Source organism: Petromyzon marinus, chromosome 10 (genome assembly GCF_048934315.1).
Source record: "Petromyzon marinus isolate PM22_M1 ecotype Great Lakes invasive population chromosome 10, UKy_Petmar_22M1.pri1.0, whole genome shotgun sequence".
Classification (NCBI taxonomy): Eukaryota; Metazoa; Chordata; class Hyperoartia; order Petromyzontiformes; family Petromyzontidae; genus Petromyzon; species Petromyzon marinus.
Window position 1 is genome coordinate 5,106,439 of NC_133676.1, and position 52,189 is coordinate 5,158,627.

Below are 52,189 nucleotides of genomic sequence, written 5' to 3' on the forward strand. Positions count from 1 at the left end.
GCAGCGTGACCTCGTCTAAAGACTGGGGGACGGGGTGGGAGGGGGGGAAGTGTACCGCATACAAAATTTAAACCCGGGGGGATGACCACGACGATGACAACGCAGTGAATGTTAACTTTTAAACGCATGCCAAACGCCAAATAACACGAGGTGCAACGTTACCATCCGCTTTTGTCTGTCGTGCATTCTGCTCTGGCACGCACACCCTGCAAGGCTCATCACCGTACTGTGCGTCCAGCCCGCTGCAACTGCTGCGGGTAGTTTGTGTATTTGTGTATCATCGTCGTCATCACGTGAAGCTTGCACGTGACCAGCCAACGTGTGTGAGCAGTCAGTACAATATGCGAGACACGTAGGTATAGGTGTGCCATGATAGCGAGATGTTAACTACCTCGCCTGGCATTACAGGTCGTGGGTTCGGTCCCGACCCTTAACGCCTGCTATATATTTGGAGTTTGCAAGTTCTCCCCGTGGTCGTATGGATTTTTCTCCAGGTCCTCCGGTTTTTTCCTACACATTTAGAATCAACACGCTTTTAGAGTATTTGGCTGCCATACATTTCCACGTGACAAGCCACTTCATTGACCTATCATTTGCGGCCAGTTCGCTTCTTTAAAACATCTATATCACTAGGTGGACTCTTAGCTGCTAAAATAAAAAAAAAAATATTTGAAGGAGGGTGGCTCAGCCCCCCTCCAGCAAAACCCCAACGCTATCGAAGCTGTCAATTCGTCTCAACCATAATGCCCTCCCTCTTCTGTTCCCGTGCCAAACGACACCTCCACTTGCAGAGAGGCAGCTGCGCCCCCGCATTCCGCATACCACAGCCCAAGTGGGGCCCCCGGCAATCAACGCGAGCACGGCCGAAGGCTGCTCGTTCACGGCCACGGGGGGGAGGAGGGCGCTCTCGATTTTGAAGGCCTTGACGACGGGCCAAGCCGTCCACCGAGCCTCTAAATCCACACTGCTGCCCTTTCATGCCCATGTCCGCTTTAAAAAAAAAAATGATTTTTTCGCTTGCCTTGTCACGAGCACCTGCGTTTGGCGGCAGGTGATGCCGATTCACGCGCGCCCCGCTATCGGGGCCAAGCACCGGTCGCACGGTGTCCCCGGGCAATGCCTCAAAGTTGCATTGTGCACCTACAGCACGAAGCCGCTCTGAAGAGGGATCATTCCCTGAAACGTTGACATCAAATCTGTACGTGACGAGTAGAACCCCTTGTAACGGGGTTACAGCGCGGGCTGGACAAGGGTGCTTTTTCAACGGCGTTGTTTTTGTGCCATGTCTGAAACTCATAGTTTCGTGCCCTGCCACTATTTTTTTTTCTGCTATGAAGGTCATGTGTTTCTGTTGTCATTCACAGAGTTGCTTCTTGTCGGCATTCGCCAAGCAAGCGGAGGCCCCACGGCGTGGCAGCACGGCATACACATATGGACGGTCGCCAGAGGCTGACCTTGCAAAAGTTGTCATTGGTCACTCTGCAATCTGGATGAGGGCAAAAACCGGTCCCACAGTTGTCTATTTACACATCACTTTCTGTTGCCACGATTGCTCATGTTATCCTCCTGACGGTTCACAAAGACAAAAGGGGGGACCGCAAATGTGCGTCTTCACAAAACGCTGATCGGGGTTGCGTGTGGTGGTGGTGTTTTTTTGTTGTTGTTGTGAGTGTACACGCAGTGGCGGGCCGTGTACTTTGTTTTTATTATTTTCCACCCGCTCGTTTTGAGACCGTGACGTTTATAGCATCGCTGCGCCCATTTTCAGTGGCTCGTTATAACAATGACGATAACAACAACAACAAGGTCGCAGCATGGCGATCGAAAACTTTACCCCATTGATGCACAGCGACCTTCACCCGGCCAAAACAGACAAATTAAATGTAACGGTGAGCAGCCACCGGCAAAGCCTGGCTTTTGTGTGTGTGTGTTTTTGTGTGTTAAGTATCTTATTAACATTTTAGAGCGTCGACATAGAAGAACCCCTGTTTTTCGGCGGCGACTAAGGGCTGGATTCGGGAATGCCATCACGGGCTCGGCCTAGGGTGCGTGTGGTGGGGGGGGGCTAGTGGCGGGGGTGGTGGGGAGGGGGGCTCTGTGGGGGGTTGGGTGGGGTTAGGGTGGGGGGAAGGAGAGCCGCGTATCCGCTTACTCATTCTCTCGCTTTTAAAAAAAAAAAGAGAGAATATGTTTGGAAGGATCACTCGACTGGGATTAAAACCTAAGTGCTTTTAATGTAAGGCTTAGAGAGAGCCCGGAGTCCTTCGTGAACTTGCCGTTTAGTGCTTCTCACACAGGAGATTTGGCAGGAGGGATGAATTAGCTTTCTGATCGCCGCGGTTTTTTTGTTGTTGTTGGTTGTTGTTGTTGTGGAGAGCGAACGAGGCTGTACGGTTTGTCTGCGGACGCGGGATGGCAGTGGAACTGCCAAGGCTATCGTGGCTCCTCTGCCGATGCGCCGTTGGCAGACCGCATTTGTGAACGTGTGTGTGTGTGTGTGGCTCGTCCACAGGTCCTTGATGAAATTGTAAACAATTTAACAAAAGTTTTATGGTACAAACGTATTTATTTATTTTCATAAGAAAAACTGTACATATTTACATCGCTTTGAGTATAAAAATAAGTTATACACATCTTTAAGTGTTTTTCATTAATACAGTGAAATTGTAAAAAAAAAAAATTCGAAAGCCTCAACTCAGAAGTTTCACGAACTCCGTTCCGAGCAACTCCCATGGTGCAAGTTTCCCTTGCTACCCAATCGTCAGGTGTGTGCAGGACGTAATATCTGAAAGAAGACAGCACTCGGCTATCAATTCGTGAGTGTATAATAAAGCAGCGAAATGTGATCAAATCGTGATGTGCTGAATATCCGTTGTAGTAACTCTATTATTTTTATTGCTTTGTTGAAATTGCTCCCGGGAGTTTTGCAACTCATTGTAGTTTAGTTTCAATATTACGTCGACATTTAAAAATATTAACATTTTAAAACCGGTTTAGGTGTTGCACTTTGAGACGTGAATAGTGCTCGTGACAGTAATCGCTAAAAACAGAATCCTGAACAAGGAGAGATTAATGATGATCCAGCACTCGCCGATGCAGCCGCTTCCTTATCGCTCTTCTATCGCTACTACCATGCATGGTTACTGTTCCCATGAACTTCACTCATTTTTATTTCTCCACCCATGTTGAGCACTCGGTTGACCACCACACACTGACTTGTCTCGTTCACGCTGCATTCAACAACCACCACAACCACCACCACCACCACCACAACCACCACCACACTTCAGGTCCCAATGTTTCTGTCTCTCCTTTTTTCATTCCTAACACTTGCTCGACCGTTTGGAATTCCCTATCGGCTCTCTTCTCAAGTTGTCCTAATAATCTTGCTCAATTCATGGAACATATTAACGGCCACCTATTACGCAGGGCCTCCCAGAGGTTCGTGGAAGCTTGCGGCTGAATGCCACGTGGGGCCCCCTTATTTATAGGTGACATAACTAAATAAACGCACTTTGTGGGACCCTGTTCTGTGCGAGGCCCGGGGAAAATTGCTCATTTTGACCTCTATTCTGGGCCAGCCCTACTGTAACACCTTTAACAGTGCTGTTTGTTGCTGGACGTTTGGCATATTTGGGCCATCAGCCCTGTGTGCTCGCCAACTGTAATTAAAGATATGGTACGGCGTACGCGTGCCCGCGCGTGCGTCGTGTGCCTGTGTCTGCAAGGGCCCTGAAACCGTCATCCGGAGGAATCCGTGGCATTGACCGACGACGTCAGACGCCGAGAGCGGTGACGCACGCCAGCAGGCCCAGAACGGCGAGACGCCCGGGCGGGAGAGCACCACGCGTGCCAGACCGCGCGGCGCTGAGCGGCAGAACCGTGGCGAACACCGAGTCGCTGGTGTTGAGCGGCACGGGCAGGTTACAGATGCTGCCCTCGCAGCACGTCACGCACTCCTGCCGACCACAAAGTGGACACTTGATGAGTGCCGCTCGTGGGAGAGAGAGAATGGGATTAGTCATCCAATTTGAGATTTTGTGCAGAAGTGGGCATTAAACGCTTGCGGGAGATTTGGGGGGGGGGGGTTGTTTAGATTGTGTGTGTGTGTGTGTGCGTTCAGCTGTTAGACGGTCCCAGCTGCATACATTATTTAACTTAATTAGCTACGGATTAGTGAGCTAAGCACAGCCGGCTGCTGGCACAGTAACCATAGCAGAGACGAATGCGTTAACAAATGCACTTGCAAGTAGCACCGCACAATTGGCCGGGAGCATTGTGAATTCGACTCGAATATCCTCACTGAACGTGTGCATGATAATCCCGATGTTCGCGCAAGCCATACTTCCACGTGCATGCGCACGGCATTAGCTCCGATGTTTGCCACATTCGTAAGTGTCCAGTAGTCCCTCGGTTAACGTTTCTTTATCCGTTCCATGAAAACTGCTGTAAGCCAAAATAACTGTGAGTCGAAAATCAAATCAAATCACTGAGTGTGCAAGAGAGCTGTTCCCACTGCTAAAACAGAAAACAAAATGTAAACAAAGCCAGTCGGGGTCGAAACGCAACGCTCATAAATTGAGCGCCGCTGATTGGCTGAGGGTATGGCTTAGCCCCACTTACGAGCACTCCGATTGGCCGAAAGTGGCGTCCCCACGTGCGTGACGTAAACGTGCCATTAATCAAATCGTGAACGTTAGTCGAAACCATGGGCCCCTACGGGAGGCGAAACGTTAAGCGAAAAACCGTGAACCGATGTCACTGTTCACCGGGGAACTACTGTAAATACAAACTGGCTGGGCCCCAATATCCTAGACGTCGTTTGAAGTGCACTTGTACGGGAAGTTGGCAGGTGCCAGGTTGGGGAGGCGGCATCGGTTGTACTTAACGGTGTGCGCATTTTAGGTATCGTTGACTCTGGGAAACTAGAGCAGAAAACCCTTAACTCCCCCACTCACCCCATCTCCTCTCCGCATCCTCTTGAACACGAAAATACAGACAAAGACCCCCCGTATAGCCTTAACGTACTGTTGGGGCAAGTGCTGTAAGCGACCGTCTATGAAGGCCGGCACGGCACATAAGGGGGTGAGTGGCCAGAACCACGCCCGGCCGCCTTTGGCTCCCGAGTGGTGATGTTTACACACTGCACCAGGTACTCGTTTTATGCGGAGTCGACTTAGGGGAGGACCAAGACCGCTTCAGATAATCGTCATTGGTGTTGACCGTGAGTGGGAATCGAACCCGGGTCGCTGTGTTCGTAGCGCCGACACGCTAGCCGCTGCATTACCACTGCCCCACTTAACACCACACACACACGACATTCCCAAAGATACTATCTTAATAAAAAAAAACGCTATGAGTAAACAACCCTATTTTTCCTGATATAAAAGTTTTATGTGTTATTTTAATGGGGCCCTGCTCTAAGACTTTTGGGCTTCGGGCAAAATAATGTCCCCATTTTGTCACAGACTAAATCTTGGGCCCCCCCGAGTGCGCGTGGGTTCCACCACCCAGGCGGGACCCGATTGGAACCCGGCGGAGCAGCGCCTCGTGGAGTTTCGACGTTTTTTGCCGATTCACGGCGAGGTCACCTGCTCGCCGGAGAGGGGTCCGTCCCTGCAGCCGGTGCCCAGGCACTGTTCGAGGGCGGCGCACCGCTTCGTGACGGAGACGCTGCTCCCGCCGGTCCTCATGTGGTGGTACGTGTAGCAGTATCGGCTCTCTGCATGCGTGCGCGCACACAGTCGAACGTGGTGCGGAGGCGTGAAGTTACCACGCTGTGCTGAGCGACTTAACACGGTTGATAGCCCGGAAAACGAGATGCGATTTTTGGGAGTTGAACGGTTTTCGAAGAGAATTGCGGGACTGTTGGATTTGTGAATCCCACGTGGTTTCCCGTGGGGGAATCGGAAAAGCGTGCCGTGTCGCGGTAATCGCGAAATCGCCACGAGAGTCACATTCGTTTGCGTGGAGAAGCTGAAATCATCGTGGACATGAATGTACACCTGGGCTTTCAAACAATCCCCATTCACTTCAATGGTGATTCTTGCGGGTCCATTATTCTGTGGCAGAACCTCTGTTAGAGTCCCATTCAAGTGCTCGGAGATCATAAATAGAATCGTGATTCCTACAAGGATTGCTCATTACTTGGAGCATTCGTAGTGGGAGTGCAGAAAGGATGCGTAAGGTGTGCAGTTTCATTCCACATACATTATTTATCCCCATTAGAGCCCATTGAAATTCAATGTTTATTTAGAATACTGCACAATAAAAAATATATATGTATTTATATAATTTACTGCCCTTGGTAAAGCCACCACTTGATGAAGGCCTTCTTGGTAACGGGGATTGTTAGATCATACTTCACGCCAGTGGTCAAGTGGGGGTTGGGCAAAGGGGGGCCCAGGAACGGTTCAGACATCACTCGGCACCCTGGTCGGGAAACGAACTCGTATCGCCGAGTTCATGGCACAGCGCGTTAATTAACTGCTCCACCCCACGATCCCATTACAGTACTGTCATATTTTTGTTTTACTCATACGCAGCATTTCACGCCCGATATTACGACTCACGATTTGTTTATTTTGGGTCGGTCGTGCGGCTGATATGTTTCAATTTAGAGTTTGACAACGGACAAACGTCGCCGGCTTGCACAAAGTCCATCAGCACACCTGCCCACCTGACAAGTCGATGCGTTGGGCTGTGCCAGGTGGTTGATGGCGAAGAGTTTTTGTTGATGTTATGCCCACACGATCTGACCCGAAAATAAACTTCATCTTTATGAAATATATTAATAGATGTTAAACCTTTCTGGCAATAAAACAGGTGTTAAGATGTTCAAACACGAAATAGATACCTTTTGCAAGGCATCGAAGTCTGCATTAACCACAAGTACTGGTGGTGAACATGCAAACAAACATGTTCTGATAAATATATATGGCATTGCCTTTGAAACTGATTGGCCCACACCAGAGACAAACTTCTTTATGGCCGAGTAACACCAGTGTCAGACCAGAGGACGCCAAAAGGTGAACAGCATTATTTGTGTAGTTAATGCAGACCTGATTCCTTGAAAAAGGTATCTTAGTGTTTGAACATTTAATACCTGTTTTATTTCCAGAAAGGGTAAAACCTATTCTTATTTTTCATACTTTGATACTGGAAAAACGGTCCCAAAACTAAATTTTGTCTCGGTACTCATTATAAACACACCATCACCGCATTGCTGTATTTTTGTTTTATCGTTACATTTTAAGCACACTACCATAACGTGAGATTTGATTTATGCAGTTAAATGAACGTCATTGTCGATGCAGTGAACATTGCATACAAGTATAACATGTAACTGTTGTTACGATTACCGCAAGCGAGAAAGTACCAATATCGCAACGTTCAGTATAGTCAGAACCACGTTGTGAAGTTCTATTGTGCTCTGCAATGCACGTGCCTCTAACCTCAGTATCATCATCATCACATGTTGTTTTGTCATCACGTAAATTGTTAGAGGTGAATCTGGTTGTGCGTGGGGATGAATTTCACAGCAGGTTGTTGGCAGATGCAGCTTAATCACATTAATTTTTTTTGCCAGGGACTATTTACAAACGTGTGTTTACAGTACGCTCAAAAAGACAAATATTCCTGTCGGAGCAAGTGCTGTCATCAATAACACTCTGTGGCCTTTAAAGAAAAACAATATATATATATAACGGGCGACGTTTTGGGTTATTGGCTCCTCCTTAGCTTAGATGCATGCCCTATGAAGACGGGACATTGTGTCGTCGGATATTAAAGGCCACATGTGTCATTGACGAAATGTTTTGAGTTAATTTTGTTCATCGTGCTTGTGCGCCAGTGCCAATAGAGCAGCAGCATCACGTATTAACTGGTTCGGTGATTTCGCTCCACTTGCGTTGATGTTCTATGGTGGCGAGATGTTAACTACCTCGCCAGGTATACAGGAGGTCGTGGGTTCGATCCCGACCCTGACCCCTGCCGTATATTTGGAGTTTGCGTGTTCTCCCCCGTGGTCGTGTGGATTTTTTTCCGGGTCCTCCGGTTTTCCCCTCCACATTTATAACCAACATCACGTGTTTAGAAATATTTGGCCACTGCTGTAAATGTCCGCGCGATAAGCCACTTCGTTGAGCGGTCATTTGTGACAGCCAGGTCGCTTCTGAACACAGAGCTAAATAGCAGCTCAGTGGGCCTTACTTGGTCAAATAAAAAAAATAGTTTGAAAAAAATGTTCACCGCCAAAAGGCTGTTGTGTCGCCCGCGTTGTGTCGCTTGCGTGCCGAGCTTCTGGTTTGACGGCGAGCGGGAAACTCACCTCGGGGGCAGTACGTGTCGGGAGCCCAGCGGTTGCACTCGTAGTTGTCTTTGGCACCCTCGCACGTAAAGCACTTGAAGGCCCCCGGGTAAGGAGTTGCTGGAGGAACAGGATAAATAAGAGAGTGAGCTGTCTCGTAATTAAATGTCTGCACGCTCAACAGTCCTGTCAGCGTGTCACGGGCTGTGGAAAGACGCTGCGGGGGGAAGCGAATGGATTCGACGGCGGGATTTTTAAGGCGATGGAACTCTGTTTGACCACCCTGAAACCCAGTGGCACGGGACACAGCTTTCGCTCGTGTGTTTAACCTCACAGCCTGGTTGACCTCTTGCCCTCTCCGCTAGTTCCAGGCGCCCATCGCTTTTATGATTGTGTGTTTGCCCACCACTTTGTTTGTCTCCTTCCCATCTCCCTTATTTCCCCAAATCCCAGCCCTGCCCCCACCCTCCCAGCAACCCAGACACCGTGCAATCCAACCCTCGCTCCCACCCACATCCTTTTGTCTTCTGTGTTAAATATTAAATGAATGTTTTGAGTGTTGGGTGAAATCGTCGGAATGCAATTCTTTCCTTTACATTTTACTATGCTACAGCTCTCAGAGACTGTCTTGCCTTTAATGCAAGGGAGATTTGAATACTAGGCACGGAGGTGCAGCTATTGAGTTTTGCCCATCCAATCACAGGCAGCATTCTAACTAGGAATTTAAGCTCTAACACCCGCACGCTATTTCCCGTTCTTGCAAATGATGCCACGTGCTCTTTCGCACCCATGTCGCAGTGGATTGCAAGCTTTGGATTGATCTTCGGAATGATTAGCCCCTTGGCGACGGTCGGATTTTACACACGGACGCCGTGCAAAGACAGTGGCTCCGACGGCGATCGTGTTGAGCACGAGAACTACCCGCGGCTCGCCCCATCCCATGTGCCTTTACTGGATGGGTAGAGTCGCTGGATGTCGTGCGCCGTGAAGTCTCGTCCACGAGCGGGGCTCGAACCGATCACCAGAAGAAGCAGGGGCACCCAGAAGACGCGGGACGGCGGTGGCAGCGACAGCGGCGGGGATAGAGTCACAGTCAGGATGAGGGTCAAGGTTATGGTCAGGGCGGAGGTGCGGGTCGGGGGGTCCCAGTTAGCCTGGGCGGCCCGAGTTGGCATTGCGTGAGCCGGCGGGAGGCATCCAGAGCTGCCGCGTCTAGGCCTTCCTCGCCACAGCGGAGCCTTCCGAGAACCTGAAAGGGACACGTGACGCTGAGTGGGTCCTCCGGTGCGTGGGGAGGATGCATGGCGCTGGAACTGCTTTCTGTTCAGAGCAGCGGGCAGCAAACCGCACGCAAGCGATGGGGCGAACGCGAGCTGCCCTATTCGGTTCGTGAAGAAGCTCTCATCAAGTGCAGCGGAAACGTCGGGGATCAAGTCAAAGACCTCGTGCAACAAGAAAAAAGCACCGTACAGATAAACAGCACAACTGTGAAAACCTAAGCAGGACAATTTTGCTCGTGTTTTTTTTAAAGCAGCGTTCATTCAAGTAATTTGTCATACTTTGCACTAAACAATGAAATACATGACATATATATGATTAAATACAGCAGGGCGCGCAGTGGTTAGTGCACAGTGTGCTGTGAACAGGCACCCCATATTTGAACTTGTGCTAGGGCACACTCCTTCACCACTCCACAGTAACCAGCGTGGTGAAGTATGGATACATAACCCCGATAATCGACCTGGTGTGGTACTGCCTTCATCCAACGAGGTTTATTTTCATTTGTCGAATCGTGAAAAACATTTGTACTTGTGTGTGTGTGTGTATATGCTGAACTTCTCTCGCACCGTACGTAGCCAACCGTGCTCATTCAGAGAAGGACAACAAAGCAAACACAAAAAGCCGTTCTAAAGAAATTCGTTTTTCCATTTAGAAGGAATACCAACAGACGTTGCCAAAATGCCAAGCCTAACCGTTGAACCCTCATGGCGAGACCCCGGGGTCCCGAATAAACGGAAGTCAAAATCGTAATGAATGAATTAATTTATTCTTTGCGACTCCGTCCCACCACGCACATCAACGCCGCGACCCACCAGACATCAATCCTCCCCTCGTGCTTCACCAAGCATCGTAGTCACAAACAAAACTTGGAAACTTTGATCGGTGCATCGTGTAGGGCTCGTCGAGAGGAATAGATCGCCGTGTCGTTCGCCTTCAACAGACATAAAATGACGTCGCAACGCAGTTTATGTGAGAGCCGGGGGCTTATGGGACCCCGGGGTCCCGCCATAAGGTTCAGTTGTCAGTTTGAGGCAAGTCCCAGCAGCCTGACCTTAATTTGGGGGGGGGGGCGGGGACGATGATGACAACGATACAAATAAATAATAAACAAGCCTAAAAAAACACGCCAACACCCCCCCCCCCCACCTTTCTCCTGGCTACAGAACACCCCCTCTGACAGCTGGCGATTTAACAGAGCCTGTGCCCATTATTATCTGAGGGCTGACAATGGCAAAGGGGGGCTCTGTGCAAAGATGCCTTGGTGGGCACTTTAGGTTTTAACCCTTTAATGTCTGGAAGTCTACGACCGGAACCAGGTTGGGGGTGGGGGAAACCTGTCTGGTCAGAAACTGCAGGAGAAGTGATTAAATAAATATATTTGCCCTCCGTGAACTATTGTGTTGCTTTAGCATCGCTACATTACTCAAAAAGAAGTAACTGTTAAGATGATTGAATTTGCACGTGGGGTAAGGCACTGCTTTTATTTGACCGTACACATTTACCATACACGTGTTTTTCCATTTATTTAACCCATTAACTATCATGGTGAACTTAAAATGAACTCAACAGAAAATGTACTCATCAGCAGCTCCTGGGTGCTTTTACTTTGGTACGGTATTATCACAGGCCTCCAGTCGGCTTGGTTGCTTTTGGCCTTTGTCATTTCCCCCCCCCCCACCCCGTTATGAAAACATCAAGGTTTCTTCGGGGGCCATTTTTTGCGATGAGAAGCTCCCGAGCGACGCGGGTAAAATCACGTGCAGGGCCACTTGCCCCACCGTGCAGGGCCACTTGTCCCACCGTACAGGGCCACTTGTCCCGCCGTACAGGGCCACTTGTCCCACCGGATTGGCCTGGGCCAACACGGTTCCACTCACCCGCCGCGGCTTCAGCGTCCTCGCTGCCAAGTGCGCAGGTGGTGCAACTGTACCGCGGGTTCTTGGACCGGTGGCGCACAGGCACCGTGCTATGAAGACAGGGGCGAAATTCGGACAAGAGGGCCATGATTGTTTTAAAGACAGCTGCTGATCACAGGCCCAAAGGCCCAGAAACGTCACGGCGAGCCAGCGACAAATAGCACTATCACGGTTGTTATAGATTATTTTCACCAGACCTCATGCCGAGCGTGCTATGCCACTGCGTGACTTTGTACCGCTCGCTCGTTCGTAATCCCAGGGCCACAGCGGGGCGGCGCAGCTGTTGTGGTCGTTACTCCACCGCTTTTGTTTTAGTTTGTGCGGTTAGCCGCGCAACTTTCATGGCACATTCTATTTCGGGGTTTTTCTTAACGACTCCCGGCAAAAACCTACATGCATGCACCCTCATCTCGCGTGTCTACTTTAGAACTGTACCCACATGTTCTTAAATAATTCAGGTGATGCATAGCAACACCAACAAAAACATACTTTTATAGAAACAAAACTATTAATGTATAATTAAAGAGTGTGATGGCCTATACAGTGCTTGCTATGAATACTGCATTGAGGAATGTTAGATGTCTGAAACTCCTTCGTATTGAGGATGGAGTGTATGTCACCATACAACGCTTAGGAAACAGTCGGAATGCCGAGTCTGGCTTGTGTCTTGCGGATGGGCAGGTGAGCAGTGCCTCCTTGCCGCGTTTTATTTATTCACAGTTACCCTCATTGTGGCCTGAGCAAGGAGGAGGTCCTCCCCCCATGGGTCATGGACAGGAGATACGTCACGCTGAGACACCGGGCCGTGGCATTCGCAAGCCCCTTCTGTTTTGTGTACGCAGATGTCTCGCCTTGTCTGTCAGCCTGCCAGGGGTGGCAGAGGACGTGCCAAAAGTAACTGCCACGATTGTGGACTTTTTCTGGTGTGAGGAATTTAAGGCCGCGGCCTCCTTTGAAGTCCGTGGACTCTGCTCACAAATTATAATTTAGCCAAGGTAGATATAGTATTCCTGATGTTGCTTTTAAAGGTACAAATCTGCATTCCCTCAAACGGGGGGTGGGGGTAAGTAACATTTCATAATTTAATTAATATTATTCAAGCATGTTGAATCTGTCCTTATGGTCATGAAACATGCATTTAATCGTGTGCGTGAATTTACTATTGACATTTCAGCAAACCGCACGTTGGCAGCGATGCACAAGAACAAACAACGCACTTGTCAGCAACACTGCGGCATTAAAAGAAGTATATAATCGGTGACATTTTGGGAAATGGCCCTACTACTTCTTACCGCACAAATGGAGAGGCCAGAGAGGTAATGCTCAATCTCGCATTGTGAAGATGGAGAGCGATAACTCCCTGGCCTCTCTATCTGTGTGGCTATTAAGAAGGGGCATTGCCCGAAACGTCGCCTTTTATATACTTTTACTCTTAAGGCAGTTTTATTGACGAATGTGTAGGCTTTTTTATATGTAAATTATAAGACAATGCTGCATTGAGGCAAATGGTTAAAAAAAAAACCTTTTTCGAGATAAAGGCATGAAGAACTAAATCATTCAATAACATTTCATTTCAATGTTTATTTACTACACGCATAATCTCCTTTAGCTAGTTACGCAGCTAGCAAGTGAGATCCATGGCGCCTCAGCACAGAACAAGAACAACGACATCAAAGACGTTAAACGATTTAAGCAACACCTAAAAACAAGAAAGCTTGGTTCATTTAATCCATTTGTGGGTCACGAACAGTAAAATTTCATGAAGTCACCGAGGAAGTGAATAATTTGCCAGCCGTCTTTTATATAAGATAAACAAAAATAAATTGGAGAGAATCTGCCTCGAAAGAAGGGGACATGGCCAACCCGCTAAATTGAAACACACCGTGGCGAACGCGCGGGTGGCCTGGTGGATCCACACCGCGCGGGTGGCCCGGTGGATCCACACCGCGCGGGTGGCCCGGTGGATCCACACCGCGCTGGTGGCCCGGTGGATCCACACCGCGCGGGTGGCCCGGTGGATCCACACCGCGCGGGTGGCCCGGTGGCCCGGTGGATCCACACCGCGCGGGTGGCCCGGTGGATCCACACCGCGCGGGGCCCGTGCGCGACCGACCTCACAGCGAGGGGCAAATCCACGAGTCACGCGCCGCTGCGGGCCGATCGTCAAACACACGCCAGGCGCCGCAGGTGCCGCCTCGCCGCCGCCGCCTGTTTCCTCGCTTTTGGCTGAACCCTAACACCTGAGCAGGCGGAACCCCGCTGGGGTCCCCCCCCCCACTGCCTGTGTGCGTGTGTGTAGTGTGTGCGTGTGTACGTGTGGCGCTGAGCTGTGGGGAGCGGTGCTGTGGCGGTTAGTGCGCTGCGCTACAAACCCGGCGACCCGAATTCAATTCCCGCTCCCGGCCAACACCAGTGACGATTATCTGAACCGGTGCTGGGCTTCTCCTAGGTCGACTCAGCCTCAAATGAGTACCCGGTGCGGTGTGTAAACATCGCCACTGGGGAGACAAAGGCGGCTGGGCGTGGTGCTGGCCACCCACCCCCTCGTGTGCCGTGCCGACCGTCATAGGTGCTCGCTAACAGCACAGGCTATACGGGGGATCTTTGTCTTTTTGTGGTGGTGAGCCTTTCTGCAAGTTCAATCTCGCCCGAGGGCCACTGTGCCACATGTGGGTCACCCTCGCTGGGGCCACCATGCCCCCAACCACACAGTCACGTGTCGACACACGATACCGTTCGAGAATAATTATACTTGACTGCCCTTTGTCAATCTAACTGCTGGATGAAAGCCTCCCCATGCCTTGTTTGAAACCGTCAGCGCTGTCGAGCCCCTTGGTTTGACCGTCCTTCGCGTGAGCTGGGATTCCCGAGACCGATTTGAGATATCCCCTCGCTTTCCCACGTGAGCTCAGCTGCGCTCGTCACGAATTGAACTCGCTGGGTTATCTGCATTTTTGCGGGCCGTAATGCCTCGCCAAAATAGCCCGCATGCGCTAAGTGGGGGTGTAGGATTTTATAGGAGGCATTTTAAACTAAAAGTGCGTTAAAAGTGTTTTACGCTGTGATAAGCGGGGGGGGGGGGGGGTGACTTTTACAGCACGTGGTTCTGCGTCGTAAGTTTCGGACAATAGAAAGTTCTCCCCCCCCTAGCCCCCGCAAAGAAAAAAAACCCGCCCTCCTTTAAACCGAACCGTAAAAATGTGTTGGAAGTGCGCGGTACGGCAAGTGTGTACACACTCCTGTTTGGAAGGGTTTGTTTTTATGATCGTGTTCACTGTGGCGACCAGGTAGAGGACTGCACAAGAAGGCGACGCACGTACAGTGTTCACACGGTATTCCCCTAAACACTGTACGGGCCATGCTGAAATGCTCGAATGACCTTTCACAAAAGGTCGTGCTGATGTACAATGTCTGGCTGATGCAGAAGAAGCCCCATTTCTTAAGGTACCCATATGCTCTGACAAATTCTGCAGTATAATGTGTGCAGTACTGCGATATTTAGATAATATTTTATTATTTACACATTGTGCATACATACATAACCCTGAAGAATGGCCCAACATGTTTTGAGTGTCCAATATGAGAGTGTATTAAGAGTATGTACTGCACTGTGGGGTGGAGCATTGGATTTGGTTATTTCGCACTGAGCTAGAAACACGTTGACCTGCGTTTGATTACCAGCCACAACTAACATCGGCGGCAGTGAAATCTTAATCCATCCTGGGTCCAATCAGCACTGCCCAGTGTGGTGAAGTATGGTCAAACAACCGCATGGCGTGGGAAGGCCTGCATCCAACGGTGGGCTCACAAAGGATGTACATTTTATACAGTACTTTTCTAAAGAATACATTTGCTGCACTGGTTTTCCTAATTGATTTTTTTTTTCATTTTGCGCAAATGCTGTAAGTGCTGTTTTTTAATTGAAATTGTTCGGAAAATCATGAATACATGCTAACAAAATGTTATCCTGCTCATGCGGGATAAAATAGCATGCGTCCGTTATATTGTGTCAAATGCGTTTAGGATGCGGCGAATACGTTTCCAACTTGATTTCACCAGGCTAGCGAGTCGGCAACGAAAAAGAACACAAAGAGCCCTCAACATTTCAAGAGTCGCGATGCACTGTGGCGAACACGAGGCGGTGGATCCTGAAATAAACGTCGCGAAGCAGCCCCCTTAAAGAGTCGCCGCACGCGGCTCTGGAGACGCAGGTTGCCGATCCCTTGCACACCCGGCAGGCGACAAGACACAAACCCATTCGGAAGAATAGAGAACAAAACCCATGGTAAGCATCGTTTAATTCCCAACGGTGATCCCGAGTTCCAACCAAAGGTTGGGGGGAAAAAAAAATGACAACGAGGATTAAGTTGGAGTTCCCATTGGATTGGATCGACATTGTATCGGAAGTTTGCAGTTGACGTGTACAACGGTGTGACCGATTGTACTCAAACGCAGGCAGCTGTGGCCAGGAACGTGCAGCGAAAGCACCAGCAGTGACTGCTTAAAGGCGACAAAGGCCCATCCCGTAAAACGATAAGTTACTCAACTTACAGTTAGTACATTATGCGGACAAATCTTGATCTGAATAATGAAGAGAGGTATTTTTTTTCCCTTTGTCGTCTTCTTCTTCTTCCTGCTTTGTAATGGAACACCCACCGCTGGCAGGCTGCCACGGGATGGATATCTTCAGCGGCTGGCGAGGAGCGAGTCATGTGCAAGGCAGTACAGTCTGACAAATGTGCAGCCCCACATATAGCGGCTTGCTCCATAGGACAGCAGCTGTGGGGCCTTGGTGCGCGTCACTGGAACACACCACCACCCACCCACCCACTATCCATCCACCCACCCTTTTTTTTCCCTTCCTCGAATTTTATACGGCGGCACTGACTTAATCCCTGCAAAGGCTCCACTGAGCCAAAACATTTAGGCTGGAATTTGAGTTTCTGGGTGGCTGCGCAGAGAAAGGGGTCACGCCAACAGAAGCCTATCTGCGGTGATTCACCGCGCGAAATGTGAAACGCAGCCAACGTCTCGGAAAACGAATGATTGCATACGGTGCAGCACTCCGTATACATTGGGCTACCCGTGCCATTAAGGGTAAGGATGGACAATCCTTCCTTTTTAGAAAGCTACCGGAGCTATGCACTTTTACATCTAAATTGAAAAAGCATTGCTTTAGAACTGCTTCTTGTGTTTAGTTTGTTATCCGACCCACCCCGCACCTCCGATTAGCACGGTTATCTACGTACGGTGCGAAAGAGGTTCAACATACAGACAGACATTACAATACGCTACGATGTTGTTTCGTTTAAGACCATTAAATACCTCGTGCAATATTGCTTAAGGACCTTGTACTTGTTCTCTGCAATATTAATGATGTTGCCTTGTTGTTGTTGCTGCTGTGCTCACGCAGCACGGATTACCCGTGCAAAAATAGCCAGGCAACTAGCTAAAGCTCCCCCCCCCCATCATGTGTGACAAATCAAATAAACTCAACGCTCACAGATCGTCCAAATGCGACTGCATTATCTCGAGACGAACCAAAAGACACGGAAACAGTGGCACATTGCGTGCACAGCAAACGTTTCTTTTGCGTGCCATGTCATAATACCGCGACCATTGTAATTCATAAGCTAAAGGTGTGTGCAGTTATGGGAAATGGTGACAGTGTTGGGAGTGGATGGTTGTCTAATGTGTGGGTGGAGAGCGGTGGCGTCTCTGCGCAGCGGTTAGCAACGCCGCACTTTGAACGTGGCGACCCGAGTTTGGATCCAGGCGACGGCTAACATCGAGCGCCTGGTGATATCAGCACTCTCCGGCAAATGAGCACTTGGCGCAGCGTCTAAACAGCATCACGGGGGAGACAAAGGTGGCCGAGAACATGCATACAGACCCCCAACGGTCTGTATGTACCATGAACTTCTTTCGCACCGTACGTAGCCAACCGTGCTCATCGGAGGTGCGGGGGACGGCCAAGAAACTGAACACAAAAAAGCAGTTTTAAAAGAAATGAAGTTTTCAATCTAGGTTTAAAAGTGCATAAGCTCTAGTGGCTTCCCAATATCGGAAGGAGGGTCTGTATTAGGCTACCCGAGGGAGCCTTTGTTGGTGGTGTCAGTGTGTGTGGTGTGCAAATTCGTCGATGGTATACGTGCTGTGGTAGCTCAGCGTGAGCTCGTCTTACAAGAGCGAGAGAGACAGTTGCGATGATAATTAACCAGCGAGCGATAACCATCGCTTAAAGGAGATGTTTTTTTTGCACGTGCAGTATACGTTACAGTATTGAGCGGTCGGTGGGTTTTGAAGTGCAAAACTCGGTCGTGACCTCTGCCATGGGGGGGGGGGGGTGGGGGTGCTTTGGATTATGCTCGCTTAGCCCTCACACATTTCCTGTAATAGGTTCCGGGGAAATTGAGGATCTTTTACAAAGGCGAGGCTGACCGGTGGCTACAGCCATTTAATCACTCTCCTACATTCAACTGCGGCGAGTGCTGTTAATGTCTTTCGAAGTGAAAGTGGGGGGGGGGGGGGGGGGGGCACGACATTTAATAAGTTTAGGAGAATCGGAATATTATACTTTCTTTTGTGTGCATGATGAATTACACGACTGTGGCCGTAGCTGACGTTTTATTATCCTGTGGATTTCTTTTGACAATCCGAAGGTCAAGTTTTTGGGGGTAGCTGTTGTTCAAGTTGCTTTACCGGAGGTGCCTTGGTTACATTGATTTGTTTTACAATACTGTACTGTAGATCTCGAATGTCTACACACTAAGTGACGGGGGAGAGCGGTGGCGCAGTGGTTAGCGCACTGTGCTAACGAGCCCGACAACTCAAGTTTAGGTTCTCGGTGATGGCTAACATCAGTGGTGAGGTCATATCTGAACCAGTCATATAGTGGGCCCTCTCCTTCAGCAACCTGCACTGACCAGCATTGGGGAAGTATGGTCACTGGTCATATAATCGAAGGTGCGTTTAGCCAACAATGTTAATCGCACCTCCGATTAGCAGGGTTGGCTACGTACGGTGCGAAAGAAGTTTAACACACCGTACATATACAGTCCCGTAAAGCGTGGGGAGCCCTTCATCCAGCAGTGGATTGATAAAGGGCTGCACATTTATGTTGACCTAGTTGTGTATGTATGTATATCAATTCAAGTCTTGTTGAATCATTCAAATCATACCCTGTTTAATGTTATATTGTACTGTTCTTCATTTATATCATGCTCTGTTGTGTTAATTTGAACTTGCATTATATTTGCTTTTTCAGAGCAATAGTGACTTTTCCCTAGAGTATCCCTTGAAAGCGACCTAAATGGGCCCTCTTTCTCTCACCTGGCTCTTACTAAGAGCATCTGCCATATCTCATCTATATATGACTACAAATGGCTTTGCAGTCCGTGGGCTAGCTGCGATAGACTGCCTGTGAAAGGAGCTTAAAAAAAAGAAATGTGATTGATGCACAAATACTAAACTCAGGATCGGCCCTACTTATCAGTGCCTGCTGTTGCAGAACATGTTTCACAATCAACATGAATGAGTATTTAAGAAATTTTCCTTCCACTCGTCACTTTCCGTATGTGTATTGACTCATCAGTCTGCACGTTAACTGTTATTAGAGCACTTGAATACACTGTGATGGGAGTGTAGCCATACACAAATAATACACATATTATTTCCTGCCTCAGCAGCTCTCCCGATATATTTTTCACCTGATGACGATTGCTCGTGTTGCGATCGAAACGTCGTGATATTGTTATTATTTGTTTTAATTTTATTGTTTTTCTATCTACGTGGCTTTACCGAAAGACCCAAATAATAAGAATAGGAGTGTAGCCTTCTGCTTCAGCACGTAACGTTTCACCCCCCCCCCCCCCCCCCCCGGTGCTGCTCGATGTTCACATGTATTAGGCAGTCGATGCATGAATCACTAAATACACGCATCGCCTTTGCTTCGGCCGCATATAAACAAGACCACGAGCTGTGGCGGAGTACGGTTGGCAAGGGCCCTTGTGCAAGGAATGTTGTTGAAATGGGGGGGGGGGCGGTGCCCTCCTGCCCCAATATTCCTTCCCTCTTGGTAGTCCCAGTGCTTGGACACCTCGGGCCCACGGGTCTCAGTGCAGTTGCACCGCCTGCACACTCGATAGCCAACTCCGCTGCACACACAATGCTGCCGCATGTCTTTCTCGGACTTTGTTATTGTTCAAGATCCTTGCATGTGGCGATTTTCCCCGCGCAGTCCAGGAGTTGGCCTTTGTCGATTTCCATCCGTGTTTGTCGTCTTTTCACTGCACAGCGAGGCAACCTCTCCCTCGTCCGTCCAACGCTCTTGTTCACACCGTACGTGCGGGAAAGACGTGGCAGGAATCTCGCTTGGATCAGGCAGCCTCACGCCACTCGCTCAGCACTTTCCTGGTGTCACAAAGGCAGCCCCATCTCCCAGTGGCGAGTTTTCCTGTCGTTCGGCTTGTTAGCATGGGACTGATGGAATGATTGATTGATAGATCAACTCCCGCGGCTGCCGACAGTGATTCCTTTTGCGGTGCAGCTTTACCTAAACGCGTCGTCTGCAGGAAACTGAACGCCTGAAGAGATTTGCTGCGTGAGGTATTTATAGAGTAGTGGCAAGTCTACATTTGGAACTTTTGCTTCCATCTTTATGAAGAAAACAATTGTCACTTTCCTGCCCAATTTCTCAATGCGCGTTTGCGTAAGAGGTAACATCGTGGGACCGTAACAGATAGCAGTGGCTTTGAGAGGCCTTAATCCTGCGGTGGATTGCTCATGGCTAATAATGACGATCACATCCATCATCCAACTGTGGATTGATCGTGGCTCATGATGATGCAATAACGATGTAACTTTCATATGTAACCACGTGAGAGTACAACGGAGACAAACGCATGACCGTGGCCAGCTGTCACCTGGTCAAGTTTGTTGACGTGCATCTAACTGAAAACCCATCCCTGTAGGAACGTCACGATGCGTTCTAGCACGAGGCGGTGACCATAGCTTAATGCATCAAGGTGGAACGACACCTTCGAGAAGTCCACGTCATTTGAAACACAACGGATTTGGTGAAACATTCATCATCGTCGTCGTCGTCAGCCACGATCAATCCACTGATGGATGAAGGCCTTCCCAAGCCATCACCATCTGTCACGATTATACGTTGTAGCAACACGTTATCTGTACAGTACTATTATCATGCACGGCATGAAGAAAACCGGTGGAGTAAAATCCGCAAGGACTCACCTCTGTCTTTTTTTTTGGGTCCAAGTCTCGCAGTGTTTCTCTGGCGTGGGCCCTGAGAACGAGCGACCATCGGGCGGTGTCGCACGGCCAGCGAAGCGGCGGCGGTGGGGGGGGGTGCCGTGGAGGCACCAGTGAGTTAACTCCTCCGCAAAGAACCCCGAGGCCGAGTGGTGTAACTCCGCGAAGGGAGCAGTCGGAGAAAGCTCGCGCCTATTCCTATTGGCCGCCCGGGGTGAGAGCAGAGAGGGGGGTGGGGAGGGAGGTTCTCTCGCTGATGATGGGCGTAAGGGATCTTGCACACATACACACAGACACATATGCGTCAACATACTTGGGACACAAAGACAAAGTCCCACCCACCCACCCCACTCTTATAGCCTTAATAGATTGTTGGGGCAAGGGCTGTTAGCGAGCACCTTTGAAGACCGACACAGCGCAGGAGGGGGTGGTGTGACCAGAACCTCGCCCGGATTGCCTTAGTCTACCAAGTGTTCATCTTTGCACGTCAACTCCAGGTACTTATTTAAGGCTGGGTCGAACTAGGGGAGGCCCGTGACCCTTTCAGACATTCGTCACTGATGTTGGCCGTGAGCGGGAGTCGAACCTTCGTCGCCGGATTCATAGCACAATGCGCTAACCTCTGTCCCACCGCTCCTCACTTCAGAAAAATGCACATACATACATATACAAAAACCTATTAAGCACACTTGAAGACATGCACAGATATACACGCACACATATACTTAAACACAGTTGAGAAGCGTGCATACACAAATACACACATGAATACACTTGCGCACACACATGTGCATACTAATACGGGAATACACGCATATGCAAGTACCCATGAGCAAAGTAACATTGATACATGCATGGAAGCGAAATGTTAACTACCTCGCCTGGTACACAGAAGGTCGTGGGTTTGATTAACCCTGACGCTTGCTGTATATTTGGAGTTTACGTTCCCCCCGTGGTGGTGTAGATTTTTGTCCGAGTCCTCCGGTTTTACCCTCCACATTTAGAAACATGCGTTTATAGTATATACCTGCTATAACTGTCCACATGATAAGCCGTTTCGTTGAGCTATAATTTGTGGCCAGGTTGCTACTTAAAAAGAGCTATACAGTTCAGTGGGCCTTACCTGGTAAAATAAAAAAAATGGTTTAGTTTATAGTTTAGCTTGGACACTCAAGTGTATGCACAGCAGGAAAAAAAAATATGAAAAATGTAATTTACTTAACTAAGCATAGAAAGTTTCATTGAGTCCCAAAAACGCATTCAGGAGGGTGATGCATTGAGATGTTTGGCCAATGTTATTTAAGGTAGATATTTACACATGGGGGATGAAACCAAGAGTATCTGGAGAAAACCGACCCCCACATGTATGATAGAGGGTTGCACTCAAAGGCCACACAGATGGGTTCACAAACCCTCTTCCTCTGCCAGCTCCTTGCCACCTCGCAATCCAGAGACATTCTTGTACAGTACAAATCTAGGCAATTCACCAACCCTCGTCTTAAAAACGATGGATCACAGGTGTGCTCCACCACCAACACCAGCTGATGTGTGTCCAATGGTGTATTTGTGGAGATGGTGAACATTTTGGGAAGCAATCCCACCAAAGCGAGCATGTGTTTTAAGGTGAAACACCACAAAGAAATACAACTTCCTCTTCTTTCTGCCCATTATTCCCACTCGTGTGGGCCCTGCCTTCCTGCTTCTCTTTCTCCACCCCTCCCCATCCTGGGCCATCATCTCTACGGCTACTCCACATCCTGGTTCACCACTTGGAACTTTCTCTTTCTGACCCTGCTTCGGCCTCCACCATGGTGCGTCCATCTTCGTCGAATTTCTTCCAAAGCAGAAATGCTATACATATAAAAAAAATGACTGGAAATCTTTGCAAGTAGTCATCATCATTATGGTTTATGTGACTGTTACGTTGCTCATGATTTACCTGGCCAGTTGACTCAGTGGCAGAGTGAGCGCCTCTCGCAAGGCTGTGACTTTAAATCGTGGTTTGGAGTTAACTTGGCCCATCATCCCCTCGGGCTTCGTCCAAATTGTGGAAGAAGTCAACAGTGGTTTTCCTATTCTTGGTTTTTTCGGTAAAGTCACGTAGAGGGGAAATAATAAAAGAATACAAAATAAAACAATAAAATTATCACGACGTTTCGATTGCAACACAAGCAATCATCATCAGGTGTGACATTTTTTTATTGCTGTGTTTTTTTTACACCTGATGATGATTGCTTGTGTTGCAATCGAAACGTCATGAGAATTGTATGTAGTATTTTTTATTATTTTATTATTTCCCTTCTACGTGACTTTACCGAAAGAACCAAGAATATGAATCCCTGCAGCCACAAAAGCTTTAAATCGAAAAAAAGGTTTTCCTATCGATAGATAGAAGCCTTGCCATAGGACTGTTGAATTTCCAGAAGAGAGGAGACATTGTGAGAAATAAATTACTGACATTGTGGACAAAGAAAGGCCCCTGACATGAAGCTTGCTGTGTGTAGACCGTAGGAAGTAAATGTGAAAGCACAATTCGGAACCCGCGAACGCACACTGGGACACAACGCCTCCATCAACAGTACAATTAATCTGCATGCGGTATAAGACCACTCTGTCGATCAGAATCAAGGGCTCTCGTGATCGCAGTGCTCTCGGGGAGAATTTGGAGGGCAGGTGCCAGCTGCAGATCGTCTGAGAATAATAGAGATTAGTAGAAACAATTGCTGGTTCAGCGGAAGGGCCATTGAAATATTTCAACTAGGGTAATGTTTCCCATGACTCAGGTCCACCGAGGCTGTGATAAACCGACCGCTTGTGCGCGTGGCTTCCATTTTATAGTGTTTGCACGCTTTTTGTTTGAGATCGTCATCATTATTACAAGCCGTGGTCAATCCACTGCTGGATGAAGGCCTACGCAAGCTGCTGCCCCCTCTCACGATTCCGCAATGTAATAATCCACCTGGCAACTGAAGACAAACCGATTTTTATTGCTCCATCTCCTAGATGGGCCCCTAGAGACTGCCGCTGCAGCGGTATTTAGAGAACATCGGTCCATCATCCCATCCAGGGACGCGTGCTGGCCACGCTTATTTACTTTTCTTAACAGTTTGGATGATTTCATTAACCTGAAAAACGATGTCCGATCCATATGTTCCTCTTACTGTCGCTCACTATTGTACATCAGAAGCAGAATCTGTATTTATCCTGGAGAAATCAGATGAGCTATGAAGCTCTTTTTCCGCAGATGAGAAATACAGGGGGACCTCGCTTAACGCGACCCCGTAGAAAGCCGATTCGTTATAGCCCTCTTTGTGCTGGAGACGTGTTGTTTGTTACAAAAGAAATGAAATAAAAACATCTTAAAGGCGATGTTGAGCGCTGGCCAAGGAAAGGTTACCCGTCCTTACTATTCGCTCAGCCAATGAGAGCGAAGCACGCTGAGCCCGCCCCCCACCCCATTCCCGCGATTCGATTATCACGATTCATAGTCACGACTACAATTAAAATAAATCTCTAGAAAAAAATCTATTTTTTTGTTCCAATGTTATTACAGTTCGGTTAGCCAAGTGAGAACTCACGAGATCAGGATAGAGTCTCAGGTTCTCACCACAAATATTTAGACAGAGGGCATCACTAAGATCACAGAGGTACTGGATCCCTTGCCTGAGAATGACCCGGATTGTGAGCGCAGCAGCTTCTACACAATTGCCTTGCAGGGGCAGTGCAGTACAATGCGCTCGTGAAACACAGCACATAATTACTACAGATGTTATAATTAAATTATTCGTTTTGTTTATGAAATAATGTTTACTATCGGTATTATTGTTAGCGCTGTTACCGATACCTCAATTAAGCCCTCATATATTGCTCATGTGAAAGTAATCACACGGCCGGGAACGCATCCCAATATATATACACAATGGTATAATGACCCCCTTTTAGCGCTGATTAAATTAGTGCTCCCTTCTTCAGGAACGCATCTTGAGCGCTAAGCGAGGTGTGCCTGTATTAATAATATTCACAGCCCCTTGCCAATCCACTGCTGGATGGAGGCCTCCCCATGACCTGAATGGCATTGTTTGACCATACATCACCATGTTGGTCAGCGCCTGTTGGGGCATTGATGATTGGTGCAGATATCTTTCTTCATTGTATAGTCATCGCAGGAAATTGAACTCGGTTCACCACGTTGATGACACAGTCCATTAACCACTGCATCACCGATCCATCCCTCTTATACTTACCGTATATATGTGTGAGTTGCTATCATGCAATGCCTATGGGAGTGTGTTGCTATGTTTCTGTGTGTGTGTGCATAGTGATGCTAGTGTAGCGGTCAGCGCGCTGCGCCACGAACCTGGCGACCCGGGTTCGATTCCCACTCATGGCCAACCCCAGTGACGAGTATCTGAGCTGGGCCTCCCGTAGGTCGACTGAGCCTTAAATGTGTACCGGATGGAGTATGTACACATCAGTACTCGGGAGACAAGGGCGGCTGGGTGTGCTGTTGGCCACCTACCCCCTCGTGTGCCGTGTCGGCCTTTATAGATGCCATCTAACAGCACTTGCCCCAACAGTCTTTGTATTTGTGTGATAGTGTGTGTATGTTTGCACGCGTGTGGTGCAGCGGGAGTGCTGCTGTTTGCATATATCAAATGTGTCCCGAGGATATCTCATATTGCAGACGCACCGCGGGTAAAATTATAATGATGTTGAGGAGTGGTGCACATGCAAGCAGCTTGGAAGCAGACAGAGATATGCGTTAGAATACTGGGCGTGAAGGCAGTGTTAAAGCATAGAGGGAAAAAATAATCATTATAATTATCACTGCCTATTACAGTATTAGGCAATGCAGTCATTTAAAATGAGCCAACTCCATACCGCTCATCAGAGAATAAATAGCATTAGTCTGCTAGCAAAAGCTTCCTTTGCATCTTATGTGAGCAAGTGATTTTTCAGCATTTTATAATCGTAGTGTTGGGAAATAACGAGGGCAGTGCCGGGATTTGTCCCTCGTGGTGGCGTGCAAGAGTTTGATGAAACAAAAACTGGAGTACGTAATTGATTCATCAGAGGAAGTACATGGAGTGTGCTGTTTGTATAGGGTGTTTTGTGTGGATACATAATAACGTCTTTCGCAGTGTACGTAGCCGACCGTGATAATCAGAGGTGTGCGGGAAGGACAACGAACTGAACACAAAAAAAACAGTTCTAAAGAAATAAATTATAACGTATATTCTTGGTTCTTTCGGTAAAGTCACGTAGAAGGGAAACAATAAAATAATAAAAATATAAAACAATAAAATTCTCACGACGTTTCGACCGCAACACAAGCAATCATCATCAGGGTCTTAATTGATTGATCACGCTTAAGGTGGCTTTCAGACCGCATCCATTATTTTTCGTCTCCCCCCTCCTCTTTTCCGAACATAGATGGACTCGTCCATCTGAATAACTGTCAAATCTCTCTCCGTGGTGCTAACGTTAAAAATAAACGCCACTTTTTTCAAATGTTCTTGTTGTGGTTTTCACACCTGATGATGATTGTTTGTGTTGCGGTCGAAACTTCGTGATAATTTTATTGTTTTATATTTTTATTATTTTATTGTTTCCCTTCTACGTGACTTTACCGAAAGAACCAAGAATATGAATCCCTGCAGTCACGAAAGCTTTAAATCAAAATTATAATGTATTAATGTATAATAATAGAGTAAAAAAAAAATGTACCGTCTTTTCTCAATGCACGTTTGATTGAAAGCTACCCCGGCCGGCACTGTGTGAGTCGTGAAAGTTGTTGGACCACACTTAACCACGTGGGTTCATGAAGATTTGGCGAAGTCGGGGTGGAGATGTCAAGGAGAGTTAAGATATTGCTCGCCTTTGATGTTAGCCGTGGCTCGAAATCCAAATCGGGTCGCTGGGTCTCGAGCCACAGCTCCACCTATGTGTCGCGATGGATAACAGTAAACCCTCAATGATCTATTTCGCTTCACATCTCAGAAGTTCAGCAGGATTTTGGAGAAAGGTTGGTACAGTACTGAGATGGGAGTACTGAAGGCCTGCACTCCGAGGAGGCCAGGAGATAACAGTACAGCAATTGATTCTTAAAACGATCTGTGCAGAGTTTTGACCGTTGTGCTGAAATTTCTTCCCACACACCAAACACTTGCCGAACATCCCAAGGGGCCGTACATAAATGACGTCACGCACCTAGGGGGGGTGGAAGGGGCCAGGCATTTGTGACGAGGGGTGGAGGTTGAGAAATGTGACGTCACTTGAAAATGCGCAACTTTAAATAAATATAGGGAACACGTTCTACTTAATTAAATATACTTTTTAATAAATGTTTTCTCCTACAACATCAGAGTGCAGCGGCACATTAAATACGCACTACAATGACAATAGTTTAAAACGATTTGAAGCATGTTTTATATATTTTGTGGGGGGGGGGCGGGGGGCAGAGCTTTGTGACGTCATATTTGAGGGGGGGTCTGAATTTTTGTGAAGCCGTGTGACGATGGGGGGGGGGGTAAAAAATCGTCCAAAATCGCGTGACGTCATTTATGGACGGCCCCCAATTGCAGGACCCTCGTGAGAAGGTGGCTTGAGAAACGGTGAGACTCCTGTATAAAACTAAATTTCAGTATTATAATTTGTGTCGTTATGTCTCTGCAAAGTAAAAACAGACAGCAGAGTGGTATAAAATATCGAAATCCCGTGGCGCTTTTGACATCTGCTGCTCGATCTGCAGTGTTGCACGTTTGGCATGGGCCATGGTGCATGGTGCAAGGAATGAAATGGGCACCCCTTGCCCCAATTCCCCCATAAATTCCTCGCATGGCATCCGGTGCGATTCGTACCCGCGGGGCCCCGGTGATGCCGTTGCACCGCCCGCACTCTCGCCCGCTAGCTACGCTCGCCCTCTCTACCTCGTCTCTCGCTCACTTTCTGACTCTGAGCGCGAGCAGAGGTCAAGAGGAACTTGTCCTCTGACTCCCCTCTGTGGGAGCCTGAGGAATTCCACCCGAGCCCAGCGCTATTTCCAGGGGAGCTCAGACGTGCGGCACCCTCTCTCTATCATCTCTCTTCTCTCTCTCGGTCGGCCGTCCGTGTGCCTCGTCGTTATTTTAAAACGCTTGCGCGAAAATGTGAAAGGGAAAAAAAAGCACGTTTTATCCGGCGTTCCCAGGGTTGCACTCTACTTGTGTATATAGCCGCGCCGATGTCGGCGCCAGTGTTATCAAACGTTGCAGCGTGGATTTTTTTTCGTCTTTCCAATCAATTTATGGCAAGCGGCACGTGATTTATGGAAGCGTACGTAGTCTGTGCCGCAGAACACGATGAATGTAAGCGGTATCTTGCAAAAAAAATAAACAAAAATTTCTCATGTCTCAGAGGGCTCTCTCCACCTTGTTATGTATATTTGCTGAAAGTTATAATGCACGCTTGTAATCTTGAAAAAAATGTTCAGACCCCTTTCACGGTTGCACTGTACGTGAGAAATACGACGTGATCGCTAATGTTTAGTCAGATGAAATATGAACATTCTGACTTGAGTTCTTCGTCTTTTCGTGTTTATCCTCTTCGTGGCAGCAAAAGCTGAGTAGCACCCTAATTGAAGCGGGTCTTTATATAATTGCCCTATTCGGACCGGGGCCGTGATTAGGAGGCACCACATCCTGCTGTTAATACGTGGCCATACCACCCTAAAATTGGAGTGGCAATTACATGTCGTCTTCTGAGCACTTAGCTCATTACAGAGTCAGAGCCGAACCCCGGCTTTAATAACCCCGGCTACCAGAGCAGCACGCTGGCAACAGTGAAAAAAAATTCATCCAGAGCCCGCCTCGTGCATATGTGCCCCACATACATAGACGAAGCAAAGATCCCCCCGTATAGCCTCAAAAGACTGTTGGGGCAAGTGCTATTCGCGTGAAGGCCGGCACGGCACACGAAGTAGTCAGCACTTCGCCCGATCGCCTTTGTCTTTCCAGTGGCGATGTTTACACACCGCACCAGGTACTCATTTGAGGCTCAGTCGACCTAGGGCAGACCCAGAACCGGTTTAGATAATCGCCACTGGGGTTGGCCGTGAGCGGGAATCGAACTCGGGCCGGCGGATTCATAGCGCAGTGCGCTAAACGCTACACAACCGATCCACGCCCGCACATACAGACCAAGATCCCGCGTATAGCCTTAACATACTGGAGGAGCAAGTGATGTTCGCGAATACCTATGAAGGCCGGAACGGCACACGAAGGAGTGGGTGACCAGCACCACACCTGGCCGCCTTTGTCTTCCCAGTGGCGATGTTTATACATCGCACCAGGTACTCATTTGAGGCTGAGTCGACCGAGGGTAGGCCCATGACCTGTTCAGATAATCGCCACTGGTGTTGGCCGTGAGCGGAAAACGAACCCGGGTCGCCGGGTTCGTAGCGCAGCGCGCTAACCGCTACACCACCGCTCCCTACCCACCCACACACACGGGCACAGTAACACCTCCGCCCACACGCCCCCTTCTCCGCACCATGCACAGTCTTAAATGTGCCACTATGCAGGCAACGAAAAGAATCTGCCTTCATGCAAATATGTTCCTAACGATTTATTTGCACGCTGCAGTTTTTTGTTAATGAAGTAATTCCAGAATGGCAAGTTAAACAGCCATCCAATTGGGTAAACTAATTTTCAGTTGCTGGAAAAAAATGAAAAACCCGCTCGTTCCATTTGCATTTCTTCGCTCCTCATTGTTTTTACTTTTGGAATGGATTACAATGCAGAGTGGAGGTGCCTCTTGATGTAACAACGCGTGCGCGTTCCCAACCTGTGTGGCGATGTTCTTTGTTCAAATATACATTCTCATGCAACAACAACTGTGTAAATGGTAGATCAAAAGAACAAAAAATTAAAACAGGGAAAATACGTTTCAGGCTGTAAATGAATGGAAATAGCTGTCAATTTGGAGTTTGCATGTTCTCCCCATGGTCGCGTCACTCGCGTGCATTCTTTTCTCCGGGTCCTCCGGGTTTTCCCTCCACATTTAGAATCATGCGATTATACTACTTAGATTATTTCGCTGCTATAAATGTCCAAACGATAGGCCACTTTGTTGAGGCATCATTTGTGGCCAGGTCGCTTTTGAAAAAAGAAGTTAATATCTCAGTGTGCGGAATACGAGAACGGTGCAGACCGCGCAGATTGTCACTGTCCACAAGGCGACCCGTAGCGACAACAAAGAGCCCTGTGAGGTTTTGAAATTCAAATATTTCACTATTTATTTCCAACCCCACTCCTCCCTCGCCCTCGTCCCCCCCCCCCCCCAACTTCAGCAGCAGCAGCAACAAAAAAACGACTCAGTTTATGCAGAACAAGTTAACCAATGCATATAAATGTTCACCTTTGAGGCCAGTTGAAACACTAAAAATAAATTCTGAAGAGAGAGAGACCAAATCGCCCGTAGGGGGCACCTTTCTACTAAGATGAAGTGCTCCGTGACAATGAAAGGACGGCAACAACGTTGGCGGAGAGGTTCTTCATCTCGCCGAGTCACGCGGCAGTGTCGGCTGCGTTGTCTGTCGGGGGCTTTTCTCCTTCGACCGCCGCTTGGTGCAAAGAGGCCGTTCTACTTCACTGGATTGCAAATCTTGGACCCCTTTCCGTGGGAAGATCGCCAAAACGATCCGTTCCACTGGGATCACTTGGTTGTGCCTCCATTTATAAAATCAAGCAATGAAGGAATTCTCTCTGCAGGAACTCACAACTTCATCATTTGTTGCGATATCTCCCGAATTCGCTGTTTCCCTACCCCAGCTGCCGCTGCGAACCTCACCCACGCGTTGATCCCATCCCGACACGACCACTGCAACTCTCTCCCCTATGGCCTCATCTAAAATAAAAATCCAGATTATCCAAAATTCCCACACCCGTACACGAGACTGGAATCCTCCCAACGACTCCCAATCCAATCCCGGATCCATTTCAAGATCGAACTCCACGATCTGCCATGGTATCACCATTTCCTTTCTTTGTTGAGTGATCATTTGTGGCCAGGTCGCTTCTGAAAAATAAGTTATTGGGCTTCGCCTGGTCGGATAGGGATGGTTTGGTTTTATTTGTATGTTTTTGGGTGATTTGTTCACCTTTCTTGTACTTTGCAGTACTACCGTGTTTTTTTATTGTTGTTACGTACTTCCCCGTCCCTACTGGACATCTGTAAAAAATATCTTAATAGCTCATCGGATTCCTCTAGTATGAACACATTCTGATTCCATCTCTCTCCTCTCACCTCACTCTCCTCCTCTCCACACACTCCCCTACCTCTCCACTCACCCTACTCCCCTCCACACTGCGCTATAAAGTTATCTGTGAAAGCCATAATCAGTCAACCTTCATTCCTTGTGGAGGTCACTGATTCTCCTCCGCTACGCCCGTAGCCTGAAATTCCCTTGCCCCCCACCAGCCGCCCGTGCTGTTAACTCCCTTCCCCTGGACCAATTCAGACCCGGGAACGTTCTATTCCCTTGCCTACAACTGCCTTTCTAGATATTTAATAAATACGGCCACTGTTTCTGCACAGCGTCTTGAGATGCAGTCACACGAAGACGCCCTAGAAGTCCACACTGTTCTTTGTTGTAAGGAGAGTGTTGGTTGGATGGGTGAGTAAGCAGATACAGAAGTGAGTTGGCAAGTAAGGAATACGTAAAAACTAATTTCTTTAGAACTGTTTTTGTGTGTTTAGTTTGTTGTCCTTCCCCCGCACCTGCGATTAGCACGGTTGGCTACGTACGGTGCGAAAGAAGTTCCACATACATACGTGGCCAATTGTGAAGTGTGTATGAGTAACACGGATGTACTGTAATGGATCAACCCCCTTTGGTTAAATTTAATTGTGATCCGATTCACAATTCGCTTATTATGTTTAAGATTGTGGTTCATACAGCGGCCTCTAGTGGCTGAAGAGTTCATGCGAATTAATTACAACATGCAAATGGAATAACAAAAACAAGTTCTTGAACCTGCGGTTCAGTGCAGGTAGCAAGAGTTTGCAGGCTAGAATCGACATAAGTTGATGAACGATATAAATTGATGAATCGACGTCAATTGATGAATCGAAGTGTGGTCATTATACCCCTGGTAAGTAGGTTACGTGATTAAACAGATACGTAACGGAGGACCATCGCATTGTAGTCTAAAATATGCGGTCATCGTGCCCCCTGTGTGTCCTTGTAGCTTGTAAGTGCTGGCTTGGTCGCTGAATGCCTGCCATGTCAACATCCCCAGCAGAGAACAGGGCACCCCCCACAGTGCCCTCTCTGAAGTGCCGTTACCACATTGAGGCCAGACGTGGAGCCCTCAGCGAAGGAGGCTGCGGTGTTGCAAATTTTAATCGCTGGGTGCACCGTAAGGACAATAGTCGAAACGCCGAGGCACAGTTTCAAAAAGCGTGGTGATTTTTGTTTCAAATATAAATTCGAATGCAACAACACCTTATAAATTGTGGACCAAAAATAATAATCAACAAAAGGAAAATGCGTTCCAGGCTGAGAAAGGAATGGAAATATATTTAAATATTTAAATGTTTGGAGTTTGCGTGTTCTCCCCATGTTCGCATGGATGATTTCTCCAGGTCTTCCCTCCACATTTAGAGAACACGCATTTAGGCGATTTAGATTATTTTACTGCTATAAATGTCCAAATGATGGGCCACTTTGTTGAGCTATCATTTGTGCCCAGGTCGCTTTTGAACAGTAAGTTCATACCTCAGTGGGCTTTGCCTGGTAGGATGGGGATGGTTTAGTTGTTGCATTTGTATCTGTTTGGGTGATTTGTTTACCTCTCTTTTACTTTGCACTACTATCACGTGTTTACTGTATTGTTTATCGTAACGTTCTTACCTGCCCCGACTGGACATCTGTGAAAAAAAAGAGCTTTATAGCTCATTGGATGCTTCCAGTATAAATATTCTGATTTCGAAACGTGCGTGCTGCTGACAAACATCAGGAAGGGCTGGCTCCCCGTGCGTGTGCCTGGATGCAATGTGGTGGTCACATAACCTCAAGGCAGGGTAAGCAATGCATGTGGCCCCAAGTGCGCTTGTGTTTTTTTTTTGTAACGTGTGTGTGGCCTGTAATAATCACGTAAAGCAATCACATCTCGAAATGTATTCCAAAGTTATGAAATCAAGGAGGCGAACAAGTGATTCCTGAAAAGCGGCGTGGCAATGCGCTTCAAGAAGAAGTTTCCAATCGTTGGACGTTGCCTACCACGGATAGAACAAGGTGGACTTTGAGCAGGGGAAAATCGCGAAATGGGAGTGACGATTACAATGGAGGTGGATGGTCGAGGAGATATGAAAATTATACGTCTCTACAACCGTGCCTTCAGCACATAGTTAATTTCTGGGTTAGGCCCCATAATGGCACAATTATATTGCTTATAAAGTTGAGTCCCATTTAAGTTTTTCTCGGGTTTGATTAACAACAGTGCAACCTTTCTCACCCATCGCGCCGGCTGAAGATGAAACCAAAAAGGATTGAACATAAACTCCGTTTGGTTATAGCTCCTCGCCCGGCCTCGATAGTAAATGACACGTACACCCAGGGTCTTAACGGGATAACGAGGGGGGGGGGGGGGGGGGAAGTGGCACGATGCATTGCCACGGCCGTGTCACCGTGCCGAGGAATTGTGGAGCTCTAATCAGTCCCTCTGTGGCCCTCGGCTGTCAAATCTATCTCAATTTATCTGCCCTCTGGTTTCACAGCCTCAACAGATGCCGGGCCGCATTAAAAAAAATTGTACTCTGCAGTCTCCTCTGCTTTGCCTTAGTCATACCAATTCGTCAGCCGCTGTATTCCGCACGTGATTCTCCGTACAGGGTGACATGCCGAGGAATATATATCAGCTGTTCGCGTGGCAAGATTGACGGGGTCAGCAAGTGGCTGCTGATGGGGTACCGGAGACGATAGCAAATCGAAACGTAAATGAAGTTGTAAGGATACCCTTAAAGATGAAACACTCATCGTGGTCATCGTCGTCGTCGTCAGCCACGTTCAATCCACTGCTGGATGAAGGCGTCCTCAAGCTGTCGTCGTCTCTCGGGGTTCTGCGTTGTAACAAATCCATCGGACGATTGCGAGGTGGATGAAACGTGAAAAGCATCAAACGTAAAGAAGAAATATGCACTCAAAGATGGATACTTACATGCCAGTACAAGGGATTAGACGTATGCAATCATTATACCATTGTCAAACTGGTAGAAAGGTGCTTTTAAATAAAATTCATGATCGAATCATTACAGATTCTTGTTGCTGTAAGTTCGTAATTTATTTGGTCATCGAATAAATCGCTTTTCTCAATCGCTGCCTTTTGTGATTACACTTTTTTTTACGTTTTTTGCTTCTGAAGACACTTGGCTGTGAATCCTGCCGGCATGGGAAATCCACAGCGAGCACGCGACGCCCGTCTGCTCTGCCTGTTAACAATATCTGATGCCCTTTATAATTTACGCAGAGGAACTGTGTGCGGTTTTGGTACAAGGGGAGATGATACCTTAATTTGTCCCTGGCACCACATCTCCTCCTCCTCTGCCAGCAGCAGCAGTTTGAAGTGAGAGGTCACACAATCAGGGTGAGTTGGGCACCGTAGCCTATGATTGGTCACGTTTAAATCTTCCATTGACTTTTAGTTTGTCGCCAAAATGGATGCGCCATTTACATATCTAGAGTCGAGATGAGTGGCCGTGCGCTTGCACAATCCAACCTCAATGTTCTGTCAGTGCAAGCCGCGCAATTAGGTAAAGGCTCACCCAGCCGTGAGCAAACGTGCCATGCCGGCAATGTTCCATTTGCTTTCTCCACTAAAACTAATTTTCTTCAGGAGGGCCCAGCGTTGCAATATCTGGCCAATTGCGTTAATGACTGCTTGGCTTCCTGTAGGAGAAGAAAACGATGATACTACTAATAATAATATTGCCATGATCTGCCATTAACATGCTAATCTCTAACATTAACATTGGCTCACTCGCCGTGTAGAGGTTTCGGCGATCTTGCATTGACATGCTAAATTTTTGCCTGGCAGCCCTCTGATTGGTGGAAAGCCCACCAGTCCCGCGATCGCTGCCCACCTCTTGCATTGGCTGCTGACGTTTGGGCTACGCCCATTTCAAACCTTTATAAGCAGCTGTTTTTAGAAACCAACTCCCCTTTTCCTGATGACGACCGCTTGTGTTGTGATCGAAACGTCGTGATATTGTAATTATTATAAATTATTTTTCTATCTACGTGGCTTTACCGAAAGACCCAAATAATATAATGATATCATTAATTCAGTAAATTTTGTCTTTACACCATTCCTTTTGTGCAAGGATAGGGGCCGTCCATAAATGACGTCACACACGTGGGGGGGGGGGGTGAGACATATTTGTGACGATGGGGGGGTTTGAGAAATGTTGACGTCACAACAAGATGCATAACTTTAAATAAAGATAGACAACACGTTCTACTTAATAAAATAGACTTTTTAATAAATGTTTTCTCCTACAACATCAGAGTGCAGCGCCAACATTAAATCCGCACTATAATGACAATAGTTTAAAGCGATTTGAAGCATTTTTAATCTTTTTTTTGGGGGGTGGGGGTCAAAAATCGTCCAAAATCGCGTGACGTCATTTATGGACGGCCCCATATGACGAAGTCGCTACGTTGCTGTTAGCAAGCAATTGTTCAGGTTGGCATTGCACCCGCACGGGGAGTGGTCCCAGCACGGCTTTCGTCTCCCCTGTGCAGATGTTGACGCATTACACCACTTGCTCGCGTTAAGCGGAGTTTACCTCGGATAATGCCAAGGCCAACATCGACATCCAATTAATCACGGTGTGCATGGCCAGCAATTGAGCACAGGTCGCCAGGTTTGTAGCGCAGTGCGCTAACCAGCGAGTCACCGTACCCTGCACGGAAGACACGCACGCACTCGTATGAACTCACAGACGCGCACCTGAATTTACGCGGCATAATTCGCTCTGTGCCTGCCTGCGCAAAGTAGCAATTTGGGCCCATTTTTCAGCAGTCTAGATTGTAACGGCTGTCTCAGAGGCTTTGGACATCCTACAGACAATTTTTTTTTACGCGAATTGCAATTACGGGCGCCGTTCTTTGAACGAGCCACACAAAGCGTTGGCTTGCAAATACAGGCTGGCAAACCCGCGATGGAAAGAGGAAAAAAAAAGGGGCCCAAATTATAGTTTAGATGCCTCCGCTGCTTTGGAACAACAAATCCTTAGGTTATACTGGTAGGAACCTCCTGGTTCCACCAGCCCACAGGGGATTATTGTGTCTGTCCGTCCGTTCGTCGCGCATCCAAAAATGGGAGGGGTGGGGCTGGGTGGAGAGGGGAGGGTGGGGAGGGGCTGGGAGGGAGGGGCTGGGTGGGGAGGGAGGGGCTGGGTGGGGAGGGGAGGGTGGGGAGGGTGGGGCTGGGTGGGGAGGGTGGGGAGGGGCTGGGTGGGGAGGGGCTGGGTGGGGAAGGTAGGGTGGGGAGGGTGGGGAGGGGCTGGTCACCCCGTGGTGCCCTTATAAAACTCAACGTTTAACCTACTCACGCCGGCTTGTGCCCGCCCTCACAGTCGGGCATATTTGCGGAATACACCACGTGGTGCCGCCCTTGACCCTGGCCATTGACCGAGCAACCCAACGTTCCTACCAGCTCCCTCCGCAGGAATGTGTTTTGTCTCCTCCAAACGTTGGCGGCATGAGTAGATTTGTGTCGCAAACAGGGTACACACCTTGATTTGAAGCTTTTGTGATTGCAGGAATCCATACTCTTTGGTTCTTTCGGTAAAGTCACGGAGGTATAAAATAAACTAAATCACGACGTTTCGGGACGCTTGTGTACCCCATACACACCGTTTCCACGAAGTCCGGTGCGAAATGGGGATGTTCGTCGTCAGCTACGATCGATCCACTGCTGGAAATGGGCCACCACCACTCACAGTCCCACGATGCAACAGTCCAGCCTGGCATCCACACACGAGCTGATTGCATTGCTCCATCTCCACGGCAGGCGTGTCCTCGGAAGTGTTCCATTTACATGTGCAGGAGGTCATTGCGTGTTTCATAGTCGCATTATTATCAACCGGTAGGTGTAGGCCATTGCCATAGAAATTAGTCATTTGGAAAAAAGTGATGTTGAACTTATGCTAAATTGAACATGTAGTTTGCGTGATAAGGATGGGTCGATGCGTTTGTGTTGTATGGAATATGCATGTGTATTTGTGTGTGTATGTACAATAACGATACTAACTATATCATTAGTATTCATTGTCACGCCTGTATTTGAGTATAAATGTTATATACTTAAGATTTGTAAGTTTTAAATCAATAGAAGGCGTAACATTAATAGCTGTAAACAATTCGCAATGAAAGTCTTTCAAATTTTATGCAGACACTGATGCACCAGACAATGTTCCTATTTGAACAGTATTTAAAATGCGTTCGTGATGTCTTCATTAATATTAAATGCGCTGAATTATTTATTCGCCTTGTGCTGTTTATTCTCTCTCACACACGCACGCACGCGGGGTCGCAAGATGCAACAAAATAAACGCGGAGGGAATTTTATGTTCTTTCTGGAAGTTGCCATTTGCTCAGATGTTTTGTATGCCTTCTGCACGCTTGCTCGTTAAAGAAAGTGCGCCCATCGGTAACAGTCACCCTGCCGGGTATTTTTCTACTTTTGGGGTACAAGGTGGCCTTTTGCTTTCGTGACAATTTTTTTGAAATATCAAGCGAGTGGTAGGTGATGTGTAGATTCCATCCCGACTGTAAATTCTATTCGGTTGTTTTTCCACTGATTTATCTTCGCTTTATTTGATGTCATTGTTTTTTTTAAAGTTATTGCTTTTATAACTTTGGTCACTCATGGATTTCTTGGAAATAAAACTCATCCTGGTTTCATGAGTTCTCCCCTGGTTAAAAAAACCCCGTTTCAATTGGAAAACCATCCGCGGAATCCACCACCATTATGAAATGCCCATTATTTGCTCAGGAAAGCCGCAGAGTGTCAGGAATCTTATAGGAGGGTCCTAAATTGGGACGTTTGCCCTGTTCCATTGATGAGTGGAATGAAACCGGAAACCAGAGAACATCTACCTGTACGAGGGTGGAGACATCTCTCACAGCCACACACATACAACACCTGGGGAGCCCTGATGGTCATCCTTCCAAGTACTAACCAGGATCATCCCTGCTTACGTTTGCAACATCCGATATCCAACGAGAACGGGCATCGATTTATTCGCCATGGATTTATCATCTGCCTGAAGTTGCCCTACGCCAACCTTAATCTGCAATATATTTCGTGCTTATCGTTGTTGGCGGAACAAAAAAACCCAGAATGTTCCTTATTGCTAAAATTGTGAATCATTAACGATGTACGTCGTTGCTGGGTCACGGTCTTTTGCTGCAAGCATGGAAAGCGAGGACCTCACAGCCTCAAATTGGAGGAAAAATCACAGACCCCAGTGCGTCTCCCCACTCACCCATGCCACCACTCCCCCACGCTCCAGAATCAGCCCAACAAGCAAGCGGGTGTCGTCTTGCAGAGTGTTGTGGAAGGGGGGAAAACACCCCTGTTGCTTTCCATTATCAATGCGCATCATTAATTTCCTCGTCTCATTAAGGGTGTTCTGTCCTCTTCCCAGAACTATTGGAACAAGAGTTGCAGATGGCGTACTCGCACTGTCATAGATATCCAAGACACTTAGTAGAATTGATCCACTAGGATTTGAGAGGCACTCTTTCTCATTTAATGGCCCCACGGCAAAAAATATAGTCAGACCCCTGGCAAACCTTGTTGCTGTGACAGAGACTGAAATATCACCGTGCAGGTGTTCACGGTTTGTACTGATGTCCGACGTTCGATTCACATGGTGGGAGCTCCTTCAGCACGTGGAGCGAAACGCCGTACATCACATGGTGCATCCCGAAAATATTGCAGGACAGCAAGTTGCTGGCTCCTGTGCTAATGAAAACATTCTGGTAAAAGGTATTCCTCCGCCAAAGGTTGTCTACCGTCTATAACATTTGAAAAAAGCTTTACAAGTTGCATGCTGCCTGCGTTAATGTATGATGTGGGAGCCTACATATATTTATCTCTAATCAACTGTGAATGGTAACATTTTAAAGACATGTTTCTCAAAGCTCGCTGCGTGCCACACTGCCACGTGATCCATTCGTCTGTATGGTGACGTCCCCCGCTATTTATCATAAGCATTGAGATGTTTGGCCAACTTTTGTTCCCTGTAATTGTCGACACTGCTGAGACCCCTTTGTTCAAGTTCAGACTCAAGACTTCTCATCTGCGTCTGACTGCGTCTTCATCAATGCGTCTCGCGTGGCACTCTCTCAACCAATTCACTGGCTCTAAGCACTGTGCCCATTATTCCTTGCTCTAAATACAATCTTCCAACCTCACTCTCTTCGTTAAAACTCTCTAGAAATTTGCATCTTGAGATGCTGCGATATTTAGATGCTTTGTAAATCTCAATTGTACTGTATTGTATAACGAGTCTTTTTGCATTTTGGGAGGCAACTGGAGTTCCCCGTGTAAACCCACGTGCACTCGGTGATAACCCACTTGAAGGTGGCTTCACAGGTGGATTCTAGACCAACGGTCCCCAACCTTTTTGGCACCAGGGACCAGTTTCGTGGAAGACAATTTTTTTCACGGACCGGTGGGGTGGGGGGGGGTGTTCATCATTGGGTCTTTCCCCCTTTTCAAAGAAGCTCTCCAGCGACGTTTGCTTTTTACTCATTTTGGCTACTAGGGGTTAGAGCTTGTGGGCTTTACCAACACTATGACTGGGACAAGTGCGCAGTGCGGGAAAGAGGCGCGGACGGAAGTGGTAAATAATAAAATAATGGGCGGGCCACGTGCGGACTCACCGCTCTCACCTCCTGCTGTGTGGCCCGGTTCCTAACAGGCCACGGACCGGTACCGGTCCACGGCCAGGGGGTTGGAGACCCCTGTTCTAGAAGATATTGCCATCTCTTGACCACTCTGCAGCCCACAGCGGGGAAACAGTCTCAAATTTATGCAATTCCACCACCCGACTTCTGACGACACCGTCAGTCGTCATTGATGAGGTCCGTCGTGTCGACAGCTCAGCCGACACTTAGGCATTGCTAGATCACAGCTAGGCCCGGTGGATCACGGGCGTGAGCCACCTGTGATCAAGCTCGGCTCGGTGGGTCATGGGCGTGCGTGGCCATGCTCAGCTCAGACACTAGTTTTGGATTCTCTTCAATCGGTTGATTAGTGGACAAACACAGCACGCACGTCGGCATCTGCAACAGAAACTTTTTTATTGTCACGATCCTTCATCAAATAAGAAGTTTCCATAATAAAGGGTTTTGGGTTAGAGCGCGTTATTTATAAATGTCACAACGCTCCACCACCCGACATGGCCAATCAGTAAAAAATGTGTCACGCTGACAAAAGACAAATAGTTCACTACTTTAGCTCACCGGTGTGTTGAAGAGTGGATCCACAACATTTATAATTTGAGGACGACGTTTAGCTGGAAATTACATCCAGCATCTTCGGGCGATTTGCCATAATAGTGAAGCCACCTGCTTCTGGTCTTAAATAGTGTAGGATGCCGTCATCATTGTTGAACCCCAATCACGTTTCGAGATCAGAGGCGGGGGTGGGGGTGTATGCAATTATGTAATAGATCGGTAATCGGGCACTTAGCATGTGACTGACCTGTAAAGAATTGCAATATGTGTTGTGTATTACTTAATGATATGCTTCCAGGCAGCGCTGAGCCTGTAGCCATCACAGCGGTTGAAATTATTTGAATTCTTCTCGATTTCGATTAATTCTCTAACTAGTCTTGGCCAGTAATAATTATTAGTTCTGCATAACACTTCAACGTCATCAAAATCAATTGAATGTCCTTTTTGGAAAGCATGCTCCGCCACTGCTGACAGCTGTGTTTGGGAGAATTTAATGTTCCTTTGGTGTTTTTTTCAGTCGTACGCTAATGTTACATCCCGTCTGTTCAGTATAACACTTAACGCATAAGCAATTAATCCGATATACACCTTCTGTTGAAAACTTCGGTCATTCATCTTTAGTACAATACACTAGATTTTGAATGTTGTGTACCGTACCAAATCTCACTTTAATGTTTTGCTTTTGCAAAACACGGGCTTATTTGTCAGTAACTCCCGAGATATATGGTATTGTAATTATATTCTTGGTTCTTTCGGTAAAGTCATGTAGAAAGGAAACAATAAAATAATAAAAATATAAAACAATAATTGTTTGGATAATCTGATCACTTTCAGCAGTATTGTTTTTCGGTCTTGGTTTGGCATTCATTGCTCTGTTAATTTGAGCATTATTGTAGCCATTCAGCCTGAGTGATTCTTTAATATGTTTAATCTCTTTCCTTCGACTTTCACCATCTGACACTGTCTTTGTGGGGGCCGACGTCCACCCCGCCGCCCTCTTTGGGCAGGTGGAGGGCAACGTTTTCCCCCTCCACCCCCTCCTCCACCCCCTCCTCCACCCCCTCCTCCACTCCTTCCTCCACCCCCTCCTCCACCCCCTCCTCCACTCCTTCCTCCACCCCCTCCTCCACCCCCTCCTCCACCCCCTCCTCCACCCCCTCCTCCACCCCCTCCTCCACTCCTTCCTCCACCCCCTCCTCCACTCCTTCCTCCACCGCGCCGTTCGGCCGCCTCTCGTCGGGCCCCCGCCAATCGGGTGATCGCCCCCCCCCCCCCCTCGCGCCAGCGCCCTCTCTGAGTGACATCGCTAATCGGCTGGCTCACCACCGCCCGGGGTTATCCCGCACGCGCCCACGTACACCACCACAAAAGCGGAGGCGTGCACGCGCGCGCCCCTGCAGGCGTGTATTTCGCGCAAAGGTTAGCGCTAAAGAAAACGGCGGTATGAATGCGCGCGCGCACCCCCCCCCCCCCCCCCCCGGATGGCTAAGCCCCTTAATCCGCTTGCACACAAAGGCTAATGCTAAAGGGCTGCATGAATTTGCGCCTCGCTGTTAATGCTATTGTCGCGGTGAAAACACGCCGTGTTAACGCCGGCCAGCGGGTTTATCGCACCCCGCCCTGACTCTGCCTACGAACCCAGTCATCACTCGAAGCTGTACTCACGGCGTCGCACGGACGCTGTGAGAGTCGGAGGGAGAAGGACGCGAAAAGACTTTACCTACCACTGCCTCGTAGCGGCAATCGCTGGCATCACACGGATGCTGCGAGCGGCTCGAGTACATGCAGTATCCTGGCGTCTACAAACTAAGCTGTATCTGCGGCAGCAGTTACATTGGGGAAACTAAGCGACATGTCTCAGACCATGTTTCGTGAGCATAAGGCAGATTTGAAACACGGTAGGAACAATACTTCTGCAGTGGCTGATCATTATTTTAATGCAGCTGGCTCACACGAAATGTATTTTTCTAAGACGATGGTACTTTGCAAGTGCCCCTGGCTATCAACAAAGATTCGTTCATGAAGCCATCCATATATACAGACACAGACACAATTTCAACCGAGAATATGGTTATAAACTCAGCAATCATTGGAACGATGTCCTCAATCACTTTGGTTCATAACTTGATTTGTGTTTTCTTGTCAACCTCCACCGTCAGCTGTGTGGGTGTGTGGAGCGAGGTGCAATGATTGCCTGGAGGCCCTTTTGGTGGAGACCCACTGCCGGCCAATATTAACATTAGTTGCCCCGCCCATGCTGCTGACACACTTGGGCTATGTTCATCTCTAAACCTTGACAGTTTGTCGTTATAAACTAATGCCCCCTTTTCCTGATGACGACCGCTTGTGTTGCGATCGAAACGTCGTAGTTTTTTTATTTCTATATGTATTTTTTATTTGTATTCACTTTATTTTAGTATTATTATTATTTTCTATCTACGTGACTTTACCGAAATAACCAAAGAACATGAATAATACCGGTCGCGAAAAAGCTACGTGTTAAAGAAGTTTCCAAACATCCTCCCGTATGCACTCGGAGTGCGATTTCACGCCGCGTAGCTGCTGCGTGTGAGAAAACGTTCCCCTCGTGTCAAGGCAAAATGGTGCTGACAGCTTGGGAACCGTAAGTGAAAAAAAAACCCGATACAGCAGGGAAGGTGAGTGACACGAACGCCGCCACGTGTTGTAGTAGGTGTGGTGAAGTCTTCTTTGTAATCCTCCTTGCATTTTGGCCTATTACCTCCGCTTGCTTGATAGTTCATGATGCCTGCGGGGTGACTGTGGCAGGGCGCCCACCCAACCTCCCTTTCTGCCGGCGGCTCAGCTCATATGCACCTTAATTCAAGAACAAAAATGTTAAAAAGCATCGCTTTTAACAGGCGGTCGCTGGGGGTTATCCACGCCCCCCCCCCCCCCCAAGATGATCTTGCCGTATCCACGGCCTGTGTAGGGTTCTTCATTGATGACGTTTGCCTCTCCTACGCCGCACTTGATTTGTATTCAGATTATACCGCATATCCCTTTGTAAACTGTTCCCCCAACCTCCACTACATACGCCCACCCCAACCGCCTCCTTGTTTGTTGTAAATTATTCAAATTTTACATATACAGTGTGTGTGTATATGTGTGTGAGCATTCCATGGTTATTCTAAGAGCGCACAACATTATTCGTACGGCAAAATGTAATATGCTGTACTCCCCATTTGCGGGCGTGAATCCTAATTTTCGGCAGAGTAATACACTTCTACGAATGTGCTGCTCTTTGCCGACGAGATGAATGATTCATGAGCGTGTATCCGCGTTTGGGGTTTTCCTCGCAAGCGGCCGTGGATTTGGGGAAGAGCGGGGAGCTCCACGTTTCACGGACTGAGCAATTGTGCCTTGTGGCCTTTAAATGCATTTCCGTTGGCCGTGCCCCTAAACCGTGCAATGTTGTGGTGGCCGTAACAAAACAAACAAACAAAAAAAACCTGAATTAATTTTATAATGGGAAAACAAAGAATAATAATAAAATAGCATGTGGTGACAAACAAAAAGTAGTTTTATGTGTTGAGACTACAAAGTTTGATTTACTTGAAATATCACGGTATGTTCGGGCAAGAGAGCAAATATATAATTTACGACCTGGACAATGAATTGTATTTTATGGTGATGTGGTAAGAGCTACTACGCTCTCATTCCCGCGCGCGTTTAGTCGACTCACCCAATTCATCATTCTGTCCTGCGCGGGCGTTCACTTTACAAATAATGCAAAACGGTTCAATTACACTCACAGCTCCGCCATATCATTTGGTGGCAATGTTAAATTGAATAAATTACTCCTTTTGCACATCGCCGGCATTTTTCAAACTGCACCGGGACATATATAAAGGTGCACAAGGACATATATATAACATTCAGGCATCCAAGCGTGTACTCAGTGCCTGTTAGCATGTAAACAAAAATGGTTTCCCTCGATTTGTCGAGACATGCTAAAGAGAACGTGTCGGCTGGCACGTAAGGTTAGGATCCGGCGTCTCGCCACAGAACACCGTGCCCACTGTCTTATTGCATCTTGGCAATGGCAGCGTTTCTCAAATCAGTGCATTAATATTTTTAAAATTCCAAAATTGCATTCACAATTGATTTTTACTGCTGGACAGCACGACTGATTTGTTCATGTAATTAGGCGAATTACTCAATTAATTTCATCCATGCCGAGGCTGCTCTGAACCTGGGCAACATCCCTCTTAAGGCTATTAAATGCAAGCGGCCAAATTACGGGCAAGCGAAAAAGATTTGACAGAGCATCTCGCTGTCCCCCCCCCCTCGCCCGATGTGCAGTTTTAATTTTGAGGCAGGAAACTTCGAGGCGATGCCGCGCAGAACAACCAAATGCCAATGAATGATGATGCCGGCTGACATTTCATGCCCACCATGTCAGACCGATCTCTTCTCGTCGAGGAGTCATGGCCACGTGACTCCATCTCTCCCCCTCCTCTCTCTCCCTCTCTCTCGCTGTCCTGCATGCACGTCCCTTCTCATTCATTAGCCGTCCGTCATCTTGCTGTACGCGAGAGGGTCTTCTTGGTGGCCCACGGGGCGCACCGATTGACGGGAGTCGAGCGGGCGCGGCCAACATTTACGGCCTCCCATCGTCTTCCCATTTCCTCTTTAATCACCCAACAGAGTGCGTCCGACGCCAACTGCAGGCAAGAGTGGCGGCGGCTTTAGCAATCGCCGTCGAATGACAATTGAGCATTTCCTCGTGCGGATTGTGCGGCTACCTGGGCTTTGGTGCGCACAATACATAAACATTTATCACGAGCCATTACGGGGTCATTTGGCGAAGACAAGTGCCGTGTTTTGCTCCGCTATATTTACGATGGAAATGACATCTTGAAATGTGCTTCCATATTTATGTTTCCAAATGTTTGTTTGTGTGTGTGTGTGTGGGTGTGTGGGGAGCGGTGGTGCAGCGGTTAGGGCGCTGCGCTGCGAACCCGGCGACCCGAGTTCGATTCCCGCCCACGGCCAACACCAGTGAGGCTTATCTGAACCGGTCATGGGGCTCCCCTAGATCGACTCAGCATCAAATGACTACCCGGTGCAGTGTGTAAACATCGCCACTGGGAAGACAAAGGCGGCCGGGCGTGGTGCTGGCCACCCACCCCCTACGCGTGCCGGCCATCATAGTGCTCGTTAACAGCACTTGCCCCAACAGTCTGTTAAGGCTACACGAGGATCTTTGTCTTGTGTACAAAGGTATATGCATTTATTATGTGGAGAAATACGCCAATACAGACTTCGAACCATGCCGAACAGTGAACGTGTGATAACATTGAACAAGGAACGCAATAAAATCAACGTGTTTTCTTTTGCAATGTGGACGTGTTACGTGCACGCGTTATCATATAGAAACGTAATCATCAGCTATGATCAAGTCCACTGCTGGATGATGGCCTTCCCAAGCCGTCGCCAGTCCTCGTCTCCTCATTTGACGCCCTCCCTGGTGACGCGTTCCATTCCTTGGCTGCCACTCCGCTGTTACTCTTGACCACAAGGCCATCGCCCCTTCCAGCGACACGTCCTTCCCAAGCCCCCTACTTAACATTCCTCAACACTTCGAATTTTGTCCCTAGCCCGCATTATGTTCTCTAAATCCACGCGTTCCTCTTTGTGTCTCTCAATGTAATTCCACCTGGGAGCCACCAATCGCCACTGGTCCTGATGTAATGATGAGGGACGCGGCGGGCCCACTCTGCCGTGCGAAGCGCAGCGTGGAACCAAATGCCGTTGCATAAAAATGCACCCCAACCTTCACCTCTTCCGTTTACATTATTTTTAGACCAAGGATGCCACTTGAAACAATCGGGTTGCCAACTCTCTCCCTTCTCCTGTTAACCTTGATGTGCATACGTTCCCAAGAGCTGAGGTTATGTGTGTGCTTTTAAACCAACAGTTACTCACATACATTGTCTCTTGCAAAAAGCATATTATTCAAACAATCAAGTGCCGAACATTGCAAAAATAAGAAATTCCAATTGTAATTTACACAAAATGCTGTTGCTACTCTCGTATATTGAGCAACGTTCTTTCTTCAGGATGTACCATCTGTGAATCCTCGTGGTGCCTTGCGCTGTCGTCGTGAGGCACGCTCGTCAAAGTGGGATGTTTAAGTCGGTGACTGAAGGTCAGCGGGGGGGAGGGGGGTTGAGATATTTTTTTGTCATAAGGGTACAAATAATGTACGGCCTTTTGTCGGTCCACTGCTGTAACTTCACTCCACTGCTGTAAAGTTGAACACACTCGCGTGTGTGGGCGGGAATGTCGCGGTCTGGAATCAAACTCGGGTTCCCGGGTCCGCGGTGCAGTACACTGGGGAGCCTTGGTGCAGTGCAGTGCAGTGCACTGCACCAACGCTCCCCAGTTAATTCGCGTGACATAATTTATTTCTAAAGAAGTAGGACGATTTTTTCGATTTCATTAATCTTCGCCGAAGTTTCTTACATAATGGTAACTTTAATTATTCAAACGCTTCCTTACGCGAGCCTACACTTTTGCTGACCTTTGGGTACTTTTAAACGTAAGAAGACTTTTACGTGCCAAGTGAGCACCTTTTGTATGAATAATGTAACAGTACATTCCCTTTCGCAAAGGTTTTGAAGATGGAGTGACAAACACCTTCGAGCTGTGACTCAAAACCACGCTGCAAGGGCAGTGCTTTTGAAAGTGCAAAACGGTGTTGGGTACTGGAACGGCTTCAATGGGGCAGCGTTACAGACGCTCTTTGCCACGGGCGCAACTGATGCGGGCAATTTGCACCGCCGCAAAAAAAACAAAAATTCCCCCTTCGCAAACATTGCGCGGGACCATCCAGGCCGAGTAACCGCGTGACAAAGAGCCGCCCGTTAGAACACGGCGGAGGTCGTCGCCGCGATGCCGAGACCGCCGGCATCTGTCGCCCTCTCCCTGGAAACAATTAGGGGCGGCCGTGCCGCGGAGCGGATATCTCGAGCTGACGACGTCAATGGCACCGGCAGAATTAATCGCGCGGGTACCAGAAAGGCGGCCTCGCTTTCATTATAGGTGGTGCATCTTTTTTTTTTTAAACGATGGCCTTTTGTGATTCAGTTGTTGTTGTTGCCGTTGTTGTTGCATGCACGGTGCGTTTGACGTGCCGAGGGCTTTTGTACGGGAAAATGCTCGCGACGGTGGGTGCCTGGCGAGCGAGCGAGTGATCGCTTCGTGTACATCGGGACAGTGACGGCGCTTGACACCGATAGCCGACAACCGCGGCCCAGATTAACGATGGGCGCGGCGTCGTGCGGCGGCGGCGTCGCCACCCTGCCAGGCACGCGGTGCGCTCGGCCGCGTGATTGAGGTCGATGACAGGAAGAGGCCCCGAGCGCGCGCGTCGAGCGCACGGACAAAACGCGCGCGCTCGTTCGTCGTTTACCGCCTCGCGCCTGGCTGAACCCGCCGCTGCGTCGGCGTGCAAACGGCATCGGTCCGCGCAGCGAAGATTCAAACAAGTCGCTTGTTTCGTACGAGGTTTTTTTTCCTCTTGTTTTCAATGTCGCGGCTTTGGCGTGAGGAATGGTGCACTCCCCTCTGTTACTTGACATTCGAATCCGTACGGATTTGCCCTGTTTCCCCCCACCCCCCTCCCCAATTTTTTAAAATATATTTTACGTCGCCCATGAAATATTTTTTAGACAATTTGACGTCTGAGAGAGACCCATTAAAGGTGCATAGAAGAGTATATTATTACAAGACGTTGTCAAAGGTCCTCCCCCCAATGTTATGTTGTTTAACGCCGTCATGGACAATCTTTTGGCACTCGGTGCGATAACCGATAGGTATAATTGACGTTCGTCTAAAAAAAAACGCCATTCATTTTTGACGCCTCTCGATTGAGGAGTGAAAATGTGGAGAAAATGAAATATTGATTTTTATTTTTAGATTTTCTTTTTTACTCATGGCCAGAACTTCAATGTGCAGGTGATCACCGACTCTGAAGGGTATACGGAAGCACAAAAGGCGATGGAGGAGGATGTGCAGATTGGATAAAGTTACAACACAAATGCCGAGATATCGAAAGATATAGTTTTTAAATTTCAATAATAATAGCGCAGTGAGATCATTGCAAAAGGGCAGGGATTAAGTGTCGCTATGAGAGAAGAATCCGCCAAAGCAAATTCATTGCTCAATCAAGATTAGAAGTTTTCGTGACTGCAGGGATCCATACTCTTTGATTCTTTCGGTAAATACCTACGTGAATCGAAAGATCCCAAGAGAACAAATTCATTACTACCTAAGCTCGAAGGAATGGTTGGGTTTGCCAGGGTGGGAGTAACAAAAATAGGGCATGCTTCCCATCCCTACATTGTCGACCATAGATCTATGAAGGGATCTCAAATGTAGCTCTCTGATATCCGCTTCCGTGGGACATTCTCCAACACGAGGGTCGGGTGGGCACTGCTCTGCGAGAGATCGGAACAGATTCTCTGTCGCGACACGATTTCGATGGCAGAGTAGACGGACACGCATTCCTCTCACCGCACCTCCGATTAGCACGGTTGGCTAATTACGGTGCGAAAGAAGTTCAACATGCATACATACATTTAAAACGAAAGTCGAGCGGGGAGGTAATGTCCACTCATACCGTGCTCAAAACGTGCCATGGCTCGCACACTCGACTTGCAAAGGTTGCCCATTCGACCTCCCGGTGTGGCAGATGACACAGCGGTGCAAGTTTATTAAATCCACTGCCTCTGGTAGTTGATCGGTAGAGCGCGTGTGTTGGGGTATACTTCCGTGTCTTCTACGACGTCTGCCCAGCGTGCACGAGCAGTCCAAAACCCCCTCCTAAGACGGCTTCTCCGAAGCTCTCTTTCGTCGAGGCCCTTCCGCCGGCAGTGGCGTGAGCAAGAAATTGCAGTCCTGCACTTTTTGCTTTCTCAAGTAAAAACGGAAGAAGTTAGCCGATTTTGCTTCGAGTTGTTCGCGACCGTCTCGCGGGTGAATAATGCATAACGGATGGTGGCACATTATTCTGAACAGTGCTGATGGGGGGTGGAGGGTTGTGTTAGGCAGGTGGTTTGTGTGTGTGTGGGGGGAGGCAGTGGGTGCCAGAGATTCGTGATTGATTACTGCCACACATCTCTCACTTGCACATTAGGGTGCCCAGAGGAGCCGTGGCTGGACCAGGCGTGACAGCTGCCTGCAATTAAACTCCCGAGAAACCCGGCATCCCCCCTCGCCCGCCCGCCCGCCCGCCCGGGCGCGTTCCCCGACACGTCACCGCCTCCGCCAAACCATTCCTGCAATCACTCCCGTGCGCGACAATTTCCAATGCAGTCTGACTGTTGATCCGTAATGCCACCGCACATTCTCATAACCAGACACGTCAGGCTCGCAGCGGGAGCCTTTTAACGCGGGCAAGCTTGCGCTAATTACTGCCAATTTACATTTTCACGGTAACACTTCGACACTCGTTTTGCTTATTTTTTTCCTCCATTACCATCTGCACCAGATAGGGGCCTCCGAATGTGAATTAATGCATTATAAAGAGGGCGTTACATTTTCCATCGGCATCTGTTTTTTTTTTCCCCGGGCATAACAACCCCTCGTTCTCTGGTGTGGGATTAGCGTGAAGTGAAATAGCAGTGAAATGCATTATAGCCATTACGGAAATGCACACCAAATTAACTTTGGGAGTTCCTAATGCATCAATGCATTACGGAGAACTTAGTTCGCATGTCACCAAAATGTTCTGTTATATTGGCGATAAGGGAGAATAAAAACAATTAAAACAAACACATCGTAATGACTGCAACATGTTTGGTATTTGTCGGCGCACGGACACGCATGTGTTTATTGTTCAGCACTGACGGGCGAGGCCATTCACAGCGACAGGAAATAATGTCCGAAAATGTAATCGGAGACGTGAACGCACGAACATATGTGGAAGGAACATTCACCATCTCACATTTTCTGTCGACACAACCCAGAATCCATAATTAATGTTTTTTTTTGGGTGACATCGCGTAACTATAAATGTGTCGTTAAACCCGCCACCACCCGACACAGCCGATTAGTAAGGTTTGCCACGTAAAACAAAACGTGCCAATTAGTGACTACTTCAGCACACCGGTGTGTTCGGAGAGTAAACCCACAACATTTACAATTCAAGTACTGCGACGTATCGCTGGTGATTACGACCAGCAGCCTCATCAGGAGACTCGCCAGAATTGTTTGGGCTCAAGATAAATACGAGCAAAGCGAAACGTTAAAAAACTTTGTTGAAGGGACCTCTGGAATTAAATAAATAGGGGCTTTGTGTGTGTGGGGGGGGGGGAGACTCTAGGCAGAGGGGTGCCAAGCGCCCTCTAAAGACACCTTCAAGTGTTCACGTCCGGGGGGTTGAGTAATGTTCATGGCTCACGCACTCGAGTTGCGTTCAGCCTCGCGCGTGCCACGAAGGGGCGTGTGGACGCGGGCTTCCTCGCCCCCCCCCACCTTAACTTGCAACCCAACCCCACCTCCAACTCCCCCACCGCTTTAATTTCCGATTACGACAGCGGCGTAGCACGGTTGACATTAGCGCTGGTGCAAGGAATCAAATGGGGGGGGGGGGGGTGGTGAGGGGGGTTGCTCCCACGTCCGATTTCCCTTCCTCTTTCGTTTCCCGCGGCCGCCAACGACCGGCCCCGACGGTTCCCCCTCGAGGTGGCCCGTGGGCCCTGGCCGGTGCCACCGCCTGCACGCACGCACGGCAGCTCCGTCGACGCCGCCGCCGCCCCCCCCCCTATCTCCTGCTGCCTCTCTTGTGCCCCAGACCCTCTTGCTGTGCAGATCGGGCGGCCGCCCTCCCGAGCGGGAGATTGGAGGCGCTGTGCGCTCGAGCTTTAAGTGAGGTTCGTTTGATTCGACGTCTGCTGGAGGGTTCCTCCCCTCTCGTCGTCCATACCACCCGTCCACCTCTCCCCCCCCCCCCCCGGGCACGAACCCTTGAATCCTAACCAACGTCGGTCCCAAAAGACAAAGCCATCGACCGCGGAACGTTAGCCAGCCAACAAAGCCGCGGGGATGTTATCTGAAAATGCTATAATGGTAACAGCAGGACACGTTGAGTTTGAGGTTTGCCGTGTTTAATTACCCTATAGATTATTTCCAACAGAGCTGGCATGAACGCGGGCGCATTGCGAGTGTGTCGTTGACTTGAGCAACGGATTGAATTGCTTCACATTCTGGACTATGGGCTAAATTGCGGCAAATTTACCTAAATGAAATGCATTTTACGAAGGCAACTTTTGCCCGAACACGTTGCAGACGATCGTACGCGAATGTCGGCACGTTTGCAGGTTAGCAATGGAACACGTGGATATGACCGAGCGACCTTCATTGGGAATCAAAAGCCGTCGATCCGAAGGCAAGAAGAGATATCGGGCTCTGTGGGAGGTGGAAGAGCCTTAACGGTGTTAAACCGCCAGCACGCGCGCCACGATGGGACGTGGAACCGATGGCCTTGTGGGGAGCGGTGGTGTATAGCGGCTAGCGCTACGCTGCGCTACGCTGCGCTGCGAACCTGGCCACCCGGGTTCGATTCCCGCTCATGGCCAACACCGGTGACGATTATCTGAACCGGTCCTGAGCCTCCCCTACGTCGACTCAGCCTCAAATGAGTACCTGGTGCGATGTGTAAACATCGCCACTGGGGAGACAAAGGCGGCCGGGCGTGGTGTTGGCCAACCACCCCGGCCTTTAGGTGCTCGCTAACAGCACTTGCCTCTACAGTCTATTGAGGCTATACGGAGGATCTTTGTCTTTGTTGACCTTGTAGGGAGCGTTGGCACAGTGGTTAGCGCACTGCCCTACGAACCTTGTCGCCCGAGTTCAATCCCCACTCACGGC

At 48.4% G+C, this 52,189-nt stretch overlaps 1 protein-coding gene across 3 annotated transcripts; it reads right to left on the reverse strand.

The window, feature by feature from the left end:
• Positions 1-2,546: 2,546 nt before the first annotated feature.
• Positions 2,547-21,092, reverse strand: LOC116941055 (ly6/PLAUR domain-containing protein 6-like). Of its 3 annotated transcripts, none has more exons than XM_032951651.2 (6): positions 20,761-21,092; positions 11,467-11,555; positions 9,261-9,557; positions 8,330-8,428; positions 5,592-5,722; positions 2,547-3,959 (listed from the first exon to the last, which is right to left on the reverse strand). In XM_032951651.2, exons 1-6 carry the CDS (start codon positions 21,087-21,089, stop codon positions 3,777-3,779), a joined length of 1,128 nt encoding a protein of 375 aa, XP_032807542.2. In that variant the 5' UTR covers positions 21,090-21,092; the 3' UTR covers positions 2,547-3,776. The 3 variants fall into 3 exon arrangements, with proteins under 3 accessions (XP_032807542.2, XP_032807540.2, XP_032807541.2); XM_032951649.2 differs by having other exon boundaries at positions 9,255-9,557; XM_032951650.2 differs by lacking the exon at positions 11,467-11,555 and having other exon boundaries at positions 9,255-9,557; positions 20,761-20,938.
• Positions 21,093-52,189: the final 31,097 nt, after the last annotated feature.

Coding starts and splice junctions, on each gene's coding strand:
- LOC116941055 (XM_032951649.2), bottom strand. CDS start 21,089: ATGTTGACGCATATGTGTCTGTGTGTATGTGTGCAAGATCCCTTACGC. Junction 9,558..11,466: donor GGACGCTGAAGCCGCGGCGG/GTGAGTGGAACC, acceptor TGTCCCTTTCAG/GTTCTCGGAAGGCTCCGCTG. Junction 8,429..9,254: donor ACTCTACCCATCCAGTAAAG/GCACATGGGATG, acceptor CTGTTCCTCCAG/CAACTCCTTACCCGGGGGCC.